Genomic DNA, 72,089 nt, shown 5'->3' on the forward strand with positions numbered 1-72,089 from the left:
GCTGAAATTCCCTGAAATACTCATATCTCGCTCGCGTGCCAGCATCATCGGGCAGGGGTACATGGGTGACGTGCTCCTATGCCCCCGCTCCCCGTTCGGTCCCGCCAACCCCCGGAATATAGAGATGTTGAGCAGAGTAGGGTTGCTATCAAAACACGTACGAGCCTGCATAAAATATAGCATAATTCCCGTCATACTTTTCGCACCGGCCCAGATGGAAAGCATAGCGCCCTCGCGGCCCTGACAGTTTTTCGTTGCCTCGGTAGCGATAAGAAGAGTCCCGCACATTTATATTCATCGGAAACTCATGATCTGTCTCATCGCAGTACGGTTCATGGGTATTGCGCATTTCTATCGCTGCCAGCATATTTGTACATTTTATTTCCGCTTCCAGCGGGAACAACCGAAACGCGCTGATGCGAGAGTGTAATCTTGCTTTTTTGTTGCTGTTGAACAAGAGTGGAGGAGAGAGTGATACTAGATTATGGAAAGCTGTTCGATATAGAGTACTATCGACGTCGTCATCTGCATCTGGTTCCACTTAAATGGGGGTGGGGTAGATATGTAATCAAACCAAACCATTCGAATTGGGCTGAGAAGGTGTACAGAATGAAGCTACTTCATACGCCTCTTTGAGGGGGTGGACTTTCAGCTAGGTTTTTGTCGTGTTTTATTTTAATCCGCTTTATGTTAAAAAGGTTTTGATCCTGCTTAGCATAGATGGTTGGTTGGCTGTGTGTCACTTAGATAAATGCACGGCGAAAAATGACAACAGTCCTGTCGTATTGAGTGTTTTGTTTGTTGTACGATGCAGTGATGGTATTGTTTGTTATTTTACAGCCAATTGTTCCTCAATCTACAGTTCTCGATCCAAAATTCAAAAAAAATTGTCACAGCTGAGGCCCCCTGGGATGAGCAAACTGTCGCACTCTTTGTCTGATTTATGGCACACTTGTGTGGTGTGCCAATATTGTTTCACGTCAAAACAGAAAAATTATCTCCGTCTCGATCCGAAATTGAATCGTTTTCGTCCGGTTCATGAACGACTGCCGCTTCCGGTTGATAACCGGTGGAACAAACGAACCAGTAAACCGACCGAGACAACAATAGCGCTGAGTAATAAATTTAAGCTGCTTTTTTTCGAAAATTTCTTACACAGTGCGGTGTTCGACGCAAAGTATACAAATTTTTCATATATATCATTTTCCTCTACCGATACTCCAGCCAGGTTTGGCTAGTAAAGCGACGGCTGCAATCTGTAAATGTGAACAAAAAAAATCAAACAGAAACAAACATATATTTTCAACAACAATTCCATAATATCAATTTATTGCCACCGATTGCAGCTTTGTGAATGAATTATATCAAGCGCAGGTTGGTCTTTTTCCGCCCTCTCTGTATTGTTTCGGATAAAATATTGCCAGTTGTGAAACGCTGGGCGGTGACCGCAAAACTAATACAAACAAGTGTTCGGGCACGAAACATATTTACTTAGAGTTTCCCCCCTTCTTTCGTCTGATTGTACACCTAGTTGAACAATCACCATTTCAAAAAAAATACTCGACCTGTTCAAAATGCACGGCCAACTCAAGTCATATGCTAAAATTCAAAATGTTTGTCACTGGTTAAAAATTGATAACATTTCACTTCAACACGGAATACTGTCAAGAGGGAATGCTGGTTTGGCCCTGTGTCCGTAAGAAGAATTCTATTTCAATTTGGAATTGATACCTTAGGCTAGCTTTTAATCCAATCGGATTGCATGAGTTTCTTTCTCTCTACATCTAACTTATTAGACAGAGAGAGAGAGGAAAGGAACTATTTCAGAAAATAATAACGAGCTTAGTATTCAACCGCATTGTAGTCATTGCAACCTAATACTTCGGGATTAGATTTCAGTCGGTATCACACAAAGATTCATCTACACTGTGTTGCTCTTCTATCATGACTTTTTAAACAAGTATTATGGATGTAAATTCTACTCCATTTCAAAGTAGATTTAAAAAACAAAAACAGTTACTTGCGACAAATACTCTGAAACAATTATCTTCTAACCATCGCTTGAAACTATTGAAAAAGTTTCAATAGGGCGAATTTCAGGGCAGTTTGGAGGATTCATTTCCTTTGGGACACATGTGACATTATTTGTTTTATACCACCCTAGTGCATCCTTAGAGTAATGGCAGGAAGCAAGATCGGACCAAAAGATTGGAAGATTGTTATGCTGCTTAACCATGGGTAACAACCTTTTCTGCAAACACTCTTTCACGTAAATTTTACCATTCATTGTGTCATTCGTAATGAATGGACTGCCAAACCATTACCTTCTTGCCGAATTTTCCAGTGTAAATGGCTTTCACTGGTCCAGGGATATCCTTTCCCTTCGGTGATGTATAAAATTGCGGTCCTTGCAGAGTCTTACAGTCCAGTTTTATGTAGGTTTCGTCATCCGTGATAACACACCCCATTTCTGGTCAGAAGTTTGTCATAAAGCTGCCGAGCTCTAGGTTTTTTTTTGTAAGAATTTGTTTATTTCTAAGTTAAAAGCTTTAACAGATACTATTTACATTTCAACAATCTAATTCAAACTCTAGTGAAGTTAGGTCAATATCATTAGTATTACAATGTATAAGAAAGCTTGAATATTTTGCAAACAATGTCAAAGTTTTAGTTTTTATTGTTTTTCGCAGGTTTCTCAACTGTGGTCTCAAGAGTTCTCCTATCTGAAGTCTGCGCCATCCGTTCAGCAGCATGTTCACCTTCCGTTGTAGTAAACTCCAGGCTGGTTCCACACGCCTGCATTCGCTCAGTTTGTGCTCCAATGTCTCAACAGCGTTATTGCAATATAAGCAATTTTCACCGTCGGCTCTGTTCATCCGAAACATCAGCTTTCGGTGTTCAAGTTTTCTATTGATCAATAGAAACAAGACACTCCTTTCGCTTGAATTAATGCCTCGTATATTTCTCCAAATCAGCCGCCAATCTGCTGTGGGGTAGTCATTGGACACCGTGGGTGAATCAGTCTGTTCAACGTAGTAATTATGAAGCGTTTCTACGGATATATTTTGTTGGACATGTGGAGGTAGTGTTCGAAAATTTAAAATTATTTTTAAACAAGGACAATCTATGGGTGGGGTAGGATTTGCTTGGGAAAGAAAGGACATATAGAAAGGGAGGGAGTTCATGTCATTCATATGCCGATTGATTAGAAGCGCTTTGCACTTGAGTGCCGGTAATTGTAGTTTCAAACCACCTGCCTCCTTGCTTCGCGCCAGCTGTTGCATTGGTACACATGCCGTAATACCACGCCACAGAAACATTCTCATAGTCGAAGTCAGTTTTGCCGTATGGGCGGCAGTTGGAGTGAGAATCGATGCGAGATACCAGATCTTTGACGTTATGAACGTGTTGAGGAGTATAACTTTCTGGTATAAGTTGAGTGTACGGAGTGAGTGTAGATAAATCTGTCTGGAGAAACTCAATACGATCGCATCCCAGTTCAGTTTATTCATCTGCCGAATAGAGTTAGCGAAGGTCACTCCCAACACACGGACGGTGTTTTCGTTTCGTAGCCATGGCACGGTGAGTGGCATGACATCGGTATACCCCACTGATAACGAAGTAGATTTCTCCAGGCTCAGTTTTGCTCCCGAGACGCGTTCAAAGCGTTGCAGTGTTTCTCGTATCTGATCCATTCTTGTCAGGCAAGTGCATATCACCGTCACATCGTCGGCATATGCGACAACGAGATCAGACTCACAGATCTCTTCCAGTCGTTTGAGCAGTGGGTGTAAATAGATCACGAACAGGTGCATTGAGAGCGGATCCCCTTGGCGAACCGATCTCTGGATGGGGAAGGCTGCTGAGAGATGTCCATTTATCAACAAGCGAGAAGACGAGAGCTCTCCGATCTTTTGAAGAAGGCGCACAAGATTCGGGTTAAACCCGAGCGAGCACATGTTACGAAAAAGGAAAGATCGGTCCACAACGTCGAAAGCATGACGAAGATCGAAGGATGCCAGCAAGCCACGTTGTTTACGTTTAATCAGTTGTGCGACACGATCCTTCATAGCGAGAGTAGCCTGGAAAATATTTCGGCCAGTGTTAGCGCATTTCTGGCTCTCGGTAAGCACGTGGTGGGTGCTCATGACACTCTCCAGACGCTGTTTGAGAATGCGTGATAAAATCTTGTAGTCGAAATTTAGTAGCGAGATCGGCCTGTAAGCGCTCGCTGTTTGACCATTGCCCTTCTTTTTGACGAGCACGATCACACCATCAACGAAATCGGCCGGAAAGTTTCCCGACAAAGCCTCGTTTATGACGAGGGTGAGCTCTCTCCATATCACATCGAAAGTTTTAAGATAGAACTCTCGAGGCAGGGAGTCTCCACCGGGGGATTTATTTTGGCTGCTAGATTTGATGGCTGTGTAAATTTCAGCCGCTGTTATGTCGTGCATGCAGGACTCACTTACCGGATCGTTTTCTGGAATCATTCTCTCGCATTCGAATGTGTTCTCCGTATCTTCTTCCGTCTCACCCACAGCATACAGAGATTGGTAGAAGTGAAGCATGTGCCGTTCGATTTCGGTAGCGTCGTCGATGAGTTGGTTTTCTTCGTCGCGTAGCTGTGAAATATTTGTTTTTCTTCTGCGTCTGTCGCCCAGCTGGAACATTGATATTGGTTCTCCCGCTATAAATGATTCATTTAAGCGCATAAACGCCTGCGTGAAATTGCGCTGCAGAGTTAGCATTTTCGCTTTCACCCGGTTTATTGTACAAAGCATTTCTGGGTTTTGGAAATAGCCATCGTACGCTTGCCGTAATTCTCTATATAAACGTTGATGTTTTTGATAAAAGTCATCAAAGGCCAGCTTCGATTTCCAACGGAAGAAAGATTTTATTCTCGGTTTAGCGTACGATAGCCACCACTGCATCCATGAGGGATAGTTTCGTTTCTGACGAGTCCAGTATTGCCATTTAAACTGCAATTCGTTTATGTTTTCTGTTGTCAACAAATGGGGACGTAGGGACCAAAAACCGCGTCCTGGCTCATGGCCTGATTGAGGAAGGCAAATGCGTGCTGTTAACGCCTTATGATCCGTAAAACAACACACATGCGCATCGGTTGACCTTAACATACCTCGTAGTCCTGGGCTAACATAGATGCGGTCTAACCGAGATGATGAGTTGTGTGAAATGTAGGTGTAGCCAGGGGTAGTTGGGTGAAGTTGTTCCCAAACATCGAGAAGGTTTAGCTGCTGCACAGTTGCAGAAAGAGCGGGACTGTGGTTGCTTCCAGTAGCATCACATCGCCGCACAACACAGTTGAAATCACCTCCTATCAATGTGTGTTCTGTAGGATGACGAATATAGTAAGCGAGAGTACTATTGAAGAGACGCTCTCTCTCCGCTCGTAGGGCCGTACCAGATGGAGCGTAAACGTTGCAAATGGTTATGTTTTGAAGCCGTATTGCGATTATTCGTCCGACGAGACTCTTCTCAACGTTCGAGAAACGCAGGTGATCTTTCAGTGCTATTGCTGTTCCTCTACGGGAGTAATCTATATTACACACAACGTTGTACCCAGGCAGACTGATTTGATCATTTTCTACTTCCTGCAAAAGTGCAATGTCTATGCTCATTGTTTGTAGAAACGTCCTAAGCGCGTTTAGTTTTGTTGAGTTTGTGATGGTGTTTATATTTATCGATGCGATGTTATAGCTAACGAGATCCATTAAATATTATATAGTCTAAAGAGATCTATATATTATCAACTTCAATCTCCTCAACTTCTTCGTCGTCAGCGTTGTTTTGTCGCGATTTCTTGCCTGGCGGCCGACCAATTCGGCGCTTGCTGCTTCCTGAAGCTGATGAACAGTCTGTGTCATTTCCATCGGTTGAGGTAGTTTGTCGGGTAGTCATTCTGTTGGTAGTAGCTACCATTGCCGGAGGAGCCATGAGCGTCACGAGTTGATCGGAAATGTTCGTTTTCGCGAACTTCAGATCGATAGTGTTCGGTACAGAGAGCTTCGTGGGAGCTAAGGGCAGCTTCGGAGCTACCGGTGCAGGTTTAGCTATGCCTGGTCTTTGAAATAGCGGATTCGGTTTTGGTTTTTCATTTTTTCCTCCCTCTCCGGGCTTGGGACCGAAAGGTTTGGCGGCTGTGTTCTTCTGTGTAGTAACAGAGGGTTTCGTGGCGGATTTTTGTCCCGTTTGTTTTGCAACATTCGCGTATGTCTTCTGCACCAGCAGCTTTTTATTCTGAACACACGAGATGCCGTTGTGAATAAATTCGCTGCAGTGGCGACATGTTTGCAACTGGCCGAAATACGTCACACTTGTCGTTTGTCCATCAATCGTGATGTAGCTTTCAATATTGCGCTTTACCATCATGCGCACTATTTTGCTTCCCGTCGAAAGACCACCGAAGCGATATTTACTGTCCCATACGTGATCGGTTACCGACAGAACCTCACCGTAGTCACTTAGAAATTCGGCAATTTGCTCGTTCGTTATGTCTTCGGACAAGTCCGATAACTTTACTTCTACCGCTCCGTCCTCCAGTGTAATCCGAAGCGTGTAGATTTTGCCATCTACTTCGGTTTCGTGCTTTTTGTCGTGTTCTGCTACGATCTTCTGCGCCAGCTCCAGGTCAACGACCTTCACAAAAGCACATCCAAGTGTCTTACTTGGTTGGAGACGAAGCACCTGTTCGTACTGTAGACCCAACACGGTACCGACAAACTCGTGAAGCTCTTCAAAGGACGGCTTTTTCGGCACGTTCGCGTAGTCGATGCGAAACGTGTTTTCGCGTCGAACACTCATCGCGCAGATAAACGCGGCGAAAAATCACTCAAAACGGTACTTAAACGAAATGGCGTTGTTAAATAGCTTGCGTATGACTTTCAGAGAAAAAACACGTCTGCTTTCTTCGAAAGTTGAGCGCTAACTCGGTTTCGCAGATTCAGCTTGCTTTGGATTTCGTTTTGGCTGCTTCTGCTTCCGACGGGTCTGCAGACCCATTCTTCCCTTGGCACTCATAACGTTACTCGCCGAGGTTCCAAGCTTTCTCGCCACATCTCCTACTGATACTGAAGGATGCCGCTTGTAGTATTCCTTAACCTTTTTGTCCATTGTGGGATCAACAGGCCCGGGTTTTCTACCACGTCTTGGGACATCAGTAAATGTGCACTCTTCACAATACTTCCGCAATGCGGTTTGAACTGCTCCGACACTTATACCTTTTTCTCTGGCTATTTTTCTTATAGAAAGACTACTCACGGTGCCCCATTTGTGCACAATTCGCTTTCTTTGCTAGGGAGAAAGGCCACGAATTTTCAAAATTTCGCACTAAATGTTAGAAAAAATGACAGCATCTGTTTCTTTTGGATGTAAACAACAGGACGCAGCCAACGTTTGGTTGAATACTGCACGTTATTTGAAATGACGGTTGATCGTAAGTGTATTTATAATTATCGGAACGGTCTATATGTTATTAAAAGATCCAAAATTAAAGATTTCAACATACTGAAATTTAGTAGGACTCTGAAGTCACCCTGAAAACCTAAAGTATACGAAATCACGAAACTGTGAAGCAGAAGCCATAAAACTTCAGACGAGCATGAGAGTCAGAGTCACATTACGAAAATTTCGAAAACATTATTCACAATCGAAATTTCGAACTAAAATCCAGTATGCAGAAGTCGGATATTTTGACAGTAATTTATTTGTAACAATGAATTTATAATTGATTAATTCAAAAATGTACTACCAAAATGCTGCTCTTTTTTCTATTTTTTCACGTCTTCCAGTGTTATTGTTTTTTTCAACAACGTTCCTTTTCTTTTGTTTATGTAAAAGTTTATCCAGTTTTCATAGATTCTTTCAAATTTTTTATTTAGGTTTTATTTTCACTTATAATTTATTTTTTCTTAGCCCTACGCTCTGTTTATTTTAAACAATGCTCCGTTTTTTTGGTTTTGTCCAGGTTCTTTCAGCTTTTATGGATTTTTCCTGTTCTTCTCCAGTTCTATTTTTTTTGACATTGGATGAGTTATTTTTTTAACATTAATAAAAATAGTTAAAAGCTAATAAATCTTTCGCTATCTTTTTCTCTTTATTTTAGATTCTTCTTTCCATTTTTCTTTCACTATATCTATTGTCAATCTCATTCTCATCCTTATTCTCATTCTCATTCTCATTCTCATTCTCATTCTCATTCTCATTCTCATTCTCATTCTCATTCTCATTCTCATTCTCATCCTCATTCTCATTCTCATTCTCATTCTCATTCTCATTCTCATTCTCATTCTCATTCTCTTTCTCATTCTTATTCTTATTCTCATTCTCATTCTCATTCTCATTCTCATTCTCATTCTCATTCTCATTCTCATTCTCATTCTCATTCTCATTCTCATTCTCATTCTCATTCTCATTCTCATTCTCATTCTCATTCTCATTCTCATTCTCATTCTCATTCTCATTCTCATTCTCATTCTCATTCTCATTCTCATTCTCATTCTCATTCTCATTCTCATTCTCATTCTCATTCTCATTCTCATTCGCATTCTCATTCTCATTCTCATTCTCATTCTCATTCTCATTCTCATTCTCATTCTCATTCTCATTCTCATTCTCATTCTCATTCTCATTCTCATTCTCATTCTCATTCTCATTCTCATTCTCATTCTCATTCTCATTCTCATTCTCATTCTCATTCTCATTCTCATTCTCATTCTCATTCTCATTCTCATTCTCATTCTCATTCTCATTCTCATTCTCATTCTCATTCTCATTCTCATTCTCATTTTCATTCTCATTCTCATTCTCATTCTTATTTTTATTCTCATTCTCATTCTCATTCTCAATCTCTTTCTCATTCTCATTCTCATTCCCATTCTCATTCTCATTCTCATTTCTTCTAGTTTTCTCATTCCATTTTTTTTTTCATTCTCTTTTTCTTTTTCATTTCCTTTTCGTTCTTCATTTTTTTCTTTTGATTTATTTTTCGTTTTCTTTTTTATTGGTTTTTATTTTATTTCTTTTTCCTTTTCTTTTTCTTCTTCTTTTTCTTTTTGTTTTTCGTTTCGTTTTCCTAATTTTTTTCTTTTATTTTCTTCATTTTTCTTTTTTCCTTTTTCTTCTTCTTTTAATTTGCCTTTTTCTTTTTTTTCGTTTCCTTTCTTTCCTTTTTATATATCTTTTTCCTTCCGTTTTCTTCTTCTTTTTTTTGCTTTTCCTTTTCTTTTTCTTTTTCTCTCCCTTTTTTCTGTTTTCTTTTCTTTTTCTTTTCCGCTTTTTGTCTTTTTTTTTTCTTTTTTTTTCTTGTCCTGTTTCTTTTTCTTTTCCTTTTCTTTTTTATTTTTTTTCTTCCTTCTCTCTATTTTGTCTTGTTCATCCCATCCAATACTTCGTTTTTTTTTCTTTTTTTCCTGTTTTTCCTCTTTTTCTAAATACACCCAAATAATTAACAATTTCATAAAAATTTCTAGAAGGTCATTCTCTGCTCTTCTTTCTTTTCTCTCGCCCTTTATCTCTGTTTCTTTCGATACTCTTGTCGTCCCTCCCTAACTTTTCTTTCTCTCGCTCTCTCTTGTTCTAACTTTCTCTTATTGTCTCATTTTCTTTCTTTCTCTCGCGCGTTATTTTTAAAATTGGTGGAATGTTATTGGTGTGATTGAGCAAGTTTCATATCTGCTTAGTTTACTATTGAATGTTACCGTCGTCGATAGTTTTCTTTTAAGAAATAAATAAAATGTGAAACATTTTTTTTTTCCTCATCTATGTGTGTGAAACATTATTGTAACTCTTTTTCATAAAAAAACAGGAAACGTATATTCTTCGTGAAAAAACACATAATAATCACCATTTCAGAGCTTTTATCTCTCATTTATTTCCAGCTTGTGTAATATCCGTTTTTGACGTATTTCGATACTTACTTCATTTTTTTTATTTCAGAAGTTTTTTTTGATTTACTTTGTTTTTATGTTGCCTTTTACGCTATTTTATATAATTTTTGTCTGTCTTTATTTATTGTTCGTTATATCTAAGTCGATTTTCTGTCATTAATTTATTAGTAACAAGGAAACTTATTTCTTATATTCACATTTTCCAGTGTTATTGTTTACTCAATATTTAAGTTTACTTTTTGATTTCAATTGGCTTTTACTTAGTTCTTCCTTTACGACACTTCTTTTCTTTTCTTTGTGTCAAAGTTTTTACAATTATTTAACGGATTTTTTGAGATTTCCTATTTATTTTCAGTTTGTGTTCTCCCCATTTGTAACATTGCTCTGAACTGATCACCTTTTTTTACTTAGCCTTGTTTTCTACTGTGTTTCTGTAAAGTTTCCCCAGTACGTTCGTTTTTTCTTCGTTTTTTTTCTACATGGGACTTACTACTTTTTTAAAATTATCGAATCTAATCAAGAGGTAATCTCTTTTTTTCTCTCTATCTATCTCGCTATCTTTATCTCTCTTTAATTGTTTCACTTTCTCTTTATCTTTCTTTCATTTCATCTCTCTCTCTCTCGTCCATCTCTATCTCTCACTCTTTTTCTCGTCTTATCTCTCACTTTATCTCTGTTTCTCTCTTCCTCTCTTTTTCTATTTTTTCCCTTATTTTTAATTTTCTTCTTTTTCAACACTCTCTTTTCTTTATCTTTTCTTTTTCCATTTTTCCTATTCCTTCTTCTCTTTTCCTGTTTGTTTGTTTGTTTTTTGTCTTTTCTTTTCATTTAGCTGTACATTTAACTTAATGTATTCATAATTATTGTCTTAAAGACTGGAAAGTATAATTTTTCAACAGCTGTTTCAAAACAACCGCAATACATCCGCAACATTTTTCCATGGAACATTCGACTTTCTAGACATTTTTGAAGCCAACCTGAATACAATCACTTCCCCTCTTTTTACTCTTCTCTCATTCTCTCTCTTTTTTTATGCTTTGGTCTTTCCCTTCCTATATGTTTTTTATTCTCACTCTCTTTACTTTTTTTCACTCTCTCTTTTCTTTTTTTCTCTGTGTTTCTCTCTCTCGATTTGTTTTTATTTTTCTAACTCTCAGTTCCATTTTCTCCATCTAATTCTCTCTTTGTGTGTGTGTGATGAAAAAAACAATAGTTTCTCTAATATGTCTAAACCAATATGAATAATATGGGTGTAATTTGGAAGGTTTAATAAAATGATATGTCTATGAAAAAAATAATAACAATGAACATAAATTCTTCGAAATAAAACACATATTTTTAAAGGGGGGTTTGTTAGTAGCTCAAGTATTTATAATAGTTGTTAGTAAACAATGAGTTTGTGTGGCCAATCACAAATGGTGACTTCTCATTTTAATTGTTAGCTTTTGCAATTAGGACTTATCGTTCGGAGGGATTTAAATCTACTTGTCAAAAAAGGAATAAAACACATAATAATCACTGTTTCAGAGCAGCTTTTTTAAAAATGTTTTCATCTTGTGACACAGCCGTTGTTTCATTTTTTCTTGATAACCCCCCTTATTTCTTATGTTTATTCAAGTATTTTTAGAATTTACTCAGTATTCTATGTTTTTTGAACGCCATTGTATGTGATTTATCTCTGTCTTTGTTCATTGTTTGTTGTCTCATTGTTGATTCACTTTTCTTTTAACTAATTCGTATGTAACATGTTTTCTTTGAGCTTGTGTTCTCAAATTTTCCCGCCTTTCTATACAAAATTTTTTAATGTTTTCATATTGGTGTAATTTCTACAAATAAAACTGTTTTTAGATCCATTTACTAAAGAAAACTTTTTTAATTTTTGCCTACTCCGATATAAAGATTCAAGGCTTTTTTTAGTTTGTTTAGTGATCTCAAACAGATTTCTATTAGCTATGCGATTAATTTTCTATTTAACTGGTTATGATTTATTTATAATTTTTAGTTCACAGTTGATATTTTGACGTTCTAGAGTCTTATTTGAGAGTCGTTCCTTGTTCTTGTTTCTTGTTGTTCGAAAAACCAATCTAAACTTGACAACTCAAAATTCAAGAATACAAACCCTACAAACTGAGATTTTGAAATAAAATGTTATAAACCCTAATCGAAAATTAGGGAGACAAATAATAAAATTTGATGATTACTGCTCAGAGTTCAAGATAAAAACTCAACAGGGTAAATTAAATCTTTTGAAAATGTGGACCTGAAAATACAGAATCCTAATTCTAGAATCCGAGTCCAACATTAAAGATTCTATGTCTCTGTCCCTGTCCCTATCGTAACAAATTTTTTTAAGTGGACAAATTTACTTTTAGTGGACTATTTTTTTTTTTTTTTTTTGTAAATATTTGGTTTTATTTGTCAATAGCGTATAACAATTTTCATTATTTATAACTTAAGATGGAACACTAAACCTTGTAAATTTATTATTCTATCGTTACTATGAGCGTTAATATAATATAAATAATTTACAAACATTTTCATAATTTTTACTCTTTTTCTTTGATAAATCCTTTCCAAGGTCGGTATGATTAAGTCGTCGAAAGAGAGTCGTCTCCATCCTCTCAAAATGTTGGTGATTTCTCGCTGCAATAATTCCCAGGCAGGACCAACTCGATCACAGGAACAGAATTTATGGTTTATCGATTCCTCCGTATGATCCTCACAATGTACGCATTCGGCAGTCTCAGCTCTCTGCATCACGAAGAGCAGTTTGTTGTGCGGTATTTTGCCATTTACCGCCAGGTACAGATAGCTTTTGTCTACCGATGTGAGCTGTTTGCATGCAATATTTCGCCATGTCCGTGGCCAGTCGGTAGTCGGATTGTTCTGTTCCACCTTTGGCAGTTCGGTTTGCCGGATGAAGTACTGGTGGATCAGATCGACGGGGGGGTTTTGTTGGATTTGGAGGGGAATTTGGGATATAGTGGTGAGGATGGTTTTGATGTCAGGATTATCCATCGAGATTGTTGGGCGGGGATTGTCTTGGAGAAGCAAGGATCTATAATAAGGAATGGAATCGATTTCTCGTAAATGCTGATTAACGGCTAGTGATTTGCATTTAAGTGCCGGCAATTGAAGTTTTAAGCCGCCATGCTCGTGGTTGCGCGCCAACTGCATTATTGGAACTCTGGCTACAAGACCGCTCCACAGAAAGGCGCCCATCCTCGATGTAATCTTGGCTGTGTGTACGGCAAATGGTGGCAGGATAGAAGATAGATACCAGATTCTGGAAGTACCGAAAGTGTTAAGCACAGTTACCTTTTGATGCAAAGATAGGCAGCGCGACGACTGCAACCATAACAATTGTGAAAATTTTCCAACCACAGCGTTCCAATTCAATGATGTCATCAGCCGGATCGAGTTGGCGAAAATAACACCCAATATTTTAACCGTGCTAGATGTTTGCAGCCACTGAACATTTATTTGGTTTTCTTCATAGTAACCCACGTCGATTGCAACAGTTTTGCGGACGTTTAATTTGGCGCCAGCAACTAGCTCAAACCGAACAAACAGCTCATTCATTGCTTCGATTTGTTCAGGCGAGGCAACGATCACGCTGATATCGTCTGCATAAGCTACCAGTAGATCATTCCCGCATGCTTGTTCGAGTCGGCACACCAGTGGATGAAGATATAGCACGAAGAGGTGCATAGACAACGGGTCCCCTTGCCGAACCGAACGTTGAATGTCAATCGACCGTGAGAGATGTCCGTTAACAAGCAGTCGAGAGCTGGAGCGTTGAGCGATCTGGGAGAGCAGTGTGACGAGGCGTTCGTTGACGCCGAGAGATCGCATGGTTTTAAAGAGAAAGGAGTGCCGGACTCGATCAAAAGCATGGTCCAAGTCGAAGCTTACAAGTTTCCCGGCGCGACGATGATGCCGGAGACTGGCTATCCTATCTTTCAAAGCGAGAGTTGCCTGGAAGATATTCTGCTCTGAGTTTGAACATTTCTGTCCGTCGCTCAGTATATGGTGGTAACGCATCACATCCTCCAGTCGGGTTTTGAGGATGCGAGAAAACAGCTTGTAGTCCGTGTTAGAAAGTGAGATGGGGCGATACGAGCGGGCTGTGCCATCGCCACCCTTCTTCTTTACTAGGACGATAATGCCGTCTGCGAAAGTTGGGGGGAAATTGCCAGAAAGAGCGTCATTCATCACAAGATTTAGTTCCCGGTGGATAACGTCGAACATGCGGTGGTAGAACTCTTTTGGGAGACCGTCGGAACCGGGCGATTTTCGTGACGCGCTCGCTCGTATTGCGGCGAGAATCTCTAGCGTAGTTATCTCACTCGTACAGGCTTCGTTGATCACGTCGTTGGGTGGTATTACGTTTTCGCAGACGAACGTGTCGTCGTCAGCTTCTTCTGCTCTTTCTTCCTCGGAGTATAAATGGGAGAAATAGTCGACCATATGCGCCTCGATGGCCTGGGGCTGGTCGATGGATTCGTTCTGTTCGGTTTGCAGAGAGGATATGATGGTTCGTTTCCTGCTCCGTTCTCCCAGTTGATAAACAGAGATAGGTTCTCCAGCCAGGTACGTTTCGTTGATGCGCATAAACATATGCGAGAAGTTTCGCTGCAGCGCCAGCATCTCACCTTTAAGCTGATTTATAGTTTGTAGCATCGCTGGATTCTGGTAGTAGCCATCGTATGCTAGCCGTAATTCGAAGTAGAGCCGCTGGTGTTCGTTAAGGAAATCATCAAAAACTGCTCGCGACTTCCATTTGAAGAAAGATTTGGTTTTGGGCTTAGCATACGACAGCCACCATTCCATCCAAGATGCGTAGTTTCGGCGCTGGCGGGTCCAATATTGCCACCGATATTGGAAGTCCGCCACATTTTCATCGGTCAGCAAATGAGGGCGAAGGGACCAGAAACCACGGCCGTGTTCTCGGCCGAGGTGGGGAAGACATAGTCGGAGTGTGAGTGCTTTGTGGTCGGAGAAAGAGCAGACGTGAGCATGTGCTGTTCGGAGATGATCGCGCAGCCCAGTACTTACGTAAATACGATCGAGGCGGGATCGTGCATTTCTGTTTATAAACGTGAAGCCGGTATCTCTTGGGCAGAGTATTTCCCACACGTCGTGGAGCTGTAGTTGTTGTACGGCTGTCCTGAGCGACGGACTTGTGTTTTGACTGGATGAGTCGCAGGGGCGAAGTACGCAGTTAAAATCGCCCATCAAAATTACGTGCTCAGTGCGATTTCGAAGGTAGTAGGCCAGTCTGCTGTTGAAAAACTCCTCCCGAGCTGCTCGCAACGCAGTTCCAGAAGGGGCATATACGTTGACGATAGTGACATCTTGCACTCGTAAGGCAATCAGTCTACCGTCCAAACTTTTTTCGACGTGTGACTGCGTAATGTGTGGTTTAAGCGCGATTTCCGTACCTCTTCTTGCGTGATCTACATTTGCGACAACTACAAACCCCGGCAATGATAGCTGCTCATTTTCCACTTCTTGCAGGCATACAATGTCCAGGTCTTGGCTATTTACGAAAGTTCGCAGAGCGTTTATCTTCGTTGGACTCGTAATGGTGTTAATGTTGATGGAAGCGACGTTGTAGGATGTAAAAGCCATAGAGAAATTAACACTCCTCCATTCCATCGTCTTCGTCATCGTGGCGGGCCTTTTTTGTAATTACTTGTCTCCCACGGCTTTTCTTGCTGCTTGTGGACGTGGAAGATTCATCTGTCTCATTGCCATTTGTCGATTTGCTGGTGCTACGCGTATATGGTTTTTTGAACAGGTCCAGAGAGTTGAGAACGATACTCTGCATTGGAGTGGTGAGCAGTCTGGTCGATGTTGATGGTTTTACCGTGGGTTGTATCTGTTGAGAGGATGGTACTACCGTAGCCGGCTGGCTGGTGGTATGCGTTCCGGATCCTGACGGCACAATTTGGCTCGAGGGTTGTGTCAGTTCAGGATAGTTTCCTGAGGTTACTGGTGGTGGGAGTTGTTGTAGTGGTTGTGCTGACTTCTGAGTAACTGGTTTTGTTTTGAACGGTTTCATCGCTACTGGCTTCATCGTGGTAGGTTTTCTCATATTCTGCTGTTGTTGTGGACCCATTTCTCTAGCGACGTTAGCGTAGCTCTTCTGGACCAATAGCTTTTTGTTTTGGACACACGAGATGCCCGTGTGTGTCTGCTCGTGACAGTGACGACACGATTGCAGTTGCCCTTTGTAGGTAAAGTAAGCCTGCGCTCCGTCGATGGTAGCCCACGATTCTATATTCCGCGATACCACCATACGGACAGACCAGATACCGAGCGGGATGCCTACATACTCATGCCCTTCTCCAAAAGTCAGCTCACGGATCGAGATCACTTCGCCATATCGCTTCAGAAAATCTACGATTTTTTCTTCGGTCACATTTTCGGGAAGATCCCACACCCGCACTTCTACACTTCCATCTTCCATAGTTATGCGGAGTTTGTATTTTTTACCACTACACTCCACTTCATGTTTATCGTCGTGCTCTTCGACCACTTTTTGGGCCAGGGCCAGGTCAGCGACCTTCACAAAGGCGCATGACTCACCTCTGTGGCACTGTAGTCTAAGCACATCTTCTCTCTTCAGACCAAGTACTGTACGGCAAAATTCGTATATCTTTTCAAACGACGGCTTCAGCGGTAGATTTGAATAGTCTATTCTGAATGTATTTTCGCGCCTCATCGCGGACAAATTCCTGCGCGACGCGGCCGGGTGACGCTCGGTCAATAGCAAAAACTAAAAACGCCTTGCTCTCTGATAGGGCACTCGATAAAACACGTCTACACGTCTCAGAGGTTGAGCGAATTCTGACTATTTTTGCGTCATCTCGAATGCACAAAGTTCACCATAAAACAGTTTACTAGCAACTGATCAGCCTGATAGCTAGATTAGTACGCGCTGCAGGCACTGAATCATCCATTATTATTATGTCAAGCTGTCAAACGGCGCTTTTTTATCCTCTCTCTCCCAAAGGATGAGTGACAAAAATGCCGCAACCTGGCGGAATTCCACACAGCGCGTACCGCGGATGAATAGTTACCGTTTCACCTGACATACATCCGCCCGGGAAGAGAGGATCCTATCGTTTGAACCGAGCGTAGGTGTCATACGTCGAATGCCAAGCGATGCTTGCGATGTGATGTGAACTGCATCAGCTGCGGATGCTGTTGCTGGCGAGAAAAAAAACTAACGCAAATTAACACGTGTCAAACAGTAGTTACTCTATCGGGCCGCTGCGGGTTCTCGCTCGCTCGTTGGAGTTATGTTTGATATCGATTTTGATGTTGTTTGCGACTCGCTCTCCAACCAAATAAAATAACAACACCCACCCTAAAACATTCGCGAATGCATCGCAAGCAAGAAATATTAACACCACGCAGCATCCGGCTTTGACATGCGGTGTCTCGGTCGTTTGCTATCAGCCAAAGGCCCTGTATTCGGAAAACATGACTTCGCTGGTGCTTTGAACGACAATCTTCGCTTAGTATACAATCTCTTGTCATGGAAGGATGTTAAGTTGAGTGGATTGCGGGTGGTTCAGGGGAGGGGGTCTGGAAATGCAATTGCATCAAATGAGATAATATATCATATGGTGAGGGTAGAGGTGAAGCAAACGAGGTTCACGCAGCGTACGATGCATATTCAGAAGGTGTCACCAAGAGTGAAGATAATAAATCGCTACTGTCGAGTGACGGGAGCCAGGCGAGTCAGCCACTGCCCTCATCAACTGACTGTCGGTCGACCGGCCGGATGTTGCTGCTCGATGATGTATGAACCGGGTTTATAATAAAGCTTCACATTATACTGGGGGCTTTATGGTTATTGAAAATCAATCAAATACACCAAATGCTTTTATGATTCAAATGAGATTAAGATTGGTTGGTCTTCTGATGAAACTGATTTAAATGAAAGACATTCAGCTTCTAGCTTCTGGGAGTATTGGGGAGGAGAGCATCGGGTGGTTCTGTTGAATGTTCATTATCAATTTAGGCTCTTTTTTGTTTCTTTAGTCCACATGTTGGCACATCCGAAAACTACTCAATTGTTCATATAGCCATGTGAAGGTTTTCCAAATCGAAGAGTGTTTATTAACCAAATTAAAAATTCTGTTTTTACATATAACAATTTACTGAAAATGCATAGTATTTTTTATTTTAGATGTACTTTTTCAAGGATGCCAAATGTAAACGACACTCCATCAATGAACTACACACGTATGGTTTCATCTTAGCAATTAGTTTAGCAGAAGTTGAAATTTTTAATATTATATCAATCAATTTTTTTCAAAAGAATGGTTGGTCAAGCATCATTACATACAACTGGGAGGTTCCCAAATTTAATAACCCAATAATCAAAATAAATATCCAAAATCTAGCTTTTTCTAAGAGTATTTTAATCCCTGAAACCCCTCTGTGCGCACGGCTGTTCCAACTTATTCTACGGGATGACATCGCAGATTTCATACCCTTTTTTCAGACCAGCCGACATAGTAACGGAATTCCAATTCCCAGTATCCTTGCGCTAGAGGAACATTTCCGGATGTACACTCATCGATTAAATGCAATCACAGAACGGACGGACGTGTGATGCCACTCGAAATCGTTCAATAGAATACCCCCTCACTCCGGTCTGTTAAGTCTGTGACACTTCAGCATATTGGAAATATATCGGTTGAATGATTGGATTCAAAAGCGGAGAGAAATAACAGGCAGCGGTTGATTTGCCAGCTAAATCACTTCTTCAAGCACATAATTATGTGGCGTACAATAATGGAAAGTGGTTCGAGCTTTCGAATTGATCGTTTGTTCATTCTTCGAATCCATTTGCTTTTGCGGCACAATAGGCTTTTAAAACAAAATGTAGTTTAATCTATGAGTAAAAGTATTGTTGTATTTGAAAAAAAAAAACAACTACCCTGATGGATTTCCACGTAATTACAGTCATGTAGAATTAGAGTTTTTGCCTTCGAGCTATGTGTGAGTCTCATCTGATCGAGTGAATGCAGCGTGATGCACAAGTTGTGAATACTGATATAAAATGAACTAAACGACAATAAATTGTATCGACACTAACAAAAGATCCATTCATGTAATCCTAGAGAAGGTTTGCACACAAAAAGAGAACAAATCACTCTAAAGCAGAACCTATTTCACTTCCAGTACTATTGCTGGGGCAGATACACCATGGCATGGATGGAGGTGTAAAAATTATGTTTTCATGATAGTTTTTTTTTTCTCTGACTTCTTCATTCGTTGAATACTCTGATTATTATCTACTGCGTATCCATGTTTAGTGCTCTGGGGAAAGTGATGTTCCTTTGCTCATTACTTTTACGACCGAAAAGGGTGGTGGTGAGTGGTGAATGCAATGTACCCACAAACATCATGCTTGGACGTGATTTTTTTTACAATATTGCAACAGCAACAACAGGTTGTATGAATTACGATGATTGGTGCTTTTGTGTGTATCTAAGTTGCACTGCAGAGCAATTCATTTACGAGAGCATAAAAATGAATAGATGTGTTGTTGAAGCTGAACGATTATCTGTAATAAAAGAAAAATGCCATTCTAACTCACTTCAATATACGATTCTCATGGGAAAGAGTGATAAAATCTTTTGGAAGAACCAGTAGATGCTTAATACCAACAAATCCATATTTTACACACAGGGAGTACATTTTTATTCATTCCTGATGATTCAATTCAACACATTTTCTGTCAGTTACTCAACAGTACTCTGCCAGCTGGTCTCGAGGTACGATGCTGGCTTAACAAGCCAGTCGTCGTAGGTTCGAGTCTCGGCTCGGGAGAGACTGTTAGTGTCAGTAGGATCGTAGCGCTAGCCCCGCAATTGTCGTGTACACTCAACAGTTGGCTTCGAAGTCTGTGTATAATAAACAGAAGATCGAGTTCCGATACGGAATGTAGCACCAAGGCTTTGCTTTGCTTTTTACTCAACAGTATATTTTTCACATGTTAAAATCAGTTCGAGAAGAGAAAAAAAATTGATTGTCATTATTTTTGCCAGATTTTTATTTGAACAAAAAATAATTTAAGAGATAGAAGAGAAAAACTTTACCAAAACCTGAAACCCGTCGAAAAGCCGGCTGGGGAACGACAAGGCAATCATTATCGATTTAACATTATCTTCAGTCAGTAATCCAAAGTGACTAATCTATCGCGTCACTGCAGGCTTAGTCACTTCGAACGACGCGGAAACCGTTCCACTTTTGCGAGCTCACTCGTGAGTCGCGAAAGCGTCGGTCACACATTCGCGAGCACAACACTAACGCAGCCAGTCAGCAGCGTCGCCGCCTATGATGCTATCGATTCGAACACGAGCGTCCATTCGTTTATCTACTATTAGTTGCGCACGGTTGTGAAATAACAGAACACACAGTGCAGCTGATTTGTTGGTGGCGTATTCGAATTAATCTTTAAACTGGTTTCATACAGTGTAACAGCAACAGTTTTTGTTTTGCTGTTCTAGAGTCTAGTAACTTTACCTGGTAAGTTTCATTACTAATTAGTCTAGTACACAATTTTTCCCAGCAAACCTGTATCTTATGATTCACTTATTTTTTTCAGCATACAAAAAACCCACATGACTGAAATATACCTCCCCGACAGCAACGGTTGGACACCGCTGCACTACGCAGCGCACCAAGGTAGACTGGTGGACATCACGAAACTGATCGATGCCGGTGTGGATCCGAACTCGCTCACCAGGAAGCAGGAAACGCCACTCCACCTTGCAGCCGGTAAATGTCGGTACGAAGCGGTTCGAAGTCTGCTCGGTTATGGAGCCCGAATCAACTGTGGCAATCATAGAAACTTGAGTCCTCTTCATTACGCAGCCAAAGCTGTTTACAGCGAAGCCGTTCCGGAGCTGATCACCAACGGAGCGGATGTCCATGCCTGTTCCAGCGAACAACAAACGGCGCTGCATGTGGCAGCCAAAAAAGGGCATGCGCAAACAGTCCAGTGTTTACTATCTGCCGGTGCGAATGTTAACTGTGCCGATTTCAAAGGCTGGACACCACTGCACTATTCAGCACAAAAAGGTCACATCGAAGTTGTTGAACTTCTGCTTGCTAGTGGGGCCAACGGAAAAAAACAAGCCAATTGTAAGGAAATTCCGCTCAATTTGGCTGCCCGCAAGGGACAGTCGGAGGTAGTGGAATGTTTAATCAAGGAAACAAACACGATGAACTTCCAGGATAGCAACGGATGGACAACACTTCATTACGCGTCATTTAACGGTTACGAAAAAATCGTCGCTATGCTAATTACCAACAAAGCTGACCTCAACTCTGTTACAAAACAGCATGAAACACCGCTGCATTTTGCAGCAAAGAAAGATCGAATAGAAATAGTAAAACTTCTACTGGAAGCTTCCGTCATGGTTGATTGTCAAGATTGGCGTGGATGGACTCCACTTCATCACGGAACCAGTAAAGGCTATGAGGATCTTGTTGACCTGCTACTTGATAGTAAAGCCAATATCAATGCGACTACACATGAAATGCTAACTCCGCTTCATTTTGCTGCCTGGAAGAATCACATTAATATCGCGAAAAGCTTCATAAAACATTCGGCGAATGTCGACATGGTCGACAAAGACGGCTGGACTCCGCTTCATTATGCAGCACATTCCGGCTGTCGGAAAATGATAGATCAGCTGTTAGAAGCTGGAGCAAACCCTAAGGCAGCCACGAAGAAGCAAGAAACTGCCCTTCACTTAGCATCTAACAAAAACTACAGTGGGATTGTACGACGATTGCTGGATTTCGTTCCGATTGACCAACAGGATGTCAACGGCTGGACTGCCCTTCACAGGGCTGCAAAATTTAATCAGCTTTCCATAATCAAGCTGCTGCTCAGCCAAGGTGCCAATGTGGACGCCGTAACGTACGAAACGGAAACACCGCTTCATTTTGCCGCTAAGGAAGGACACCAGGAAGTTGCGGAATACCTGTTGACACATGGGGCCTTCGTGAACAACGTTACTGTTGAAGACTGGACACCTCTTCACATGGCTGCTTTTCATAATCATCGGAATGTTGCGCAGGTTCTACTTACTCATTGTGCTAAAGTGGATATGGTGACCACTACTGGTAGTACTGCGAGGCAACTGGCGGAATTGGCAAATAATATGGAAGTGGTGCAATGCTTGGATGATCAGTGAAGAATGGCAGTGATTCAAATAGCTTACTTTGAATGTATATTGACTGTAATAATCAAACTTGTTCAAATAAGAATAAAGTAATTACAACTTCAGTTCATTGAAGATCAACTGATTTGTGCGAAATTTCAATTTTTAGTAAAAGATTTATCATCAATAAAAAGGTACAATGCGCACTTGATGGCTATTTTGAGATGCTCGAACGATACTTTTATAAATTGTTGGTACTTCATTTGACTGGCTCTGAGGTTTCTGAGGGTCTTAGACTACTTCCGTAACTAAATATCCAATAAATTTATTTCGATTTACACACCTGGTAATTAATAAATAAAGTTCATACTTTGCTACAATTCTGTTAAGTCATAAGTGAAATCGTAGCAATGTTTTTAGAAAATTGCAATCAACTGTAAGTAATGTTCGAAGGTTGTTCTATGACGAGCTTAATATACTTTGGATAGCAAAGATGCGGAAACTACAAAATAGCTTGCTTCAGCAAGGATCTGTACTTATTCATATACCAAAGCTAAAATTAAACGAACAAAAAACAGTGCGTCTTGAACTGTCCTACAGATCAGACGTTTTTTCGGTTGCTTGTGGACTGGTCTTTGACTGCCTATAGCTTCAAAGTTTGTGTTTTGTCAGTGTGTCTTTTAAAGACTACCTGAAAGCTATTTCCCATCAGTCTTTCTCAAGACTACCTACTTTTGAATTTAACATTTGTTTTAACTTTTTTCGTATCACCTGAAATGGCTGGACGGAAAAAGAAACCTCGCATCGATGCGGGGAAGAAAAGAGAGGCATCTCTTTCTGACACTTCGAGTGTCTGTAGTGACAATCCTTTTGATATTTTGCCTGAGCAAGAAGCAGGTGAAATGGAAGTTATGAGTAATGAAACTATACAAAATGTCAATTCTTTAAAAAAGGAAAAAGTTCCACCTATTGTGGTAACTATTTCTTCTGAATTCAATATTTTCAAAAAGGAACTTTCAACGTTTGTTTCTGACGTTAAAGTTACCTATCAAATTGGTCGTAGAGGCGAATGCCGCTTATTAGCCGACTCTATAAAGATTCGTAATCGTCTTATTCAGTATTTAACTGAAAAGATGTATAAATTTTTATTGAGAGCGCCAAGCCGTTCAAGGTCGTATTGAAAGGTCTCACCAACGATCAAACTTACTTTAACAGAATTACTTGGCATAGCCCCTACCCAAGTAATTCTTAAATTTTTTTGAAAATCTGTAATTCCAAATTCTGTAACATGGACCAAAAATGTCTTAATTGTGGAGACTCTTCTCACAAAAAGGACACATGTCCTGTGAAAGAGAGTAAAAATTTTCGCTCTGCGGATTGTAACGGCAACCATATGTCAAATTTTTATCAATGCCCAGTCCGTTTAGCAATTGTTAAGGCAAGGCAAGGTAAACAAAATTCAATTTCTCAATTAAAACCAACTTCAAAACAAAATTCTCCAAGCGTACCAGTGACGCATAGTTTACCTACTCCTTTGCATACCCGTTTAACATATGCACAGGTTACAGGTAGTTCGAACATTATACCGCCTAGTGTTGGTAGTTCGAAAATGACCGTTAATATGGGTAAGCAAAACACGCTATAAAATAATTGTACACTCCAGCTAATATTGCTGACGAAAATATTTTTTCTTATGTCAACTGCCTGGGGCTTATTACGGCAGGTAAACTTTCTTTTTTGCAACAGGCAATGTTCGATCTTATGAACGCCATGTTGCAGGCAAAATCAATGTTTGAAGCCATTCAAATAGGCACAAATTTTACTATTAAAATTGTTTCTAATTTAAAATTTAGCAATGATTTTAAATAAAACAATTAAAATATTAAATTGGAATGCTCGCTCATTGAAGGCCAATGAGAATGAGCTTTTTAATATTTTAACAGTAAATAATGTGCAATTATTACTGAAACATTTTTGAAACCTAACATAAAATTAAAATATGATCCCAATTACGTGGTTCATAGATATGATAGGATTCAGGGTTCCGGCGGTGGAGTTGCAATTGTTATTCATCGCCGAATCAAACATCGTGCTCTTCCCCATCTTGAGACGAAAGTTATTGAAACTTTGGGAATTGAAGTTCAAACTGAACTTGGGATTTTATTTATTGCCGCAGCATATTTACCATTCCAATGCACACGCGAGCACAAAAATTATGTTAAAGCTGATTTACAAAAACTCACCAGAAATCGTTCGAATTTTTTTATAATCGGAGATTTTAACGCTAAACATCGTTCATGGAATAATTCTCAAATTAATTCCAATGGCAAAATTTGATTCAATGATTGTTCTTCAGGATACTATTCTATTTTGTCTCCGAATAGTCCTACATGCTTTTCTTCTGTAAGAAACCCTTCAACAATTGATTTGGTGCTAACAGATCAAAGTCACGTATGTAGTGATTTGATCACACATGCTGACTTTGATTCAGTTTTAAACCCTATGAGCTCTGTTTTTAATTATACCAAGGCTAATTGGGAAAGATACAAAACTCATATTGAGAGAAATTTCAATAATGAGCTTGATTTGCAAAACGAAGTGAATATTGATTCCGCTTTGGAAGCATTAAAATGTGCAATTGTTGATACCAGGAATTATTCTGTTCCAAAGGCTCAAGTGAAATTTGATTCACCAATAATTGACGAAAATCTTCAACTTCTAATTCTTTTGAAAAATGTCCGCAGACGTCAATATCAACGTTCTCGTGACCCTGTTTTTAAAACTATTCATGAAGATTTACAGAAAGAGATTAAACATAGATTTACTCTTCTGAGAAATCAAAATTTTGAGTCTAAAGTTGAAAAATTGAAACCATATTCAAAACCTTTTTGGAAGCTGTCGAAGATTCTTAAGAAACCTTCAAAGCCTATTCCAGTTTTAAAAGATGGTGAACGTTTTCTTGTATCCAATGAACAAAAGGCTCAAAGACTTGCTCAGCAGTTTGAGAGTGTTCATAACTCAAATTTGAATTTTGTGAGTCCAATTGAAAATGAAGTCACACGTCAATTTGATTAAATTTCTTCCCAGAATTTTTTACCTGCAGAAATAATTGAAACTAACTTGAATGAGATTAAATCAATTATTAAAAATTTCAAAAATATGAAAGCACCTGGTGACGATGGAATCTTTAATATACTAATCAAACATCTCCCAGAGAGCACAATGGAATTTTTAGTGAAAATTTTCAATTGCTGCTTCAAAATTGCATATTTTCCCAAATTATGGAAAAATGCAAAAATTACTCCCATTTTAAAACCGGATAAGAACCCAGCTGAAGTTTCAAGTTATCGACCAATCAGTTTGCTTTCTTCAATAAGTAAACTGTTTGAGAGAATTATTCTTAACAGAATGATGTCACACATCAACGAAAATTCAATTTTTGCAAATGAACAGTTTGGATTTCGCCATGGGCATTCCACAACTCATCAATTGCTCAGAGTTACTAATATGATACGAGCTAACAAATCTGAAGGTTATTCCACTGGAGTTGCTCTTTTAGACATAGAAAAAGCATTCGACAGTGTTTGGCATAAAGGTTTGATTGCGAAATTGCAAACTTTTAATTTTCCAATTTTCCTAATCAAAATTTTAAAAAATTATCTTACTGATCGAACTCTGCAGGTTGTCTATCAGAATTCAAAATCTGATAGATTTCCTGTCAGAGCAGGTGTACCTCAAGGTTCAGTCTTGGGTCCAGTCCTGTACAACATATTCACTTCAGATCTTCCTGATTTGCCTCCAGGATGCACAAAGTCATTGTTCTGCGATGACACAAGCATTTCCGTAAAAGGAAAAAGTCTTCGTGTCATATGCAGTCGATTGCAGAAAAGTTTAGATATTTTTTCTTCCTACTTGCAAAAGTGGAAAATCTCTCCCAATGCTTCTAAAACTCAAATGATAATTTTTCCGCATAAGCCTAGGGCTTCTTTCCTCAAGCCAAACAATAATCACGTTGTCAAGATGAATGGGGTTATTTCAAGTTGGTCTGACAAGGTTAAGTACTTGGGACTAATTTATGATAAAAAACTTATTTTCAAAGAGCACATTGAGAGTATACAAGCCAAGTGCATCAAATATACGAGATGTTTATATCCTCTCATTAACAGGAATTCTAAACTTTGTTTAAAGAACAAACTTTTGATTTACAAACAAATTTTTAGACCAGCAATGCTTTATGCTGTACCGATCTGGTCAAGTTGCTATTCAACATGGAAGAAAACGCTCCAAAGGATTCAGAATAAAATTCTGAAAATGATTTTGAAGCGTCCTCCTTGGTTTGGTACACTCGAATTACATAGACTTACTGGTGTTGAACCATTAGAAGCTATGTCAAATAAAATTATTAACAATTTTCGACAAAAATCGTTGCAATCCTCAATTGCTACGATAAGCTCTCTTTATAGCCAATAAGTTAGCAATTAAGTTAGTTGTAAGTTTACTCCCCCTCTTCTGTCAAGTAGGTTTAAATCCCTACGAATGATAAGTCCTAATTGCGAAAGCAAAAAAATCCTTGCTGCGATTGAAAATTACCCGACCTACAGGAAACGTCAAAATCGGCTGCGTGCACTGACCGCCATTACCGCTCGTGGAAAGCTGGATATTAGAAATGGCAAGGCACTCACCGTTAAGGCAACTGTCGAGGCCCAAACACAATGAATACGTTGCGGCTGCGTTTTCGGCAATTTGACAGTTAGTCCATACATTTTCTGTCAAATTATTGTCAACGCAACGCAAACGTATCCATTGTGCTCGGGCCTTCACACCAAAACGAATAACGGCAATGTAAAATCATACAGCTCGCCCGTTTTGATGTTGACAGCTGTCTTAACAGTGAGTGCCTTGTCTTTTCTCTAATGTATAGTTTTCTCTAGTAAACCTTAGTCACCCTATATACCAGAGAGACGCAGAGATACTCACCGTTAACGCAACTGTCAACATCAAAACGGGCGAGCTGTATGATTTTACATTGCATTGCCGTTATCCGTTTTAATGTTGTCAGTTGCCTTAACGGTGAGTATTTCTGCGTCTCTCTGGTATATAGGCTCCCTGGTAAGCCTGTATATTAGAGAATCGACAGGGCGCTCGCCGTTAGGGCGCCTGTCACACCAGAACGATTAACGACAATGCAGAATTATACAGCTCGCCCGTTTTGATGTTGACAGTTGCCTCAACGGTGAGCGCTCGGCGCCTCTCTGGTGTAAAGGCTGACTAGTTTTCTCTAATGTCATTCCCCTGTAGTGGTGCTTTACTTTTCTGCAGTGATTGATCTAACTTTTTCTTTTGTGTGAAAATTATTTTCCGCCTAACGTTTTCATAGAAACATTTAATGAGCATAAAAGAGAGATGAGGAGGAGAGTGCATTTTTCTGGTATTAGTAAATGTTTCAAATGTAAACAACTAGACCAACTCAATGGTGAACCCAAATAGCTACGTCACTATTTGGCATCAACTCTTGGTAGAAGGGGACGAGCAGAGGTGCGCGTGCAAGTGTTAGTAAGTTTCCTCCTCACCTCTCTCTTAAGTTCATTGAGAAACATTTCAGAAGATATTATCTACTTTGATCGACTTTCCATTTCACTAACAGATCAGATCAGAAGCTGTTAACGATCATTTTGGAAGCTATAATTCGCCATATCAGGGTTTAAATAGTTACGAACACCGATTTCCGGTTTCAAGTTATCATTCTAGCTCTGGATACATTATTATTGGGTACTATTTGAATTTTTTCTTTAGTTTTTCACAACTCGAAACAGTGGAGGACACCGATTTCTAGAGGAAAAATAGTATTGAGGAGTAATTATTTATTTTATGTAATTCAATAGAGTTTTTCAAAAAAAAACAAAAGTCGCTAGTTGGAGCTTGAATAGTATTAAATACTACAGCCTAAACTGTTATATTTTTCATCACTTTTTTTTCCTTCCAGTGTTTTTCTAACATTTTAACACCGATGTGGAATATTTGTTACATAACGAGCGGATAGTTTGAAACTACGTGATTTGTATTTAGTTGTAATATGCTTCTAGCGGTTTTATCTTTATTATGTGCCGCATTCAACTAAACAAATGAAGGCAGCGTCATCTCGCGAAAACCGCAAAAAAACATACTGAGATAATCAGTTCTAACTGAGTTTTATTCAGCACTATTAAAGCCTTCTGGAAGAGCAGGTGGTATGAAGATTTTTATCGATTGATGTTTTCCATGATTCTATTGGTTAATTTGTTGAAAAAAAAAAACCGACTTGCAACCATGTACTGTTTCACCATTTCTAGATTATTTATATTAAATTATTTATAAAGTATTGTCAACTCAAGTTCATTAAGCAGACACATCCCGTCGGGATGCGGTATATTTTTCCAAATCCATATCATATTTCCAGTTCGCTTATTTTTCGCTTTCCCTACTGCACATACTGTCTGCTTAATGAACTCGTGTGTTAACGGAAAAAACGTCAGCTTTCGCGCATCGTCCGAGCCACATACTACTTCTTCTGCATCGATACCAACATAATCTTGATGTTGTTTTTTCACAAAAGTTTGAAAATCGTTTAATCGAATTCAACATTTGAAAGTGATTTCAGTTAGACGGAATAGCAAAAAAATCTGTAAAATCTGTATTTTTGGCAATATTCTGTAATTCTGTAATACAGATTCTGTATTGCTCTTTTAGGTAAAAAATCTGTAAAATACAGAAAAATCTGTACATGTGGCATTCCTGATTACAAATACATATATCTATTCTTCCATTTTCTATATGCTTTGTCCAACATTGTTGGTTTCGCAGCCCCTTAACGGAATTTCGAATACAAGTTTTGTATTACAAGGCCTTGTTTGTTAGTCTCATATCGTTTTTATTAGCATAAAGGTTAAAAGGTAAAACTGACGTCGCCATTTTGCATTCAAAAATGGTGCCGTACAACGATATTTGGTATTTGAGCAACTCACTGAAACCGAAAATACGCATATTTCAGAATATGTGGTCGATTTTTGTAGATTTCCTGAAACTAAAGGGTTGCTATCTTAAAGTTCAAAACAGCATTGGGCATCGATTTCCAGTTTTTAAGTACAGTGATTGGAAAAATAAAGTGAGCATCTACTTCTTTTTTTCTTCTCTCTCTTTGGTGGTGAAAAAGACAAGAAAGCACCTCGTAATAATTTTTCAAATCTTATTTATTATGTTCTTTTAAAGATTCATTCGAGATAGGCTGTCGCAAACTAAAGTTTTTCCAACAGGAAAAAATCGGTTCTTATTCCATAAAAAGTAATTATAAAATAAATTGTCCGCTTCATAAAGGAATCAACAATAAATATTTAAACTAGGGTGGTTGGTATTACTGACTTTTCGAAAAACCGATATTTCGGTATTCATAAAAATTAAAACCGGTAAAACCGGTAAAAAACCGGTATTTTTATTTTTTGCGGATTAATACAAACCAGGAGCGACTCGTGGTCTTTGAACCTACTTGTTCAACTACAAAATTCTGAAATTCATAGTTTGGAGAAGTAATGACAATCATGTCCGCGAAAAAACGTAAGTTATTCTCTCTATACTATTTAAAAATGAAACTGAAAAACAATTAAATATATACCTAAATTGGGATTTGATTTTTTTTTTGCTTAGCAACCCAGGTTGTATCTAACTACGTGTCGCTGCATAATTATGTTTTTGCATTTATTAGTAGGGGTAAGCGGGGTAAGACCGCCCCCTTAAGCAATTCTGTTTATAGAAAAAAAAGTTGCGGCTGCAATTTCATTTTTTCTTCGCTAAGAGGTTCTTCTATTCAATACCCGCATTTAAAAAATAAGAACTGAAATATTTTTGTTTATTTTCCAGCTTTTTTTTTGAATTTTAAAAATTCATTGAAAATGTGCAGATCTTTTTCATGCGGGGTAAGCCCGTCCACCAGCGGGGTAAGATCGCCCACCATTTTTTGAAGATAAACAATATTTTTAGGGCCGAAACGGTTGATTCTATCGGTAGAGTGTCTCTGACAAAGTTGTAGATGGTATTTTTTTTCTTTTTAAATAAAATATACACTGTGCAAAACCTGAAAAAAAAAATTTTCTAAGTTTTAACTTATTTTGTTTTCTGATTATTCAAGTTCAAATCAATGTTTAGGTAACTTTTTTGGTTTTCAAAATAAATAGATTTTTCAGAATTGGGGTTTTTCAAGATATTGAATTCATAATATACCTATCTTTAAACTAAAAATTAAAACTCATTGAACCTATCTGTATGATTTTTTGAAGACTTATTATGTATAGAAAAATACTAATAATTATTATTTCTTTTATTTATATTTTCAATTTTCTATGTTTTTTTTTTTTGAAGAACAAAATTACCAACGACTCTATACACCAAATAAACCGTCAAAAAAAAATTCTTCACAAAAATTGAGCTATTAATATTTCTATTACTCCATGACCCAACAACCATAAAATTTTAGCTTACCTTTTGTAGATTTTACAGGCAAAAACATGTTTTTTTTTTTTAAAAATTGAAAAAACATATATATTTTTAATTCTATTTCTATATTTTTTCTTTAAATTTTTTAGAGTGTGTACTTTTTCGAAAGTAAAAAACTACTATTTTCAATTCTGCCGGAGACGTCATACCTATCAAACACACCGTCCTGGCTCTAAAATTATTTTGGTTCATTAACACCATTTTCACACAGGTTTACTTTTTTCAAAAATAAGTCTTGTTAAAATATATAACTAGAAAAGCTTAAACCAAATCGAAAATGGTCGATTAACATCGATGTCTTAAGTGGCTTGAAGTTGCTTTACTGATCCTGTAAATATTCCCTTTGTAGTGTCGAGGCATTTGGGTCTTGAAGTAAAACAACAAGCAGTTGGATTCGTGGCGGTATAACCCCTTGTATAGTGGGCGACTTTACCCCCAGTGGAACATTTTCATATTTGACCGAAAAAGTAGTCAAAATAACAAGATTACTCACGGCTTTCGATATTTCCGAAAGAAGATAGATTCAGGCAAGCGATTAAACGTATATTCACGAACAAAACAATAGATTTTTAGATTGAAAAACCTTAAGTCCCGTTGCCGCAAAACACTAGCGCATTGACTGGTTGCCAGCTGAAATGTTGTTTTTGATTATTTCTGTGACCGTTCGCGCACTATCAAAACAGAAAAACGTGCAAAATGTTATGTAATTATACTGTAATAGACACGTTAAAGAATTTTTTCAATTATTTTATAACTTGGTAGTAAAACTACGGTCGGCGGTCTTACCCCGCAGGGCGGTCTTACCCTGTTTACCCCTACTTGTGCTTCATTACGATCCAGACTTTTTTTGTAAGATTTGGACCACTGCGACTATTGATTTGATCTCTTGTGGTATACGATCCAGATACAACACTGGATAACTCCAATGAATGAATTCAGTGATATGATTACGAAGAATAGAATTTCGAAACTCATATTAACAAAAAAAATGATCTACAGAAGCGACAAAAATGTTGCTTAAAAAATTAATCCACCTAGCGGTGAGACCCAGCCTTTCTCATTCGAACTTATTATTTGTTAAAATAGATTTACACCAACACCTAAAAAATGCACCTTGATAATTTCTTCATTCTAAACAACAAAATTTTGGTAGCCAACAGCACAACTATACCGAACATTTCAAATATAACATTTTTAAATAACACGAAACGAATCATTTTTTCGCGGACATGATTGTGATTACTCCCTTAAACTATGATTTTCAGAATTCGTAGTTGAACTAGTAGGTTTAAAACCCACGAGTTGCCTCTGAGTGTGTAAAGATTAGCTACTTAGGAAATATATGTTTTGGTTTGTTGATATGAAATTTTTTTACATATAATCGTTACACACAAACACGTCGTCTGAATCCAAGCAAAACAAACATAAAGGAAACAAAAATTGATAAATAGGTAAGGGTAAATTAGCCTTCAATGTTGCTTCTGTCTAAATGTAATTATTATATACACCGTAATGTGATTTTTAACGCCTGCCTAAGTGGGTAGCATTCGTTAGCCTTACAATGATTTATGAATATTGTGACAATTGTTTTTTTAATTTTAAGAAAAATACCGAAAATACCAGTTTTTTCGCCTCTCCAATACCGGTATTCCGGTATTGCAATAATTATCGGTTTTACCGGTTTTTGCTTTACCGGTAAACCACCCCAATTCAAACGCAAATTAACAAAAAATCAATAAAGTGGGTAATGTATGTAACTTTACGAGGGTGCGAAACAAAACAAGAAGGGAACGTGTGACTTCGACTTCGAAAAAGTTTTCCTCATCCAGACGGGACTCAATCCCGCAATTTCTGATGTCTCGGCAGGGTGTTTTGGTCGATCAAACTACTGGGAAGTTAATTTCCTCTCGAGCTGAATGAAACTTCAGAAGAATTTTGTTTTAAAAACTTATTACAATATTTCAAATTATTCACCATAAAAGAAAGAAAAGAAAAAAAAGACAATTGCGGGGCTAGCGCTACGATCCTACTGACACCAACAATCTCTCCCGAACCAAGATTCGAGCATACGACAACTGGCTTGTTGGGCCAGCATCGTACCTCGAGACCAGTTAGAAGAGCTGCGTCATAACTCTCAGTAGTCACGTATTAAAGCTTAGCATGTAGAAAATCAGTCTTCATTGCATAACCAATAAGTGCAGCGAATGGGTGGTTTACTGGAAACTGGTTCAACCCGTTCTAGTAAATCAGCGATAAATTTCAGTGCGGCAAAGCTGAGCAGCCGACGATTGCGAAAACATGTTGCATGGTGTTCGTACCCGTTTATTCCATTCGGTCGCAGCCTTTTACAGCAGACGGACCGATCGAGGAAATCAGCGGATCGCACTGCACAGCATAACTGAACATGTCCGGACATAATAGTGATTTTGTCCGGATCTGTAGCATTTGCCCTCAGCCGTTTGGCCACTGCCAGTATTTAGTTGTGCATGTTCTGGGAGCGTGTGCTTATGAACGTTTATTTACTTGTGAACTAGCTCGTCATTTCTCCTCAGAGAATCATTTGCGTGTAGACGAATAGATTTCACAACGAAAATAACTGCTCTCACACTGGTAAGCAAAGCGACGCACTTGCTTGAAGAGAATAGCGAATCGTGTGTATCTGAGTAACTTGCAAAAAATATCGCAGTGGAATCTGAAATATCTTTCCAGAAGATAATGAACTGATGTGAGCTTTCTAACACGAAAGATCATTACGCACTCTTGTTTTGCTTAGCTGTGGTGTAAGCAACGAGTGTACCATTTTTGAGGAAGTTTGATGCAAAAAATTGCCACATGCAGCATGGGCGGGTAAGTGAGGTAAGTGAGCGGTGAATATTCACTCTGCTCTTCCTTTTTGTTCTTGTTAGCTTTCGTTGTGTGCGAAGATTTAACGAGAGAACTAGAATCGTCCCATGTGATCGGTAAATGGCAATCATGTCCCCATCAGGGCTGCAAAAATTCGAAATAAAGATATGAAATTGATTGATATGTACTGTCAGTGTAATGATTCTTTCACCCACTGACTACCGTCCGCAATCAAAGGTATCCTGGAATATATAATAACCATTTCATTGTCTTGCCTTTTTTATCTTGATTTAAATTCTAACCACTGCACATAAGACGGTCCATATATATAAGAGTGGCCAAAATTACCAAAATGTGAATTTCATATTCTATATGTTTTGAGCACATGATTTTGTAGTATTTTATCTATATTTTCACAATTTTTTAATGAAGTCTTGATACAAAAAACGGTTCATGTTGAAAAATGCCTTCAAAGTTACCTATTTCAGAAACGGAGAAAAATAGTTTTTCTGAATATTTTAGAATATATAAAAATCTACTAAAGCTGTCATGGTTTGTTAACATATGATTGAAAGCTTATTAAATTAGTTTTCTAAACCAGGATGGGTAATGGATTTCAACTCTACAGAGTCAGTCGCAAGCCACATTGAAAATATGCGTAATTTTCCTAATTTTGACCATCAAAAACATCAAATGTAAGCACGTGTAAGCACAGCACCTGATAGTGTGTCTGAGAGCCCTACTTGTGCCCTTTAAGAATATGTGTTGAAAGTTTGCGGAAAATTTGCGTTTTAGTAAAAAAAGATGATTGAAAATTTTCCATTTTTTTGCAATTTTTGAATTTTTGGGTGATTTATCAACAAAGTTTTTCGTATATTATAGCAATTTGGTTCAAAACATACTAAAAAAATTAAATTAATTAAAAGTTAAATTCGTGCGCCATCTCTGCGGACAAATCGCGAACTAACTGTCAAAGCCATAAGAAGCATTTTACTATCATGTGCATCTTTGCTGAAAACAGGAATCGTTCATCTCGTTCCAGTAACGAGTTATTTACGTTTATTCGAAAACACAAGACATTTGCCTCAGTTTACGTGGTTTATAGACAGCCCCTTGTCAGTACAAAACTTTTCTTATATGTCATAATCACCTACAGTGGAAAACCAACAATTTGGCACAAAAAAATGAATTTTGGCCGGAAATTTCAATTTTCCGACCATTATGCACTGTCGACACACTTGGATCTACTGGGTTCATTCTCAATTATCAATTGACAGCCACTCTAAGTGAAATTATAAAATTCATATCTCTCTGCAGTGACGTGACATTTTCAACACAGAAGTTTTTCCATTGTTTTTCTTAGTCAAAAGGTTTATGAAGAATAAGTTTAACACATGATACTAGAAACATTAATATTATTGAAATTTCAATTCCAATGTATGGTCCAGAAAATATCATGGCTTCGGATCTTTGACGAATCACTTTCGGAGACAAACTATGGTGATGAATTTTTTTTTTTTTTTTTTCTTCACATAACATTTATTTGACACGGCACAAATACAATTTAATGTTTAACGGCGCCAATTATATCTGATGACTTAAAAACTAAAGCAAATTTTTTATCCTCGCTGCCGACTACGAGCTGAAATTAAGTCTAACTTAAAACTAGCATGGGATTTCCAATCAGTGTTTTGTTGTTCAATGGTCGTCTGATAATCGTCGAATGGCATGTATGGATTCGTTCTGCTGAGCCACGATGTCGTGAGTTGGGACAGAGGCTCGTAGTCCTTGGGTCCTGGTTCTGTTGTGCGGGGTCTGGTTGCTGGTTTTGTGCTTAAGGTTCAAACGTGTTCTTGTCGTTTTGTTGGGTGTAGACGGAGGGGAACGGGACTAGACTGGGGCGTGGATGGATTTCAGGAAAACGTATATAAGGGACATGTAGGATAGGTCACGGCTCGCCAAGACATCACGAACAGGAACAGCCGGCTGTCTACCCTCGGCCTGCAGGGAAGCTATTAATTTAGACCTGGCGTCACGGTGTACAGGGCATGACCAAACCACATGCTCTATGTCGTGATAACCTTCACCACAGGCACAGATACCACTTTCCCCGAGCCCAACACGACGGAGGAGCGCGTCAAATCTATAGTGATTGGACATAAGCCGGGACATCACGCAAATGAAATCCCGACCTACATCCAACCCCTTGAACCACGGGTTCGTCGATACTTTGGGGATTATGGAATGTAACCACCTTCCCAATTCCCCTCTGGTCCAAGCATTTTGCCAACTGATGATCGTATTCTGACGTACAAGTGCGAAAAATTCATTAAAGGCAATTGGTCTTTCATAAATATCACCGTTTGTTGCGCCCACCTTAGCCAAAGAGTCCGCTTTCTCATTACCCGGTATCGAGCAGTGAGAAGGGACCCACGCTAAGGTAATCTGAGTAGATTTTTCGGATAAAGCACTCAGATGTTCCCGTATTTTCCCCAGGAAATACGGAGAGTGCTTAACATCTTTCATCGATCGGAGAGCCTCAATGGAACTGAGACTGTCCGTAAAGATGAAATAATGGTCCGTGGGCATTTTTTCGATAAACCCTAGGGTGTACTGAATTGCAGCTAATTCTGCGACGTAAACAGAAGCAGGATTATCGAGCTTATGGGAGACGGTGTATGGTGATGAATTTGATCGCATTTTGATTGACATGTATGGCGGATCGCTTAACATGGAACACCAGGCAGATGAAACAAATTTCCTGCAACAGATTCAGTCGTTATGCTTAGAGCCAAGACAAAATCACAGTTACAATTTTTGGGATCGTTGATTGTGACGAAAAGCCTTCAACCCTGAGCTGTACGCAGTTGCAATGATTCTGTTAGCCACGCCATCCGACGTGTTCGTGGAAAGAGTTGTCAGTGCGCTTGGTTTGGTTTTCTTGAACCCTTCGGACTGGCTTCGGAGAGGACACTTTAGCAGACATCCTATTGATAAATTTAAATAAGGAGTCGTTCCAACAGGCCATCTCAACGGCCTACAACTGGAAAGAGGGGAACAATTTCGGCGAGGGTTGATGGCATTTGTAATTCTACTTTATAAAATTAACGAATTAAAAATAATATAATAACTAAAACAACGGATTTCTTTTTAGTTCAACTGTTCTTTAAATAGAAATGCATAGATATAGTTTAAATAGATATAGTTTAAATAGATATAGTTCAAATAGAAATATACAAAACTCTGCATTATATATTTCATATGGCCCATATACTGGTACAACGGAAGAGTCAAAGAAAAGTAAAAACATTCCATCATTCACTTAAAATCTATTCAATGTGTAGATCTCCTCCTTGATTTTTTCTTCGTTACGAAAATCTTGGATGGCCTCTGATTACACTGACGACACAGAACTTATGCAAAATTCACGTAGAACCTAGAGGGTTCTCTCTGGAACAGTTTTCTGTTTCTGCCTATCTTGATGCGATCAATATGATTTCACACTGGTTTCTTCACTGGAAAAGACGGAAGTCAAATGTCCTGGTGCTATAGAAAAAAAAAGATTATCACGATAAAAATACTGGACTTTGCTGTTGCTGAGTTCCAAACACATCTTACTTACCTTTCTGGAATCTGCACAAAAGTTTCTCCATCATGTATCAAGCACGTAATTTGAAAATTAATATTTAGCACAGTATACAAAAAATCACTACAATCACTTGACTGAAAACGTATTGATTGTTAACTTGTTTCTCAATGTTGTAAAGACACAGGAATAAACTTGATATCGATTGCGAATCTCAGTGCAATATTTCACGAATGAGTGCTAGGAAGAGTGAAAGAAAAACAAATGATAGATCGGTTACTATGCTATATCAACAATAAAAGACTCAGGTAATTTTCCATGCACTATAACTTGTTGATGGATGAATGTGATGTTGTTACTGGTAACGTACATTCAGTTATATGATAGTGAACTTTCGCAGCTCTGGTCCCCATATTTAAATACCAAGAGCATTTTAGAATGCCCTAGTCCATACAATTGAAAAATTTGATATTTTTTCTGCAACTGTTTAGCTTTGTGTTTATTTCTCATCCGCGGCCGGTGCAACTATCATATTTTTTTACATTTCTTGCCATTTCCTAGTCTTCCAATCTCCTCTCCAATTCAAAGTTCCTGACGAAACCTTCATATAAAAGGTCAGAAATTTCACCATCGTTTCCATTCCAAGACCGTTCCAGTAGATCGTGGCAAGGAAAGCAAAGACGGAATACCTCTAATCGGCAAATGGCAACCCTAAATGACGAAAAATTGATCAAACTTGCCTTTGTATGAAGAACACGTACGCTAAGTTCAGTGTAGATAGGTTTAGTCATTACACTGCAATGATGGAACACGCAGTGGTGGGCACCATTCCACTAATTCGCTAATTGCTAATTAGCGACGCTAATATTCAGTTAGCGGTTTAGCGATTTCGTCAATTTTTGAGCTGGTTAGCGAGCCTGTTAGTGTCGCTAAAATTTTGGCCTTCGAAACGCTAATCGCTAATTCGCTAAATTTTGTAAAGAAGCGACATTACAACTATTTAGAAAAATCGTGAACTGCTGATGGCGTACGTAAATTGCTTCGAAAGATGAACATACTTTACTACGAAAGTTACCTTTGGAACGTATGTTTTACTCAAACAACGTTCAATTGTCTTTATTATCTAGAGTTCCTCTCTTTACGACACAATTGCAAGACCGTCTTTTTACCCTAAAATGAAGTTCCAGTTATCGAACAAGCCAAATGAGCGTTTTGATGAACAAGCTCAAGGTCTAGATTGAACCAAGAACATTTGTAAAACACAATGCGCTTGAAATTATGAAAATTTTGGTTCTACTTTTTCGATTTAGATGATAATTGAATTTTTATGAAAACATTAATAAAAGAATTTATTTTCAATGCAAGCTGAATAACTTTTGTTATTGCTTGTTTTTATAAAATCAAGTATGAACACAGTTTTGTGAACCTTTTATTATGAATAGTTCTAAAAAGTAATTGTTCTCCTTTTTTTTACCACAAAAGATCAAAGTGGTCTTAATCTTACAAAACACGAGCAATAAATATAGCGATATGACTGTTTACATATTATTAAGTGAGCGATTAGCGATCAGCGATGCGCATAGAACTGTGGTTTTTAGCAAAAGATTTATCGTGCTTAATCCGCCAGATGAAAATAAAAACTAGACGGCAGCACCCTATAAGGATGTTGAAAATAAGATGGCCGCACCGTGCAAGGATATTGAAGATTAGATGGCGGGACCATATAAGGATATTGGAAAAATTGCTTTACTTTTCGCCGCCTTGCCGCCATCATCAAATTACCAGTATACAAATTAGTTCGATTTTCGTTCACGCGCAATGACAATCGTGTTTGCTGCACACTGCAAGAGTCAGGCATCTTGTTCTAGTCATCTTTGATAGATTTCAACTGCGTGTTATGATCAGTACTGGGTTTGAAGATTTTTTGATGCATTTAGCATTGTAAAAACTTAAAACTAAAGTTAACAACTGATTTGATTTGCAATATGATTATTATGTCAACAAATTAAAATGAAAAATATCCGTCCAGTTATAAACACGATTACGCTGGTAAATCCAGGTTCGGCCCTGGAACGCAAACTGAAAAAAAAGAAAGATTATAGATTTTTAACCATTCCTGTGAATTTTGGTGCCACTAGAATAGATAACTTTCAGAGAGAGAGACTCAAATAATTTTTCTCGTAAACATAACGTTGAAACGACGAACCCGGCGAGTAATTACTAAACGTCACTCTGACGCCATTTGACACATTTCTACACTGGCTATAGACACCAAATTTCACAGAAATGGTTAGAAAGCTATTTCTGGGGCGACTACTTCGAGCTTTTGGGGCAGCATTTTTTCTGCTCATGATCATGCTAAAAGTTCTTTTCTGTTGTTTCATTCCCAGTACATTCGTTTTTCATTGCTCCCCTTCAATCACAAATATTCTCAGCTATGTTGCGCTTTATTTTTTCTCCTTTTAGGACCTTTTTTCTCTTTCTGCTCAATATAGTGCTTTTCTTCTTAAATTTTGTAAACCAAAATAGGCGTAAGTTTGCGTTCGCGTGACATGCGAATTTTCGCAGAATAACTTAGAGTATTTTTTTTTTTTCGAGCTGCACTATATATTTACGATTCGAGAGAACGTCTGATTCAACGAGAATTTGAAACTATACAAACGAAAACCTTTTACATACGGCTGCAAGACCCTCCGATAACGAAAACAACAAATTTATCACCCGCATCCTAATTCTATACCGAAAACAAAGTTATCTATCCATCTCCGGATTAAATTACCCACCCTTGTTTCTCACCAATCTCCAGTCTTCTGCGGCCAGGCCTCTCTAATCAGTGCTTCACAAAAGTTGGCAAATGGAATAAAATTTGCCTGCTTCTTTGAGGTCCCAATTGCGCTTGCCGCTCCCAACGATGACGGCGGCGGCTGCTGCGTTGTCGAATATTTCACATTCTGCACAACAGCATGCCGGCCGTACTCACACTTCAGGCATATGTGTCGATGTTGCCCTGTAATTTTCCTCCGCATGTAGCTCGTATTACATCCCGCATATGGTGCCCCAGGAGTCTCCGGGCTGGACCAGGAACTGCACCAAAATCATTAGCACATTGCAGCTGTTGTACGTCGTCGCCTCAACACCCGGTACATCCAGACCTCCGGAGCAGAGAGAAAGTTTGCAACTTCTCGTCTTGCTGGTTTGATAATTAAATAAGTACTCATCACCCATCGGAGAGGCTCGGGTCACTTTTTCCAAGCACTGCACCTACGTTGCACTTGATTCATATATAGGATGTGGTGAAAATCGAGTTCATCTCAGGGGGTTGTAGAGGAGGCGATAGTTCACTTCAATTCCCATCAAATTTGATAAACGGTGAGACAAGTGCTATGCAAAGCTTGTTTTCTTCAAGTCGTCCCGTTTCAAGCTGATATAAGTTAAGGAAGGACTTGCAATTGCAGAGTTGTGATTTCTCGCTTCCATATCCGGGAAAACTTTCACCAAACAGACACCCCCTTTCCCTTTCACCCCTGCAATTCTAGGGTACCTTTCGGAAATGTGGAATTGTACGGAGCAGTTGTGTGTTGTGCAAATGCTACTCTCTACCGAATAAAGTGTGTATGTGTACTTCCGCTTCCGATCCTGCTGCTTCACTTATGGAATGGATCCGGTGGACCCTAGATCGGGCCTTCGTTAGCGTGTTTACTGCAACTTTCGGTATCCGCAGATTGCTGCCTGGTAGAACTACGTGACGCAGGAAGGTTTCGTTAGTTTCCGCTGTTCCGGTGCGAGTAACTTTCTTCATTTTCCTTTCCTGAAAGTGATATGTGTGCTTGCTAGCGTACACACCACATGTTTGCGTGGATGAAACTACTGGGAAACTCCTGCTTACAAACCACCGCACACGCCGCAGCAATTATCCCGTTAGCCGTACCCAATTGATTTTTGTTTGTTTATTCGTTTTCTTCTGCATTTTTTTTAAGATTTTATCAGTAGCACTTATAACTAAATGCGATACTTATCCGTATCAAATTTCGCAACCAATCAATAATCTAGTCAACTTTATCAGTACATCCAGTTAGACTGCTCCGGGAAATCGAGTTGTGTAATTACTACTCTTCGCTTCAATAAATAATGTAAATAGGTAACATACTCTCATATTTTGATTGATTTTTGTAGATTTGTTTATTCTACAATTCTTTGACAGTGTTGGTATTTCAATCCCTACAAAAATCCCATGTTTCAATTGATAGCATTGGAACCTTTATCATGAATATGCTCTATCATTGAAATATATTTTTATTATCGGCGAATTCGGCTTGATAGCTTACATATACCCATCGCGGCACGCAATGTTTCTCAATTTTGTAGCAGTTTACTCGCAAACGCGTAGACTGCTGGCACATTCACGAGCGCAACACAGTGACGCAGCCATAGAGCGTCGTCGCCTGTGAGGTGATGTCATCAACTCACGCTCGCGAGAGTAAAGTTGTGAAATAAAAAAAACTGTGTTTACCCTTTTATTAGTGATTTTTAGGTTGAGTTTCGCATTAGTGCTCTGTGGAACAGTAGTAAAAATATTTCTCCTGGAACAGAAGGGTAAATATTGAAACTTTTTCTTTAACTTAAAACTCATTATATGTTTCTTACCCTCTTTCAACAGTGAAAGTCACACACGGACAAACATGCCAGATATAAACTGTCCGGACAGCAGTGGATGGACTGCGCTGCACTACGCAGCCAACCAGGGTAGACACGATGATGTTGCCAAGCTGATAGAAGAGACCGGCGCCGATACGAATGCGATCACCAACAAGCAGGAAACGCCGCTCCACGTTGCGGCTGGCAAATGTCGCTACGAAGCGGTTCGAGTTCTTATCGCTCACGCAGCCCGTGTTAACTGTGACAATCACAAAGGCTGGAGTCCACTTCACTACGCGGTCAACGCTGTCGAAACCGAGCAAGAACTTCTACCGATAGTCGAGTGTCTACTGAACGCTGGCGCGGAAGTTAATCACACCGATTCCAGAGGATGGACACCGCTCCACTATTCGGCACAACGCGGTCACACTGTGGTTGTGAAGCTTCTGTTAGATAGTGGGGCGGACGCAAATATTCAGGGTAAATGTAAGAATATCGCTCTCCATTTAGCGGCTCGAAAAGGACAGACAGACGTGGTAAAATGTTTAATCGACAAAACAACAACGATTAACTTCCGGGATACTAACGGAAGGACAACATTCCATCACGCAACCTTTAACGGTTACGAAAAAATCGCTGCATTGCTAATCGCCAACAAAGTCGACTTGGAATCTACCACGAAACAACAAGAAACCCCGCTTCATTATGCGGCCAAAAAAGGTCGGACTGAAATAGCTAAGCTATTGCTAGAATCCTCAGTTAAAGTTGACTGCCGAGATTGGCGTGGTTGGACTTCGTTGCATTACGCGACCATTAAAGGTCATACCACCATCGTGAACTTGCTAATTACCAGCAATGCTAACGTCAATGCTACTACTGATGAGAAGCAATCTCCGCTTCTCTTTGCCGCCTGGAAGAATCGCATCGACATTGCGAAAAGCCTCATAAAGCGATCCGCGGTTATCGACGCTGCCGACAGTGACGGCTGGACACCACTTCACTATGCTGCACAGTACGGGCGTAGGGAAATTGTGGATCTGCTGCTAGAGAATGGAAGCAACCCCGTAGCAGTCACAATGGTGCGAGAAACTGCCCTCCACTTCGCTTCTCGCAAAGGCTACACTGGAATTGTGAGGCGCTTACTACAACAGGCGGTTCCGATAGATCAACCGGATGGTGACGGTTGGACTGCCTTGCATAGCGCCTCCAAATTCGGTCGACTACTCGTTGTCGAACAGCTGCTCGGTCAGGGTGCCAACGTGGACGCTGTAACGCCCACAAACGAAACGCCGCTACATTTCGCTGCTCTGGAAGGATACCATGAAATTGCGAAATGCTTGCTGACACATGGTGCCGTTGTGGACGGTGCTACTGCAGAAGGATGGACGGCTCTACATTTTGCTGCCCATCTTAACCATCCGAGCGTCGTACAGATTCTGCTTACCTATGGTGCAACGATGAACGCACAGACGGGTTCGGGTTGCAGCGCTCGGCAGCTGGCAGAAGCGGCCAATAATACGGAAGTTGTATAGTACTTGGATGGTCATTAGATAAAGTAAAAGTAAAATAATGTTAATTTCGAAAGAAGATAAACAAAGCTTTCCAAACTTTTACAGGTTTGTACTTATATCACTAAAACATGTTGAGTTCTTTGAGTTTAAATATAATTTTTTAGTGTTTTTCACGCGATTTTTCAATTTAATTTGATATTTGCCACCTGTTTTTGTGAGAAAGATACTACCAATACACTAAACTTCTGAAATTATATTCAATGACGAATCGAACAAAAGTGGTTCTGTGAACATCGGTGAATATTTGACTGAGTTATACATTTTTTAAGAAAACCAGAATTTTTGGCTTCTATCCCACAATTATTTCGCGGTGCTACAAATGGTGGAAAAACACAAGAACTTCTGAAGTGACCTATCGTAGGTTGTAGGTCTTGTTGAGTGTAACATTCGTTCATACTAGAAATTTTCCAAACACCTCCAAAATCTGAAGTTATGGTCAAAATACGGTTTTTTGGACCACAGGGCATACATTTTTTTTAACTCAGTCATTTCTCAACCGATTTCAAATATTAAGGCAGTTTTGGAAAGAAGATAAACAGAGCTTTCAAAACATTTACTAGTTTGTACTAATATCACTAAAACATGTTGAGTTATATACTGTAGTTTCAGAGCATCTTTAACCCGAAATATGTTTATAAGACATCAATTTAACACAATACACAAACCTCTAGCTGTTTGGAAGTTTCTTAAATCAATAAAAATATGCCTGGGACATATGTGAACCGTTTCCCTGAAGACGTCATCCATGTACGTGCATCCTGTGAAGTTCAGGATGTTCTCAAGTTATGTTATGCATACAGTGGATATCCCCGAAAAACACTAAGTTTGTTTATTCCAAATGCTGTAAAAAAACAAAACTCAACGGATTACACTCAAATGTAGGATTTTTGTCCCAAAAGTATTGAGGAAGCCTAAAAAAAATAATCTGATGGATTGGTTCACTTTGACTTTTGAGGTTTTAGCTGCCCTTGGAGCACTGTGTAACGTTCATGGAAAATGTACGTAATCAACACCGAATTAAACGAAAAAAATAAGCAAAATACGCTTACCTGCTCTAATGAAATCGTCTTGCAGTGGAAGTATAGTGAACTTATCGAAATTCATTCTTAATTTCATGGAACAAATCAGTTTTCACAACGCTCCCATATTCATCTCAACACTTGGATCACTACTCCAGTATTCATCGCACTGTTAATGGTTACCTAGGTATTTACTTTTGTTAATTACGTACAACATCGGTAACCTAGGTAACCACTGCAGTGCTTTCGAATTCAATATGAATTTTTAAGTGTTAATGCCCGGATGTTCTATATAGTTTAGAAAATTTATAGCTTTCAAGTTAGTTTCTAGGGTTCATACTTTTTGAAAAATCTAGAGTAGACTATGACGAATCTATTTCACGGGTTGGTAAACTTATATAGTTAGAAAATATAAGGATTTTTCTAGTTTTTATTTGAGTGTCAATGTTCCATGACATGAAAATTGGGGCTGAGATAAATAATGGAACAAATCACTTACCACTCGGTGCAACTTTATTGATATAACGTTTGCGGTAAAAAATGGACTTTTTTCAGGTGGTGATGAAAAAAAAACTAAGACAGATAGTTGAGTTGGATAAATTTCCCATTAATGGAAATTATATTATCTTATTTGCAAAAAAAATTCTACGCCCTTGCGAGTGGCCTTCCGGCAGTCAACCGGAACATTCGCCATGGCAGGACGAAAACATGCGTGTAAGCATGTTTTCAAGTTCTTTCTTCGTTTTTTTTATTATTTCCTCCTCCGTTTTCGCGACAAAATTATTGGAATAAATCTTGCGCTTCAAGTTTGCCCAGAAATTCTCGATGGGACGCAGCTGGGGGACGTTGGGCGGATTCGCCGACTTCGGTACCACATCGATGTTCAGCCGCTCCATCTCCTTCAACGTTCGCTTCGAGTAATGGGCCGACACCAAATCTGGATAGAGCACCGTGTCTGGCCAAAACACCGTGTCGCCCATATGCTATTTCTTGATGAACGACGCAACTTCTGGCAGGCACTTCGTACTATAAATTTCCCCGTTCACGGCCAGCCCGGAGCTTTCGCGGCTTTGACATCCCCTTCTCGCTGGTTGTCAGCCACAGCAGCACCTTCTTGGGAAACTTGGTATGAGAAATAAATTTCACCTCGGAGCTCACTCCCTTCGTGGGAGAAGTGAAATACGAAGTATCCTGCCAGTCATTGCCATCCAGGGTGAGATATGTCTCGTCGACTATCACCACTGCCACGTCGCGATTCGCCGGGAAAATCGACTTGACTATTTTATTCAACCGCTGTCGCTGGGTCATTGCCTGCAACTCCGAGATCAGTGGACGGGACTGTCACCTCCTGACATGTATGTCCATGTTCTCCAGATACTTTTTCACTGTTTTACCGCAAGCACCAACCTCCCGGCCAAATGCAGGCAGCGATTTAGCCACTTTTCCTTCGGTCTTCCTCTTCAGCATCCTTTGAAGTTTCTTGTCGCTCAGGGTCGTTGGCCGTCCGGAACCGGGCTTTCTTTCTGCTTCTTCTGCTCTGATCGTTGTTCAATAGTGTCAAGATGTTGTAGATGCCAGAGCGGGCATACCCGGCGTCCACAAAGTGCCGCACGATGCTCGTTTTTGACGCGGCGGGGTACCGTTCTTTGAACGCGCACACTTCTGAACGGAGTAGCTTCACTTTTTTCGTCATCACAGTTAAAGTTTGACTGATAGAGGTGTCAAATTATTCTTGCTATCGCATGGGTTGTTATGATTGATAATGCATGAGTAGTTTCGTCAGTGCGATAAAAGGTAAACCCATAAAAAATCGGCAATTTTTGTCCATTTTCTTACCGCGAACGTTATCTGAGTCTTAATCTGAGAGCATAAGCCTGAGAGTTTAAGTCCGAGAGTCCAAGTCCGAGAGTCCAAGTCCGAGAGTCCAAGTCCGAGAGTCCAAGTCCGAGAGTCCAAGTCCGAGAGTCCAAGTCCGAGAGTCCAAGTCCGAGAGTCCAAGTCCGAGAGTCCAAGTCCGAGAGTCCAAGTCCGAGAGTCCAAGTCCGAGAGTCCAAGTCCGAGAGTCCAAGTCCGAGAGTCCAAGTCCGAGAGTCCAAGTCCGAGAGTTCAAGTCCGAGAGTCCAAGTCCGAGAGTTCAAGTCCGAGAGTCCAAGTCCGAGAGTCCAAGTCCGAGAGTCCAAGTCCGAGAGTCCAAGTCCGAGAGTCCAAGTCCGAGAGTCCAAGTCCGAGAGTCCAAGTCCGAGAGTCCAAGTCCGAGAGTCCAAGTCCGAGAGTCCAAGTCCGAGAGTCCAAGTCCGAGAGTCCAAGTCCGAGAGTCCAAGTCCGAGAGTCCAAGTCCGAGAGTCCAAGTCCGAGAGTCCAAGTCCGAGAGTCCAAGTCCGAGAGTCCAAGTCCGAGAGTCCAAGTCCGAGAGTCCAAGTCCGAGAGTCCAAGTCCGAGAGTCCAAGTCCGAGAGTCCAAGTCCGAGAGTCCAAGTCCGAGAGTCCAAGTCCGAGAGTCCAAGTCCGAGAGTCCAAGTCCGAGAGTCCAAGTCCGAGAGTCCAAGTCCGAGAGTCCAAGTCCGAGAGTCCAAGTCCGAGAGTCCAAGTCCGAGAGTCCAAGTCCGAGAGTCCAAGTCCGAGAGTCCAAGTCCGAGAGTCCAAGTCCGAGAGTCCAAGTCCGAGAGTCCAAGTCCGAGAGTCCAAGTCCGAGAGTCCAAGTCCGAGAGTCCAAGTCCGAGAGTCCAAGTCCGAGAGTCCAAGTCCGAGAGTCCAAGTCCGAGAGTCCAAGTCCGAGAGTCCAAGTCCGAGAGTCCAAGTCCGAGAGTCCAAGTCCGAGAGTCCAAGTCCGCGAGTCCAAGTCCGAGAGTCCAAGTCCGCGAGTCCAAGTCCGAGAGTCCAAGTCCGAGAGTCCAAGTCCGAGAGTCCAAGTCCGAGAGTCCAAGTCCGAGAGACCAAGTCCGAGAGTCCAAGTCCGAGAGTCTAAGTCCGAGAGTCCAAGTCCGAGAGTCCCAGTCCGAGAGTCCCAGTCCGAGAGTCCCAGTCCGAGAGTCCCAGTCCGAGAGTCCCAGTCCGCGAGTCCCAGTCCGAGAGTCCCAGTCCGAGAGTCCCAGTCCGAGAGTCCCAGTCCGAGAGTCCCAGTCCGAGAGTCCCAGTCCGAGAGTCCCAGTCCGAGAGTCCCAGTCCGAGAGTCCCAGTCCGAGAGTCCCAGTCCGAGAGTCCCAGTCCGAGAGTCCCAGTCCGAGAGTCGCAGTCCAAGAGTCCCAGTCCTAAAGTTCGAGTCAGATAGTTCAAGTCTCCGAGAGTCCAAGTCCGAGAATCCAAGTCCAATATTTCAAATCAAGAGTCCAAGTCCGAGAATCTACGAATCTAATGCCGAGAGTCCAAGTCAGAGAGTTCAAGATCGAGAGTCCAAGTCCAAGAGATTAAATCGAGAGTCCAAGTCCGAGAGTCCAGGCTGAGAGTCCAAGTTCAAGAGTCCAAGTCCGAGAGTCTCAATCCGAGAGTCCAAATTCAAGAATCCAAGTCCAAGAGTTGAAATGGAGAGTCCAAGTCCGAGAGTCCAAGTCGAAGACACTAAAACTCTAAGAATCTATAGAATCCAAGATCGAAGGTCATAAAGCTTAAGTCCTAGAGTCTAAGTACGAGGGTTGAAATCCTTGAAGTTATTCACCTTTTCAATCAATTGTAACCCGTGGTCGGTCGTGCTGTGTTAAGAAGTTGTCGCTATATTACTCAATTCTGGTTTCCCAGGCCTCCTCAGATCTTCTCAAGCCATCGTGAACGCTACGCCTCTCTATTTCGGGTGCCGGTAGGGTTGCTGAAGAGAAGCGATTTTACAGGGTAGTCTTCTGGTATCTCCACGACGTGGCTAGCCCACCGCAGCCTATTGGCTTTCGCCAAGTATGCCATGTGTTTCTCTCTAAACAGCTCGTGCAGGTTCATTCTCCGTCATTTTTCTAAACTCCACTGTAGATAGTCCGTAGCACCTTCTGTTCGAAAACTCCGAGGGCGTCCAAGTCCTCCACGAGAAGCGTTGTTGTCCCAATTCTGTAGAGGACTACCGGTCTTATCTGGGTTTTGTAAAACGTCAACTTCGTGCGTCGTCGCACTCGATTCGATCGAAGTGTCTTCCAAAGTGAAAAGAAATCACAATTTCCAGTCTGGATGCGTCTCTGAATCACTTTGCTGGTGTTGTTGTCGGCGCACTTCGATTCGTCTGGCTTCGGTTTCCAGTTGGACGTAGATCTCCTATGCCGTCGCAAAGTTACGTGTTATAATATCAATGTCATCGAATTTTTGAGAAAATCATGCTTTTCGTGTCGATGCCCGCCCTCCGGATCACACCCTCAATGGTGGAGTTGAACAGCAAACAGGAATGTCCATTACCTTGTCTTAACCCTCTGCGCGACTCAAAGGGGAGAAATTAGGACGTATCATTTTACTTGCGACATGGTGGCCAATAATAATCAATTTCGTCAGTTTATCCGGGAATCCGTTATCGTTACAGCTCTGTTGCAGCCGTTCTCGATCAATTGTATCATAGGCCGCCGAAAGACGATGTGATGCTATTTCCTCCCGCGAAATCCTGGAAATGTCCCAGCACAGTGTGCTAGCCAATGCCTCTCTAACATGCTTAAAGGACTCACTCGGCTTCTCGTTTTTGCCTACAACTTCAACTTCCCGAACTTACAACAAATTTCATGAACATTGGGGGCTGGTACTCCCTCATCTATTGCTGGTGGTCCTAGGCCAGTTCCTGTTCCGCTTCTGTTTGCTATATCGCCATTTAAGTATCCATCGAAATGCTCCTTCCACCTGTCGATCACCTTGCTGGTATCCATGGAAAGGTTCCTACCCACATCGTTGCACGTGTCGATTTGCGGCTCATAGCCTCTGCGACATTGATTTACCTTCTCGTAGAACTTTCGCGTATCGGTGAAAGCGGACAGCTGCTCGAGATCTTCATGTTCACGATCTGCTTGTTGGCGATCTCGATATCTCGACGCAAGCAGCTGTCGTAGATTTCCTCCAGCTGCGCGAAAAACGCTTCTTCCTCTATATCGGGTCTTCTTTTGTGAGGGCAACGTAGGGAAGAACCGTACAAGACGCACCAGTTGGGTAAGATGGCCCATGCTATTAATTCCCCAAAATACTTACACATGTGGCTTTTTATGACGAAATTCTCCGCTTTTCTCATAAAAACCCAGCTTCTCCACAGTTCTCATATAAAAAAGTGTACCATAATGACTAAAATACTCAAAAAACTGTGCAATTGGCTATGGCTCTGTCCAACATGTAATTATTCATGAATTTTATTCAAGATTTATGTTTAACTGACTAGTAAATAATACAAAAAACTATGGTTCCCCTAACCTTTACACTCTTGGAGTTTATAATTCCATGAGTATTTCAAATTATTTCAATAACTTTCGTCAACTTTTACCTAAAACAATCAAAATTAAAGTTGGGGCAGAATGCACTATGAAGAGCTTGCAGGAGATTACTTGACAACTTAGAGCATGTTCCATTATTTTTGATTTTACTTTCGAGACTTCAAGCTTTTCTCACTTCGCGTGCTGATTTCTGCTAGTGGCCTATTAGCCACCTGCTTTGGAGCATACTGACCTTTTTTGTGGTGCGTTTTGGCCACGTGCTTGTTTGGCGGCAATGGTAATTTTTACCAAAAAAGACATTGAACTCGAGTATTTTATAATAAACTTCGTCATAAACATACAATAAATAGATCCTACAATCATCCTACACGTTCCATGTCGCTTTGAAATGATTTGAAGCGCTGTAAATCGCGAACATGCTTAACTGGTGCGTTTTGTGCAATCCTGCCCTACGGTGAAGATGGTGTAGTTTTATTACCGGCCTTTTATTCTCAACATACACAACCTGTTGCTGATCGCCTACCACTTGATCACACAACTCTGCATCCAGCCCAGCAGTATAAAGCCTGCAACCTGCTCGTAAGTGGAGTCAGGGAAGTACTATGCCACGATTCTCTATCTTCTCTCATTTCCGGCAAAGTTCCTAGAGCGCAACGATGTAAAAATGGCCGGGTTTTAACTGCTCCAGCAGAATGCAGTTGTCACCCGGAACGTTCAACGATCTACAATACAAAGAGAGAGTCTCAATTTTGAATTAAAAATCTATGTTTAAGTGTTCAATAGAATCGTTGCTCTCTCGACGTTACTTTAACATAAATAATCCGCTGGAGATTTTCCTAATTTTCACCCCAGCTATTTATTATATGCAGAGCTGCGAAAGTTCACTATCATATAACTGAATATGCGTTACCAGTAACAACACCACATTCATTCATCAACAAGTTATTGTGCATGAAACATTAACCGAGTCTTTTATTGTTGATATAGCATAGTAACCGATCTATCATTTGTTTTTCTTTCACTCTTCCTAGCACTCATTCGTAAAATATTGCAATGAGATTCTGTCACTATCGATATCAAGTTCATTCCTGTGTTTTTACAACATTGAGAAACAAGTTAACAATCAATACGTTTTCAGTCAAGTGATTGTAGTGATTTTTGTATACTGTGCTAAATGTTAATTTTCAAATTACGTGCTTGATACATGATGGAGGAACTTTTGTGCAGATTCCAGAAAGGTAAGTAAGATGCGTTTGGAACACAGCAACAGCAAAGTCCAGTATTTTTATCGTGATAATCTTTTTTTTTTCTATAGCACCAGGATGATAGGATTACTGCATGGACATTTGACTTCCGTCTTTTTTAGTGAAGAAACCAGTGTGAAATCATATTGATCGCATCAAGATAGGCAGTAACAGAAAACTGTTCCAGAGAGAACCCGCTAGGTTCTATGTGAATTTTGCATAAGTTCTGTGTCGTCAGTGTAATCAGCGGCCATCCAAGATTTTCGCAGGCAAGAAAAACAATGCGCGACTAATGTAACGCCCTTGCGTCCTGACTTAAGCCGTAACGAAGAAAAAATCAAGAAGGAGATCTACACATTGGATAGATTTTAAGAAAATACTGGAATGTTTTTACTTTTCTTCGTCTCTTCCGTTGTACCAGTATATGGGCCATATAAAATATATAATGCAAAGTTTTGAATATTTCGATTTAAAGAATAAACAGTTAGACTAAAGGGAAATCCGTTGTTCTAGTTATTATATTATTTTTAATTCGTTAATTTTATAAAGTAGAATTACAAATTCTATCAACCCTCGCCGACATTGTTACCCTCTTTCCAGTTGTAGGTCGGTGAGATGGCCTGTTGGAACGAATCCTTATTTATATTTATCAATAGGACGCTAGCTAAAGTGTCCTCTCCGAGGCCAGTCCGAAGGGTGTTAGAAAACCAAACCAAGCGCACTAAAAACTCTTTCCACGGACACGTCGGATGGCGTGGCTAACACAATCATTGCAACTGCGTACAGCTCATGGTTGAAGGCGTTTCGTCACAACCAATGATCCCAAACATTGTAACTGTGGTTTTGTCTTGGCTCTAAGCATAACGACTGAATCTGTTGCAGGAAATTTGTTTCATCTGCCTGGTGTTCCATGTTAACCGATCCGCCATATATGTCAATCAAAATGCGATCAAATTTATCACCATAGTTTGTCTCCGAAAGTGATTCGTCAAAGATCCGAAGCCATGATATTTTCTGGACCATACATTGGAATTGAAATTTCAATAATATAAATGTTTCTAGTATCATGTGTTAAACTTACCCTTTAAAAACCAATTGACTAAGAAAAACAATGGGAAAACTTTTATGTTGAAAATGTCACGTCACTGCCGAGAGATATGAATTTTTCAATTTCACTTAGAGTGGCTGTCAATTGATAATTGAGAATGAACTCAGTAGATCCAAGTGTGTCGACAGTGGTAAGAATGCAAATCAAAATAAAAAAGGCAAGACAATGAAATGGTTATCAAATATTCATGGATACCTTTGATTATGGACGGTAGTCAGTGGGTGAAAGAATCATTACACTGACAGTATATATCAATCAATTTCATATCTTTATTTCGAATTTTTGCAGCCCTGATTATACGTGTTATTTATTTATTAACAAACGCTAGTTGTTGGAAACTCTTTCTTGCTGTTTTGCTTGTTTAACGCCGTGTTGCCTATCCGTTGCTCATTACAGATGTTCAGTACCAACTGTATGGCATTCCTGCTTCCCTTCTTTAACTATCTATCACATTTGCTGAAGGCCCAAATACACACACAGCGGGCGTAGTGACGCCTTCTCCATACAAATTAGAAAGTGTGATCGCGCCTTCCGTGGGGACGCCTTCTAAACATGCTGCCTTCCGTGCAGACGCATCGTGCTTTCCACAAAGCGCATTTTTTTCTTGTGTTGCCTTCAATTGGCGAAGGCGCTAGCAACGCCGTGTTGTATCATTTTCGCCTACTGAGCTTTGACCGAGAAGTATGTTTTTCTATTTTTTCTTCAACAAACATAAATAAACATAATTTGAAACACATGACGACAAGAAAGTGTGCACTGCACACGGCGCAGCTCAAGATGGCGCGATTGTGTCTTCCGTGTAGACGAGTGGAAGGTGGTAGATGCTGAAAGGCTCATTGGAAAGTTTCGAAAAGGCACTGACAATTTTCTTCAGGAAGGCGTTGTCACGCCGTGTGGGTAATCGGGCCTGAATAACAAAAACAAAGGAGCTACCAAATTCGTCACCAGCGCACAGTGGGACCAAACTGAAAAAAGACGGACAAAAGTCTTTTTCGACGTTTTAGCATATAGGTGTCTTCGGAGAAGTTTTCTAATATGCGATTTTAAAAATTTTAAGATATTCGTTGAAAATATTATCATGGGGGTATTCAGCCAAAATAAAAGCAACAACATCAATTTAGGTCTTCGGCAAAGTTGTAGAACTATAAAATTTATGAATTTTTCTCAAAGATACTAAGTGTCTATATTGTAAAACCATTGAGCTATAGTTAAATTTCTGTCAACACCCCCTTAAAATCAATTTATTGAGTTTCTTGAGATTGAATCGCATTTAATCGAGTTGACATGTTCTACAAAGTTGTTGATGTCATCAAGATACACAACTATTCTTAAGACTTCAGTATCGTTTATCGAATGATTTGCTCAGAAAATTAATTTTGAATCAAAATTTTACTCATTTTTCAATTAATATATCTAAATGAGTGGCACTTTGTGGCAGCCAAAATTAGCATAATTTAATCAGTCGTTACACTAGAAGTGTACGAAAAATCATGGCCGGGCATGATCGGGTATTATGGTTTTCCCAGCAATATTTTCGATCATACTAATCAAATTTCTGATGCCCTTGTATACGGATTTCACACTAACTCAACCAGATGTTGGTAGCAGCTTATCAGAATTACAATGAATTCTGAGAGGTTGCTGCCAACATTTGATCGAGCTAGTGTGAAATCCGTATACAAGGGCATCAGAAATTTGATTAGTATGATCGAAAATATTGCTAGGAAAACCGTAATACCCGATCATCCCCGGCCATGATTTTTCGTACACTTCTAGTGTACACAACGACTGATTAACAAATGCTAAGTTTGGCTGCCACAAAGTGCCACTCATTGAGATTTATTAATCGAAAAATGAGTAAAATTTTAACTCACAACTATTTTTCTGAACAAACCATTCGATATACGATACTGAAGTCTTAAGAATAGTTGGGTATCTTGATGATATCAACAACTTTGTAGAACATGTCAACTCGGTTAAATGCAATTCAAACTCAAGAAACTCAATGAATTGATTTAAAAGGGGGTATTGACAGTAATTTAACTATAGCTCAATGGTTTTACAATATAGACACTTAGTGTCTTCGAGAAAAATTCATAAATTTTATAGTTCTACAACTTTTCCGAAGTCCTAAATTTGATATCTTGCACTTAGATGTTGTTGCATTTATTTTGACTGAACACCCCCTTAATAACACTTTCAACGAATATCTTAAAATATTTAAAATTGAATATTAGAAAACTTCTCTGAAGACACCTATATGCTAAAACGTCGAAAAAGACTTTTGTCCGCCTTTTTGCCTTTCTCCTAGAAAGGTATAGCAATCACTTGCAAAACCGAAAGTATAAAAGTGCTCCAAAGGGCCGAATGGCATATATCACTCGACTCAGCTCGACGAACTGAGCATTTTTTGTATGTGTGTGTGTGTATGTGCAGATTTTTATTCTCACTCACTTTTCTCAGAGATGGCTGGACCGTTTTTCATGAAATTAATTGCAAATGAAAGGTCTTATGGGACAAACCCTATTAAATTTCATTGTCATCGGATTTTTAGTTTAGAGGTTATGTATCAAAATGTAAAAATCATGAAACAACATTATCCCAAAAACTACACAACCGATTTGAACAAAATTGGTTTCAAATGAACGGGCTACCTGAAATACCCTTAATTTTTGATTTCCATAAAGATTAAACTTGTGGTTTAAAAGTTATGACAAGAAACGTGTTTCGAAGACTACTTAATCTCACTCATGTTTCTCAGAGATGGCTGAACCGATTTTCATGAAATCAGTGTCAAATGGAAGATTTAGTTGCCCCATTAGACGCTATTGATTTGTTTTGCAATCAGACTATTAGGGGAGGATTGTACAAAACGCACCAGTTAAGCATTTGCGCGAATTACCGCGCTTCAAATCATTCCAAAGCGACATTGTACGAGTAGGAAGATTGTAGGATCTATTTATTGCATGTTCATGGCGAAGTTTACTTCAAAATACTCGATTTCATTGTCTTTTTTTGGTAAAAATTACCACTGCCGCCAAACAAGCCCGTGACCAAAACGCACCACAACAAAGGTTAGTATGCTCCAAAGCAGTAGGCTAATATGCCACTAGCAGATATCAGCACGCGAAGCGAGAAGCACTTGAAGTCTCGAAAGTAAAATCATAAATAATGGAACATGCTCTCAGTTGTCAAGCAATCTCCTGCAAGCTCTTCATAGTGCATTCTGCCCCAATTTTAATTTTGTTTGTTTTTAGGTACAAGTTGATGAAAGTTAGTGAAATAATTTGAAATACTCATAGCATTATAAACTCCAAAAGTGTAAAGGCTAGGGGAACCATAGTTTTTTGTATTATTTACTAGTCAGTTAATCATAAAAGCTTAAATAAAATTCATGAATAGTTACATGTTGGACAGAGCCACAGGCAATTGCACAGTTTTTCGAGTATTTTAGTCATTATGGCACACTTTTTCATTAAGAACTGTAGAGAAGCTGGGGTTTTATGAGAAAAGCGATGAATTTCGTCAAAAAAAGCCACATGTGTAAGTATTTTGGGGAATTAATAGCGTGGGCCATCTTACCCAACTGGTGCGTTTTGTACGGTTCTCCCCTACTTTGCCTGTTATGTTTAAAAATGTGGAATCCAGCTATGAACAGGAACATATTCCGATGACTACTTGAACTCACTCACTTTTTATTCTCATTGGATGGTTGATCTTTCTCGGTGAAATATACACACTATGTTTGTTTTAACATGACGTTTCGGCGTACTGTTATTCAGCCATCGTCAGATATGACAAAACAACATTCTTCTACTAGTAAGCAAACCATACTGGTGGGAGAAGAATGTTGTTTTGTCATATCTGACGATGGCTGAATAACAGTACGCCGAAACGTCATGTTAAAACAGACATAGTGTGTATATTTCACCGAGAAAGATCAACCATCCAAAGAGAATAAAATTATACGGTGACTAAAACCTCAAGTAATCACTCACTTTTCTCAGAGATGCCTGACCCGATTTCCACAAAATTAGTGTCAATTAATAAGTCTAGCTACCTCATAACACCCTATTGAAATTTACTGTAAACGAACTGTAACTTCGTCTATAATGTACCGAAATGTGAAAATCACGAAACTTCGTTATCTCAAAAACTACACAACCGATTTGATCAATATTATTATGAGATGAGCGGGCTAGTTAAGGGTCAACTAATGAATTATGATTGAACACGTGGTTTCAAAGTTTGGCTACCCTACACGTTCCCATTTCATTTGATTATGATCGAACCGTTATGTATTAAATTGTTTATAAAACAACGAAAGTCTATTATCTCAAAGATTACATGACTTATTTGAACATAACTAGTGTCATATAAACGAGTCATCTCTCGAACTTACAAATAACAAACTTCATAACAATTTGATATGTGGCTCAAAAGTTCAACGGTTCACCGAATTCGAAGATCTCTTCAACTGAAGTGAATGCTCAAACACATGCAGTGACAGGTTCACGATAGATCAACAATTCAGAGCGGAGTTAGGAAGTCCGTACAGAAAAAAGTGTGAAACCTTCAAAGCAAATTTCTGTTAAAAAAATGTCTGAATTCATATTGTTCGAAATATTGTGAATACTAATTATGTAAAAGTTTCTTTCACACTGCTAAGTAGATACATGGAGAATATAACTGTATTTGACACAAAAGGTCGTTTATATTCCGTGCATCCCTTCAATTTCCAAAGCTGCACTACTATTTTTCATTAGCACGAACCAAGATCATAAATGGTGCGAACCAAGATCAACATGGCACGAACCAGGATGAAAATTGCGCTTGCATTGAAACTCATACAATTAATATTTACTAGGCATCAGGTGTTTTTAAAGTCAACAAATTTAATCGTCTACAGTTGCTCTTTATATTTAATCCAAATTTTACTTGAAAATTATTGCAATTTCAGAAAAATCTTGCATTCATCCTAGGGCGCCATGGAAAACAATGAGATAGGTGCGAACCACGATCAGTCACCCTACTTTGATTAATTTTGTTGAATGGGCTGAACGAATGGTTATGTCGTTATGTCCTATCATTGCTAGATCAGGCAGAAAGATTTTAATTCCTAAGCCCAAAGACATCCTTATTTTACTAGCAATTTTGAAATTAACACTTTTTCCTGACCTGTTGCATCATTTCCTTTTAATGACCATTCAATCGACCCGTTGCCACTGGTGTGATAGCAATAAAAAATCACCATCGATCGGATCGATTCAGAGCTGATTTAGGAACAATGAGAAAGCCAATTTAATCCAAGCAAAATTTATACGGGTGAGCATGCAATAAAATATGGGATGGAAAAAGGATACACTTTTTTGTGTCATCAAGCAATGGATTCCATGAACCCCAGCGAAAAAAAAACACTCGTCTTGAACCACCTATTTGACGGAGAAATAACCTTTCTACCAATAAGAAATGTCAGTTCTGATTTCATTCAGAATAAACTGACTACTCAACCTTTCCTGCGATGCGATTTAAGATGATGCAATAATGATAGGGGGAGAATTGATCGGTCCAGTACCAAGTAGATAATAAAATTTACTTAAGCCACCTTCGCCGTTATTGGACGACTCGACGCTTTGTAGAGGTTTAGTCCTTTTCAAATACTGTAGATGATACCAAGTGACGAGGGTCCAAAGTAGGAGGGCTGCAAGCTACTGGGGAGGAAACACATCCACAAGAATGCGGATGAAAAGTTATTGTTTTTCTTCTGTCAGTAGAACGATACGATGACAATTCCGGTCGCAGACGAGACAGTGGAAAAAAGATTCTCTATCTTCTTCGCGCGCCCCGGTTTCGGTCGTAATTTAACGAGGGCTAATGGAGCTACAATTTGTTGGCATTTTTGTGCCATCCAAAGATTCCCGTTTCTGGCATTGTTTGTTCAACTCAACAAATGCTACTGATGCAATCCGCCGTAATATTTTATTGTTTTGCTCGGTAATCGGGTGCCAGCGTTGGAAGCTTAACTGTGCTCGATTTTAACAGCGTTGCTCGGATAATTCTAATCCCCACGAAAAATACCCCAGTAAACTCTAATTTTGTTTCCACGCTTCATTGGTCCAATCAATGTCATACATAAGCATTAGTGGCAAATCTCACGCAGCATACGACTGAATGGCACCTATCTAAACTCGTCAAACAAACGGAGGACGGCCAAAAGAATGAATCGACAGCGACACCGAACGGAACTTAGTCATCCTTTCAGACAATGAGACAAAACGTATGGAAAACAATCATCACAGCCGATGTCGTCCTCGCCAGAACCGTCATGCCGAAATCGGTGACATACTTTCTGCTCCATTCTGACAGTGATGGATGCAGGCCGCGCCGAAATCCGCCGGGATGACAGTTGGGACACCCCAAATAAAGCGAAGGATTAAAGCGCATGTCTGAAAAAGAGTTCATTCCTGTTAGGGCGAATTCGAATGAATACTTCCAGGATTGCCGGTAGCTTCCATAGATCAAATCGCGTGGTAGTGGTAGGATTCATCAATCTAACGTACAACTTCAGATTGCAGACGCCCAGTCGTAGCCTGGCAGTCGCACCATGAGTTTGCGGCAAAGCGATTTTAGAGTAAACTGGCTGCCAATCTGTTATCTGGTTTTCGATAATTTACTTTCGAAAGCTAACTGAGGATTTTAATTTCCTGCTTAATCAATGTTTTTTTTTATCCTCGACTGTAGAAGTTTTATTTTCATTACCTTCGACGTTTTTACTATTTGATTTTTTTACATGTCGACCGGTTGACATTTTAATATCTTGACAGTTCAACATTTTGACATTTTGTCATTTTGACAGTTTGACATTTCGAGAGTTTGAAATTTTGACATTTTATCATTTTGACACTACCATTTTGAATATTTTGACAGTTTGACATCTCGATCGCAATTTAAAATACTTTCAACGTGTAAAAAGACAAAAAAGAGTATATTTTTTTATATTGAACAGCTAACACCCAACTAATGAACTGCTAAATTATTAGAAAGTTATGTGTCATTTTACTTCATCCATTTCTTGCAACCTGAAGATTAGTTCCTTTTCGCAATCGGCACCACATTCAACGTAAATATTTTTTTTATATACTGTACATTACCTTCTGCTAGTAGCAGTTAATCTTCTCCCCTTAGTCTCGTCCGTGTGAACAATCCTGACACAGATTCAACTTTTGCAATTACGTTTCCAGTCGCTGGCTTTAATATGAGCAATGTTTTTGCTTCTACCCTAGCATCACTGTTCGTACACTCACCTCAAATTGATACGGCTCATCCTGAGAAAATGATGGAAATCCTCTCTAATGGGGCCACCATCCGGTGCACGGTCGCATCATTCGTCCTCGTCTCTTCCATCTCATTTAGTGGCTGGCACCTGCCACAAAGCAAAGAAAACTATCAATCTTATGTCCGATCCCGTCCCATGTAATAAATTATATCGCAGCTTTGCTCCACTTCCGCCATGATCTAGATTTTTCCACCCTTTTCTACATGTTTTTAACTTCTCTTCTGTTATACATTTCTTTCCGTCGAATTGTTAAAATGCAGACACGGTCAACAAGTCACAGCAGGCGAGAAAAAGAGAGAGAGCGGTCACAATGACATCCTCCAGACGGAGACGCAAAATGCTTTATAGCGTCAGGTTGGCCATGGCCGGCTGTAAACGGATTTACGACCAGAGCAACTGACGAAAGATCATCAATCATATTCTTTTCCCATCAACCCTCCATTGGCCACCGGTGGCCTGGTTTCTGACACGTCCCAGTTGAAGCAGAAGGAGAAGAAAAAAAAAACAACTTTAAGATTGAATCTGTTTACACTTTCACTCGAGGGCCTTTTATTTTACCGACGATGGCCCGCTGCGATTTGGATTGCTTTGATTTACCGAATGCGGTTGAGCATGACAGCTGGGAGCAGCACTGTACAAATGTTTCACATAGGGTGGTTTGTTGTTCCAACCCAAAACAATTTTATCACTTCTCGGAATTTATAGTTTTATTGCAGGTCTTTCTTTTTATTATTCTAAGCACACCACGCAATAACCGTACAAATACTAAACCTCAAATAATTTTCCTATGATGACTCCGCTTCACAGGCCCCTTGACTCCAATAGTCGGTCAGAATTTGGAATGATCCTTTTGAAGGATTTCAAGCAAACTTATATAAAAGTTTTTCATGAGAGGAATTGTTCAAATTTGCACATGTCTTTTTCATAGCTGAATTGGTGTGAAACCCCTATATTGCGAGACGCCCTGGCTCGGTGGCAAAAGTCTGCAATTTCCATAGCACAAGAAAGTCTCGAATTTCGGAGAAGGAATTTAATAGATCCTAAGCATTCTGATCTGGCAAAATTCATACTTAGATAACCTCTGCGACACAACTTCCCCCGCCCACTACATCCTACACTACAGCCGACCGATTCTATACTGAACTTAATGAGCTTTCCCTTTTCTTTACGGCTATCACGTCTTAATTACTCCCCGAGGGGTCGCTCTAGCTCCGGGCCATTGCCTTCGGCGCTCACCGTGCTGATGCTATTTTGCCATCACAGACGTACGCTCCCTGTTGTGCTTCGCTCTTCATCCTTTTCCTAGCTTCGCCTGGCACCTTTCACATCTATTAGCAAATTGTCTAAACCACCAGAGTGAATCTGGAATCAGAATTCTGATGGTTACCATTTTCGCTCACCGCCTGTGGTTTTCCTCCCACCACCAGCTGGGTGAGAAGACAGCCGGTAACCAAAATAGGATCCATTCCAACCAATTTCCTTCAATTTGTATTCGTTAAATTCCTCAGCAGCTTGTCTAGATTTTGCTCCTCCCTTGGCATCACAGCAAAATTAAAGTTCGTTCTTTCTCAATTAAGCGATTTCCTATTTTTTCAACTAAGCAAAAAAAAAACAACGATACTCATTTCAAAGATAATCAATTCGCTTCAACTGAAAGTTCGGGCTGAATGGCAACAGGCGCCTTCGGGCACACCTTACCGGGAAAGCGATGATGGTGTGAGCAATCGCTGTCTGCCAACCGATGAAGGAAAGGTGTTAGACAATTGTGCCACGATGGGGCTGCCAGCCCGCTCCGAGCGAATGAGGGAAAACAATTATTGGGGTGATTATTAGGTGTTGTGTGTTGATGGATGATAAACAAGCGCCTGCTATGGTTATTTTGCGGCGTGTTTGTTGTTCAAGCGACTTTCAATGCTGCTTGTGGAGGCCGTAAATTTCAGCGCAATGGCTTTTCCTTACGGCTATTTGCTGGTGGATCTTTTTCACGGTTGGGTCATAAATAACCAATCGAATTGAAGGCCGTTTGGCCGTTAAAAGATAGTAGATAGTAGATAGTAGATAGTAGATAGATAGTTTTCACTAGTTTAGATAAACACCAAAATGTGCTAAAACAAGTTAATACGATACAGAACAAAATTGAATTAAATTTAAATTATACAAACCGGCCAGGTACAAAAGAAGTTCATGAAAAACAATAAGTTAAACCTATATATCAAAAAGGGTAAAACGTCAGGCATGTAGTATAAGAGCAATTCTCGCTGAAACCGTCCCACTGGTGACACGAGGTCTTTAAAAAAGCATAGATTTGTGTCCAAATGATTGAAAGTAGTGAAAAAATGAGAAAACCACTTTGGTTAGTTCATATTGATGGAAACCTCTGGCACCCAGGGTCAAACGGTTTTTAAAAAGGTTTTATTTGGAGCAATTCCTAATCTTTTCGTTGTTCTATTTCTCCTAAATTTGTCATTAAGCTCCCTATAAACAGCATGTCGTTTTGAAAAGGAATGATGTGGTGCGAAATTTGTGTTTCATTTGTATGAGAACCCACCATTCCAGAAGAGGGAGGGGTCTCGAACCAATATGGAAATATTTTTTGGCTTTGAAAACTTTTACAAGCAAATTTTTTTTTATTTACATAATTAGTTCTCGATACGTGCAGAATTTTGTGTTTCATTTGTATGGGACCCCTCCCTTACTCCCTAAATTTGGTTTCATTTACTTGATTAGTTCTCGGTATGTAAAGAAGTTAGTGTTTCATTTACCTTCAATTCCAGAAGAGGGAGGGGTGTCGAACAACTATGAACATTTTCCTTGCTCCCAAAAACCTTAACATGCCGTTTTGGTTGTATAAGCTTGATTGGTTCTCGAGGGTGGATTTGTAAGGAACCCCTTCTTTCTAGAAGAGAGAGTGGTCTCGAACCACCATTGAAATATTTTTTGCCCTTAAAAACTTTTACATGCCAAATTTGGTTACATTTACTTGATTAGTTCTCGATATGTGCAGAAACTTGTGTTTCATTTGCATGAGACCCCTACCTTCCAGCTTAGGAGGGAGTCTCAAAATATCTTAGTAACCTTTCGCAGCCCCTCAAATCCCTATATACAACATTTCACGCAAAGAATTCACGAATCATCGCTGTCATCGGTTCTTGGTACCCATACAGGCTTCGATAAAGGCTAGGCTGTAGCAGGAATGACAGTCGCAACGTCCCTCGTGGAATACGGAAGTTAAATTGAGCGAGTAACTGAGGGCTTCGCTATGAATACCTGCCGATGTAGTTTGCTTCTGTCTTCCAACGTGTTCAAGGTCAACAGCATGCATCGCTGTGGATAGGGCGGCAAATTTAATGGTTCACGCCACGGTATTCTAACGAATCTTTTTTGGACACACTCGTTCCGATATTTCAAAATAAGATCATATCGCAACCAGACGATAGAAGCATGTAGAACACCAAGATCAGTCACACAATCTACTCTGTAAAGCGTAACATTTCCAAGAGAGTAATTGTGCAGAGTTGGTTTTATAGAGCGTTGGAACGTCATAACCGCCCAGACAACCAGAAGTCGCATAAGATTGCACGGATTACCTCGTATAAAGTTCTACGGCACATCAGTTCTACGGGAACATCTTGCGATGAGTGTAACATACTCGCATAGTAATACACATAAACTCATATCATGCCTGTTCAAACTCTTAGTAAACCCACATAGTGATGATTATACGTTTAAAGCAAAAATCTCCCGTATCACATCGTATTGCATATAAATTTAGTCGCAAAAGCTATCATTTTGTATCACCGTTAATGACTAAAGTCATGAATACAAACCTAGATAACTAAAAATCGCATAAGATTGCACGGATTACCTCGTATAAAGTTCTATGATACATCACTATCGTATAGTTGTATGAGCAACGCAAGTATTTCATCGCATATGGTGTTGTTTTACGAACTTCTTGCGATGAGTGTAACATTCTCGCACAGCAATACAGATAAACTCATATCACGTATATTCAAACATTTATTAATTCCACAAAGTGATGAATATACGGGAAAATCAAAAGTCTCATGTTTAGTCACAAAATGCATCATTTTGTAACACCGTAAACGACTGAAATTATGATAACTAGATGCCGCTAATGTTTGCACAGCTTACATCGCACAAGATACTACGATTACCTTGTATGACCAATGTGAATGTTTCATCGCATATAACGTTGTTTTGCAGAATCTTTGCGACTAATAGGTAATAAACCCGGATTCAAAAACCAATCAACTTTTCCAATGCTCGGTTAAACCCGCAGTACAGCGTATCACATATTAATTTAGTCACTTCCCGCTGCTGCTACTCCTTAAAAAATTAGCCACAGAAAACATCTACGGACAACTCGGATCAATGATGCACTACTTAGCATAATATCTTTGTTGGAAACTTGCCATTAATTGTTGTTAAAGGCGGTAAAATCACTCAATTTCGTTTAAACAAATGGCACAGCTCTTCGAGCGGCCATGAAAGTTCAACCATAAAGTAAACAACGAACGCTCCCGCAGAAATTTCCAAACTAACTCGCAATACGAGATCTAATTAGATTCATGCTTTACGATGTCTTTTGGTTATTTATACGATGAAACTAGAAAGTTATTACCAAAACTCAGAGATTTCCGACAGCGAGACCTCGGAGGGGTGGAAAGAATGCTGCTTGACAATCTAAGAGTTCGAGGTTCGAGTCCGGATGGATACCCAAATATAACAGCGTGTGCCCAAAAGAAAAATAAAAGAATGGTAAAAATTAAACATTGACATTTGTAATTTGCTATTTCTTGTAATATGAATAGCAAGGGATAAATAATGAATAATATGCCACTGCTCGCTGTGTTTTTTATTAAAAGGTGATTTAATCGCATCTTATTATAAACTAATATGTAGGAGTGCATGGCGAACATCGCATTAATATCTGAAATAATTTGCTAATGTTGACTTGTTAGGTCGCATTAAGTAATAAAAGAACCCGTAGTGTATATTCATATATCGCTTATAGTTTCGTTTCAAATCGCAAATATGAAGTTGTAGAGTGGCATTAAATAATGAAACTGCTCGTATAAGTTATCAAGCTTAAACAGTTTAAGTTGCAAATATGAACTTTTTTCATCGTAAAACTGTTTTGATATTTTGGAAATGCACGCATATCGCCTCCACTTTTGTGCATATAAGAAACATTAGCAGCATCTTGTGCGATGTAACTATCACGTATGCAAATGCACGTACAATGCGATGACTGGAAAACTAATATCGAGTTTATTACGATGGCACCAATTAACGAAAGTATTCAGCAATGCGTGCAGAAGATGGTAATAACGTAAACAGAAGTTGACCCAGGTTACTTCCTTGTGGTACCCCGGAAGTCCTTATGAAAACTGGAGAGACACATGGTCCAAGTTGCACTGGAAGGGTTCTTCCAGACAAATACGAGCTCAACCATGGACAAGACGAGAGAGCTAGCTTAGCAGAATTTGATGGTCGATCTTATCAAATGCTGCTTTCAGATCTGTTTATATGGGTTTTTCGCAGAAAGTGGAGGCAGTCCTATTGACCGAGGGGTCCACCAATCAGTACAACGCTTTGTATTTATAAGTTTCGGCCCAAAATACATCGACACACAAATTTTGGTCGAAATCGGAGATGGTCGATGCATTTCCTCGGACACTTGACATGGAATGACCCATATAGCGTCTATATTAGCCCCCCTGTCAAGCGTTTTTATGCATGTGCTAGTAAACTTTAGACGGTTAGTAGTTACCGATCGTCCGGGAATAAATCCATGCTGGTTAGTTGAGGTGTAGCTTTAAGAGCAAGTCAAGAGAACTTCACTCAGCATAATCTCGAATCACTTGGACACCGCCGAGAGACTAGTAATACCACGATATTTTCTAGTGTCCCGCTTGTTCCCAGCCTTGAAGACAGGGAACATGAAAGATTCCTTCCATAGTGCTGGGAATTCGTTTAAAAGACGCATAGAAAATGGCTGCTGTAGGATCGCCGACAGAACACTACGGAAGCAAGCAAAGTCTTAAGCCTTCTCGTTGCCGAAAGCTGAAAGGTGGAAAAACCCATGAAGTCGGTAGGATCGACATCTCTAGTCGTCCTCTGTTCAAAGATTGATGCGAAGTGTTTCGCAAACATTTCACACGCTTCATCGGTGGTAATTGATTCCTCACCATCATGAATCATGTTGGTTGGGTTGCTCGAGTCTTTTTTTTTTTTGCTGTAGACAAATCCCCAGAAGCTTCTAGGATAACGCCGCAAATTGTTCTGAGCTCTCTGTACGTAAAATTTGTATAAAGTTCTATTCAACCTACAACAAACCGAACTAGCAAATTCAAAATCACGTTGAGTGTTATGCATTCTATTATGACCTAAAAAACTATCTGAGAAAAGTGGTACTCTAAGCAGGAGAGATAGGACGACGTTTGAGGGGACATTCGATTACAACGGGTAGTCATGCTGTCAACACAAGCACATTTAGTGACAACAGCCCAATTCTGACGGACCAGGACATTGGGCGGGTTGGCCGACTTGTTCACCATATCGATATTCAGCTGCTCAATCTCCTTCAATGATCGCTTCGAGTAGTGGGCCGAAGCCAGATCCGGCCAAAACACCGCGTCTTCGGCCTTATGGAAGAAATACCATACCAACAATGCAACTTCCAGGCACTTCGTACTACAACTTTCTCCGTTCACGACCAGTCCGGAGCTAAAGAAGAGCGGCTATGACATCCCCTTCTCGCTGATTTTCAGTCACTTGGTGACTTGGAACTTGGTTTGTGAAATGAACTTCACCTCGGTGTTCACTTTCTTCGTCGGGCAAGTAAAATACGAAGTACCCTGCCAGTCGTTGCCATCCAGGGTGAGATAGGTGTCGTCGTCCATCAACAACCGCCACGTCGCGATTTGCCGGGAAAATTGACTTGAGCATCTTATTAAACCGCTGCCGCTGCCTCATTACCTGCAGCTCCGAAACCAATGGACGGGACTACCGCTTCCTGATATGTCTATGTTCGCCACGGTCTTCCTCTTCAGCACTATTTGGAGCTTCCTGTCACTCAGCGTCGTCGGCCGTTCGGAACCGAACTTTCATTCGATGCTCTGATTGTTGTCCAATAGTGCCAAGATGGTGTAGATGCCGGAACGGGCGTATCCGGTGTCCACGAACTGTAGCACGATGACCGTTTTCGACGTGACGGGGTGCCGTTCTTTGAACGCCCTCACTTCTGAACGGAGTAGCTTCACTGTTTTCACCATCCCGGTTAGAGTTCGACTGATAGAGCTGTCAAATTTTTTCTGTTGGCTTATGGGTTACTATGATTCATGCTGCATGGGTTGTCAGTGCGAGTGAAGGTAAACCCATAAAAATTGGCATTTTGTCCATTTTTTTAATGAAAAGTCTAAAACCCGGTAACTGCATTGTAACAAAAAAATTGGTCTAGTATTGCACCGCATTCTTCGTTTATTACACAGCTAGTATAGCATTGCAATCGTTGCAGTCCGGTTTCGGTCAATATGATAAAATTATGCTTGCAGTCAGAAATGGCCAAGAATAGATCGTCGATTTTCATTCGAGTCCCTCGCACATTCTGGTAATATACCCAGATGCAATTTTCAAACGAATCTGTCTGTTGCTCTTGTTCCCGAAGTGCCCGAGCAGGAGCAAATATCATTACAATATCACAACCAGATATTGGAAATACACCTCATTTTGATCTTAATATGGTTTACATAGTTGCTGAAATCAAAGGTTAAATCAGGAGTGGAACAGTTCCTGGCATCATTGTACTCGCCTTGAATTGAGGTTTGGAAAACCCCCTCTTTGATCCTACAATAGGTCCGGAACGACTGCTGGCTTCCATAGTGCATAATTCAGTGCATCCCAGAATGGCCACCTGACAGGAAGAAGACGGATGAGAATGACCGGTGATCGATGAGGCACCGTCGTCTGGTGAATAATGCAGTGAATTGCAATCAATATGCTAAACCTTTGGTGTATCTCTGTATATAGTGTATATTACTCCGTTGTTTAATTGTTGCCACTGCTTGTATGGTTCGCCCTCATTCTGGTAACCTTCTCTCAGAAGAGTGTGAACGGACTCCAGAATGTATGTTGAAAGATTGCGTAAAAGGGGATTTTAAATAGCTAGGTCCATTGAAAATGTATTGCTTAACGGATATGGCCCTCTCTAACAACCTCAGCCTCTAGAACTCTCGGCACCTTTTCCGACTGCGTTCTTTCTATAATAAACCACGAAAGCGAATGGAAATACGCGACGGTTAAATAAATCTAAACTTAAAATTGGAGAATAGTGAAGAAAAGTAAAATAGTGTAAATAGTGGTTCTCACCGGCTGAAACCATTAGTTCACCAGTAAAAGAGACGCTTGATATCCTAACCCAGATTTCAGCGCAGGTAACCTACAGTTAGGAGCTGAAGAGTTACACTCCAACAAAGCTTGCGGATCCAACGAAGTTGACAACCTGGTTGAGGAGTGTGACTACTTTTGCCTAAATCGTTTCGAGCCCGGATTCCTGTGCAACACGAATGATCCGCCGTTTCTTGTCAGTTTTCCGAAGGTTCCGAAGAGGTTACAGCAACTAGGAAAGAAGCTGGTCAAGGACCCAGAGTTACGTCAAAACTTCTCCCGGAAAATCGAGGAACACCAAGAGAAAGGATACGCACATTTGGCAACCGTGGAAGAACTGGCCGAAATGGATCCCGGTAAAGTGTGGTATCTACCCTTGAACGTTGTCAGGAATCCTAAAGAGCCATTTAAGGTGCGTCTGATTCGGGATGCTGCTGCAGCCGTACAAGGAGTGTCCCTCAACTCCAAGTTACTGAAGGGACTCGACATGCTTGTAATTTGTGAAGAATCATAACGCGGAAGAGTTCGCCGGACGCTACCTAGACGATTGACGATTACCTCGACAGTGTCGACACCGTCGAAGAGGCCATACATCGAGCAAACAGGTGACGTACGTAGTACGTACACCAACGCGGTGGGTTTGAGATTCAAAACTGGTTGTCCAACTCGCCAGAAATACTGCCTAGTTTGGACGAGCAAACCCCAGCTCAATCGGTCCACTTTACTTCATAATGGGTTAACATCTGTGGCGAAGCGGTTGTGAGTGTGACGAAGAGATCGACTGCTGGGATGTCACAATTGTTGAAAACTAGATCATAAGTACATTTTGTAAAGCAAAACACTTCGTAACAACAACAATTTTATGCTAAACAGTACATTTTAAAAAGCTTCCGCTAGTTGAACATTTACTTATGCATGAAAAGCACAACGTGTGCTAGCTTTTTCCTCTCTCTCTCTCTCTCTCTCTCTCTCTCTCTCTCTCTACATGCATAATCCTCACTCTATACTATTCACTTTTCAACTAAATCTCTATTCAGACAGCCCACGAGTTTGCAATTTAAATAGCTCAATAGATTGACCACTTGAGCGCAGTTGCTCCGAGCTGTACACGGAACCGAATGCAAATCTAGCGAGAAAAGTTCCACCCGACAACCATACCGGGGTTCCATAATGTCCTTCCAGTACTGGTTTTACGGAACAGAAATGCAATAAAAGTTCAGATCGAATTTTACCCAGCTGACCATGGTCCATTAGTGAGAACCCTTTCCACTGTGCTAACACATATACACACATCCCGACACGCACACATTTATAAACGGTACAAATGTGCCAGCCTGGCTGCCGGTGGGAATTCCATCAAACTTTTCTCATTTCGATGTGATTTTTCCAATCGAACCATTGACGGTTGAACATTTCCCGCTCTCAATGACGGGCTGACAAAATGGTTGCCGTCCTCGGGTGACAAAGTTATCAAATAATCATCGAACCCTTCCTGCCTTCCGTAATGGTTCCGTCAGCCGGTCGGCTAGCGGTCGTGCCAAATGGCCAATAACAAATTTGACCCAAAACTCAAAACCCACCCCAACCTCGCTTGTAAACGTGCGAGCTGCTGCGGTGGGGTAGGGGAAAATTTTGAAACCCTTTATTTGTCGCTAAATCCACTGCCTCCTTCGATGTTGGTCACGTACTACTCTTCACCTTTACACAGTAGCATGTAAGTCTTAGGAAAAGGTTCCCACTAGAAGGCTCGAACACACAGCCTTCTTCCTGTTCATTAATTTAAAATATGGCTACCGTACTTTCCGATGAGAACACGTTCCTCAATCGAACCAAGTGCAAAACGATGTCAGTGAAGCATGTTGTCTATTTGTTCACTCTGCACTGAAGGTTCAACCCATTGTTGGAGCACATTTCCCGTCAGATTTCAACCGGATGACGACCAACATCGTCGCGTTCCGATGACAACGGCAAAGGAAAGCAGCACAAAGGGGCCGGTGAAAATGCGTTTAGTTCTGTCCGGTCCCGTCCAACCGATCCAGAATGGAAAGGACATGCTGTTGCTTCCGAACGGATGCGAAGAGATTCGCATATATATTAGAGACTGATCGGTTTCTGCTTCATCGGCTAATTGCTAATGCGAGGGTATGCAGGGAACCTGCCGAATCGTCAATGGACGATTTCGTCCGCTCGGTGCACACCATTCTTTGCAGCGTTCTGTTACGCCAATTTCGAGAAAGGGTTTGCCCAACCCAATCACGCCACCGGCAAAGACAGCTGCTGTTTGCCCTTCCTTGTGGGTGCCATTAGTTTGGGGTAGCATCCGTTTTGAGAATCAGTTGTTCTTTGTCTATCTCTATCTGCTTGGAGCGCAAGTAGGTTTTACCAAACGGGGTGAAAAATTAGCTAGTGCAATTAACCTAATGGCAGTTTTAAGTAGTTAAAAAAAGAAATAACTTGAAAATGATGTAAGCGTGAAAGGGTTTCTTCTATTTTGATTTTGAGATTTGGTATTGAGGATTGAGTGTAATACTGGATTGAGAATTTGGTCGAGATTTAAAATTTGGGAATTTGGATTTTCGATTCAGGATTTAGAACTCAGTATTTAGGAATCAGAATTGAAAATATGGGATTTTTATTTGCGGATTCGAATTCGGAATCAGTATTTCGAATCTGGAATTTAGTATTCTGCCTATGATCGCATATCTGTCCTATAAACATTTCATCGTTTTTTGAGTTAAATATCAAAATCTCTCTTGTTTTTGCTTCACTTTCGATTGAGAATACAAAAAAGTTGTTTCAATTCCAAAAAGTCAAATTGTCCCATCTTGAAAATGAACACACATCAATCTCACTAAATGTTTTTCCTGAGAATGGCCTTTTTTTTTCAATCCATATAAAAATAATTGGTGTTGTTTTGTATGCTTTTTAGTAACAAAAATCTATACTTAATCAATTAATAAAATTGTCCATCCAGATTTATAGTAGCTCATTTCAGAAACAGCCTTGAGCAATGTTTCTTTGCGTGTGATGTCAATACCCCGTGAATTATCTGCTCGCTTCGAATGAACATTCGAATTGAAACTGTTAGAAGGAATCGTTTTCAGTTGCTTGGCTGTGAACAGTATGCAGCTCTTTCCATCGCCGTCGTCTTCTGTCAAGTTGCTGATGTTATGTAATAAGTAACTTCACCTTTCTCAATACCACTTTGCAAATCTAGTCACTGTACGAGCGCGGCTTATTTTCGGTATAGTTGTGTAGACTTTCCATGGCACTGAAGCTTTCGACGAGCCGGATTCCATAAACAAGCGACAACTGGAGTGGATTGCGCATACTTTCCCACAGGAGCGAAGGTCTCGTTAAATGTACATATAACAGGAGTTGCAATTTTTTGATAGAGTTATGATTAAGGTCTATTATGTTATTATATTACGTCAAAAAAAAAACAGGAATAAACCACACTCTATCTATCTCTATCTCTATCTCTATCTCTATCTCTATCTCTATCTCTATCTCTATCTCTATCTCTATCTCTATCTCTATCTCTATCTCTATCTCTATCTCTATCTCTATCTCTATCTCTATCTCTATCTCTATCTCTATCTCTATCTCTATCTCTATCTCTATCTCTATCTCTATCTCTATCTCTATCTCTATCTCTATCTCTATCTCTATCTCTATCTCTATCTCTATCTCTATCTCTATCTCTATCTCTATCTCTATCTCTATCTCTATCTCTATCTCTATCTCTATCTCTATCTCTATCTCTATCTCTATCTCTATCTCTATCTCTATCTCTATCTCTATCTCTATCTCTATCTCTATCTCTATCTCTATCTCTATCTCTATCTCTATCTCTATCTCTATCTCTATCTCTATCTCTATCTCTATCTCTATCTCTATCTCTATCTCTATCTCTATCTCTATCTCTATCTCTATCTCTATCTCTATCTCTATCTCTATCTCTATCTCTATCTCTATCTCTATCTCTATCTCTATCTCTATCTCTATCTCTATCTCTATCTCTATCTCTATCTCTATCTCTATCTCTATCTCTATCTCTATCTCTATCTCTATCTCTATCTCTATCTCTATCTCTATCTCTATCTCTATCTCTATCTCTACCTCTATCTCTATCTCTATCTCTATCTCTATCTCTATCTCTATCTCTACCTCTATCTCTATCTCTATCTCTACCTCTATCTCTATCTCTATCTCTATCTCTATCTCTATCTCTATCTCTATCTCTATCTCTATCTCTATCTCTATCTCTATCTCTATCTCTATCTCTATCTCTATCTCTATCTCTATCTCTATCTCTATCTCTAT

The 72,089-nt window shown here is 39.9% G+C and overlaps 2 protein-coding genes across 2 annotated transcripts; both read left to right on the forward strand.

The window, feature by feature from the left end:
- The first annotated feature begins 20,212 nt into the window (after positions 1-20,212).
- On the forward strand, positions 20,213-44,128 carry LOC129729103 (serine/threonine-protein phosphatase 6 regulatory ankyrin repeat subunit B-like). Its single transcript, XM_055687586.1, has 3 exons — positions 20,213-20,465; positions 20,545-22,140; positions 41,722-44,128. The coding sequence occupies exons 2-3, from the start codon at positions 20,561-20,563 to the stop codon at positions 43,229-43,231; spliced, it is 3,090 nt and encodes a 1,029-aa protein (XP_055543561.1). The 5' UTR covers positions 20,213-20,465; positions 20,545-20,560; the 3' UTR covers positions 43,232-44,128.
- On the forward strand, positions 43,973-47,728 carry LOC129729105 (serine/arginine repetitive matrix protein 1-like). The gene is made up of 2 exons (XM_055687587.1): positions 43,973-44,017; positions 46,157-47,728. Exons 1-2 carry the CDS (start codon positions 43,973-43,975, stop codon positions 47,726-47,728), a joined length of 1,617 nt encoding a protein of 538 aa, XP_055543562.1.
- Positions 47,729-72,089: the final 24,361 nt, after the last annotated feature.

This window comes from Wyeomyia smithii, chromosome 3, assembly GCF_029784165.1.
Source record: "Wyeomyia smithii strain HCP4-BCI-WySm-NY-G18 chromosome 3, ASM2978416v1, whole genome shotgun sequence".
Taxonomy (NCBI): domain Eukaryota; kingdom Metazoa; phylum Arthropoda; class Insecta; order Diptera; family Culicidae; genus Wyeomyia; species Wyeomyia smithii.

Coding starts and splice junctions, on each gene's coding strand:
- LOC129729103 (XM_055687586.1), top strand. CDS start 20,561: ATGACTGAAATATACCTCCCCGACAGCAACGGTTGGACACCGCTGCAC. Junction 22,141..41,721: donor GTGCAATGCTTGGATGATCA/GTGAAGAATGGC, acceptor CTCTTTCAACAG/TGAAAGTCACACACGGACAA.
- LOC129729105 (XM_055687587.1), top strand. CDS start 43,973: ATGCCTGGGACATATGTGAACCGTTTCCCTGAAGACGTCATCCAT. Junction 44,018..46,156: donor TCCCTGAAGACGTCATCCAT/GTACGTGCATCC, acceptor TTAATCTGAGAG/CATAAGCCTGAGAGTTTAAG.